At 44.8% G+C, this 60,948-nt stretch overlaps 5 protein-coding genes across 5 annotated transcripts in view; 1 reads left to right on the top strand and 4 right to left on the bottom strand.

Moving 5' to 3' along the window:
• Positions 1-3,761: 3,761 nt before the first annotated feature.
• LOC308162753 (F-box only protein 47-like) lies at positions 3,762-7,391 on the bottom strand (the record flags this gene model as incomplete). The annotated part of the gene is made up of 10 exons (XM_080536895.1): positions 3,762-3,868; positions 4,047-4,206; positions 4,360-4,502; positions 5,444-5,584; positions 5,782-5,955; positions 6,092-6,200; positions 6,286-6,363; positions 6,529-6,605; positions 6,861-7,013; positions 7,217-7,391. 10 exons carry the CDS (start codon positions 7,389-7,391, stop codon positions 3,762-3,764), a joined length of 1,317 nt encoding a protein of 438 aa, XP_080393021.1.
• A 3,772-nt stretch (positions 7,392-11,163) lies between these two features.
• LOC308162010 (guanylate-binding protein 2-like) lies at positions 11,164-20,016 on the bottom strand (the record flags this gene model as incomplete). Its single annotated transcript, XM_080536095.1, has 10 exons — positions 11,164-11,634; positions 13,316-13,509; positions 14,217-14,319; positions 14,728-14,936; positions 15,332-15,616; positions 17,046-17,288; positions 17,477-17,667; positions 17,862-17,971; positions 18,188-18,315; positions 19,818-20,016. 10 exons carry the CDS (start codon positions 20,014-20,016, stop codon positions 11,449-11,451), a joined length of 1,848 nt encoding a protein of 615 aa, XP_080392221.1. The 3' UTR covers positions 11,164-11,448.
• A 1,685-nt stretch (positions 20,017-21,701) lies between these two features.
• LOC308162008 (guanylate-binding protein 1-like) lies at positions 21,702-33,884 on the top strand (the record flags this gene model as incomplete). Its single annotated transcript, XM_080536093.1, has 9 exons — positions 21,702-21,873; positions 22,059-22,186; positions 22,331-22,440; positions 25,835-26,046; positions 30,736-30,981; positions 31,470-31,750; positions 31,902-32,114; positions 32,558-32,660; positions 33,224-33,884. 9 exons carry the CDS (start codon positions 21,702-21,704, stop codon positions 33,622-33,624), a joined length of 1,866 nt encoding a protein of 621 aa, XP_080392219.1. The 3' UTR covers positions 33,625-33,884.
• Positions 33,885-47,888: 14,004 nt separating this feature from the next.
• On the bottom strand, positions 47,889-51,331 carry LOC308161503 (ATPase SWSAP1-like). Its single transcript, XM_080535526.1, has 3 exons — positions 51,055-51,331; positions 49,372-49,740; positions 47,889-48,130 (listed from the first exon to the last, which is right to left on the bottom strand). Exons 1-3 carry the CDS (start codon positions 51,325-51,327, stop codon positions 47,918-47,920), a joined length of 855 nt encoding a protein of 284 aa, XP_080391652.1. The 5' UTR covers positions 51,328-51,331; the 3' UTR covers positions 47,889-47,917.
• An 8,336-nt stretch (positions 51,332-59,667) lies between these two features.
• me3 (malic enzyme 3, NADP(+)-dependent, mitochondrial) overlaps positions 59,668-60,948 on the bottom strand; it is a gene marked incomplete at its 3' end in the record, with an annotated part of 13,083 nt that continues 11,802 nt past the window's right edge. Inside the window, exon 15 of the mRNA XM_080537212.1 lies at positions 59,668-59,829. Coding sequence (XP_080393338.1) covers positions 59,668-59,829 — 162 coding nt within the window. The remainder of the gene's footprint in view (positions 59,830-60,948) is intronic.

Raw genomic sequence — 60,948 nt, 5'->3', positions numbered from 1 at the left:
AACACACACACACACACACACACACATACATATGTACGAACACACACACACACACACACACACACACACACACACACACGCACACACACAGTTCAAAGTCAGTATTTGTTGTGATTTCCACGTGTGGGGAATTTGCTGATGTTGTTGGAGACTCTGATGTGCATCCGTGCCCCTTCAGGTGATCCCCTCTTCACATGGATCTGCGTCCAATCAATCACCACCAATCAATCACCAACCCAAACAACGTCACAAAGGAGGCCATCAATCAGTCCACTTATCATAACAGCACATGTACCGCAATGCTGATATTTGCTATTATTTTGTTTTGGTCAAATCTTTGAGTGGGGCAGTCCCACTCATATTTTTCATTTCATTGGACAGATAGTGAAGACAGACAGGAAAGTAAGGAGAGAGGGCGTGTCAGCAGGGCATGGGCCGGATTCTCTAACCCATGCCGACATGAGCATATGTGTGCACTGTAGACCACTGGACCACCCCAGGCCACAATAGTCAATTATTTTTTAACTGTACTACCAGAAGCTGTAAATCCATTTGGATGCAGAACATCATTGAATGTATTCAGCTATGATTATTGGATTACTACCCATTTGGGGACCAGTGAGAGTGATTGGCTGATTGAGAATGTGGCAATCAAATTACAGGTCTCCATCCCTCATGAACGCACTTCCTCGAATGTCCCCACGGTTACCGAACAAGAGGAGCCGAGGTTAGAAAGTCTCTTGAGGGTGAATAGAGGGGTGTGGTACCTTGACTAGGATGTAGGAGTGAAGTCATTTTACTTTCTTTTAAAAGTAGACGATGCAGATTTAGATACAGTTCAGTAGACTACGATGAGCTGGAATTACACTACACAGTATCTTATAAATCATCAAGACATTGGACCTTTCCCAGATGCATTCCTATCAGTAATGCCTGTTGACATGTACTGAACATCGTCGTCTTGACAGATGTTGTAAAAAATAGTTTAGATCAAAGACATTGTATGCAAACAGACATAAAATAACCGTATATTTTGGGTTTGACAAGGTAAGACAGTAGAACTAAAGTCATTATACAATTGTTTTATTAGGCAAATATAAATATCAGGAATTTAAATGATTATTGAACAGCGTTATCCGAGGTCCCAGATTGTGCCTTGAAGATTGGAAGTAGACGTCATCTCTGTTCTTCGTCAACGGATCTTTCTTTTCAAACGCTCTGCAATAAATAACAAACAAGGGACGAATTTAACTAAATCTATTCAGGGGTACTTCTAGTTATCATTTCTATATGGTGAAAATATAAAGCATTGAATCAAAGCTGAGAACCACTACTTCAGTAATTGCAAATCCAAACTTTGAGTTTAGTCCAAAACAACAAATCTGTCCTCTTTCAATAAACTCACGGAGGGCACTGTATCTGGCCAGACTAGACTACCGAATACTTCCACTTCACACAGAGTAAGGAATGCTGTCTTGTCGGGGATGACCACACTGACGAAGCGACCCTCCATGCCGCTACACTTGAAGGTGTACAATAAGGCAAGGCAAGGCAAGTTTATTTGTATAGCACATTTCATACAACAGAGGCAATTCAAAGTGCTTTACATGCATTATTTAAAAATACAGCAAGAGGAGCATAAGAAAATAAAAATTACAATGAATAAAAGCAAATATAAGAAGTAAATAGATAAAACATTTTAAAAGACAATAGTTAATGGAAAAAAGACATTGATAGAAGTGTTTGTGTTTAATCATATCCCTCTACATCCCTCCACATCCTTCTACATCCCTCTACATCCCTCCACATCCCTCCACATCCCTCTACATCCCTCTACATCCCGCCACATCCCTCCACATCCCTCCACATCCCTCTACATCCCTCTACATCCCTCCACATCCCTCCACATCCCTCTTACAACCCTCTACATCCCTCTACATCCCTCTACATCCCTCTACATCCCTCCACATCCCTCTACATCTCTCTACATCCCTCCACATCCCTCCACATCCCTCCACATCCCTCTACATCCCTCCACATCCCTCTACATCCCTCTACATCCCTCCACATCCCTCTACATCCCTCTACATCCCTCCACATCCCTCCACATCCCTCTACATCTCTCTACATCCCTCCACATCCCTCCACATCCCTCTACATCATCCCTCTACACCCCTCTACATCCCTCTACATCCCTCCACATCCCTCCACATCCCTCTACATCCCTCCACATCCCTCATCCCTCTACATCCCTCTACATCCCTCAACATCCCTCTACATCCCTCTACACCACTCCATATTCCTCCATATCCCTCCACATCCCTCCACAAGAGGAGCATAAGCAAATAAAAATTACAATGAATAAAAGCAAATATAAGAAGTAAATAGATAAAACATTTAAAAAGACAATAGTTAATGGAAAAAAATACATTGATAGAAGTGTTTGTGTTTAATCATAACTGGTGCAAAACATGAAGGTTTTTAGCTTAGATTTAAATATTTTAAGGGTTTGGGCCTGTTTGATTTCTTCAGGGAGTTTGTTCCAGGAGCATGCAGCAGCGTGACTGAAAGCTGCTGCACCGTGTTTTGTTTTTACTCTTGGAATTATTAACTGATTTGTCTCAGCTGACCTTAGGGACCTTGCGGGAATATAGGGTGGGAGGAGATCTGATATGTATTTTGGTCCAAGACCATTTTGTGATTTGTATGTAATTAGGAGGATTTTGAATTCAATTCTCTGAGAGACTGGTAGCCAGTGCAGGGATCTCAGGATTGGTGTAATGTGTTCACATTTCTTTGTTTTTGTTAGGACCCTAGCAGCGGCGTTTTGGATGAGCTGCAATTTACGAACAGCTCCTTTAGATAGGCCTGTTAGTAGACCATTACAATAATCAAGTCTACTCGAAACAAATGCATGGATGAGTTTTTCAAGGTCTTGCTTGGACATGAAACCTCTCATTCTTGTTATGTTTTTCAGGTGATAGTAGGCTGATTTAGTTATTGAGTTTATGTGGCTGTTGAAATATAAAAACACATTTGCAGTATAAAGAGTTTATTCTGAATTGTCAATTATGTTAATAGACAGACCAATATACCATTTATTAGACGTTTAAAGCAAGTCTCTGAGGCTGGTGGTCAGTCCTTTTGGTGATACAATAGAAACAATGCAATAGAAACAATGCAAATTGACTTGAGTAAATGCCATTTTAACACATTTGCCAATACAGAAGCTGACTGATTTAATATGAATAAATATCACAGCATATTTCATGGCATAAAAAACAAGCAGTGACAAATACAATTGAGAAAATGTTTGAGAAGGTAGAACTGTTTTCAACAGAATACATACAGTATATACAGGCCATGCCCACATTTGAAAGCACACTTAAGTGATTTTACCAATGAATTCAATGCTGTGACCATGTTCACAATGGTCCATGTTCACAGTAAGTTGCTCAGCAGAACTTGACATCACACCTGGGGAATTGGCGTAGAAGGGAACAATTTAACTACCATGCACCAGATATGTACTGTAAATACAACACCAATGAACACTTCCCCTCTCAAAAAACACAGAATGAACACGAGTGGTACCCTATGTACTACCTTATTGACTCATCACAGTCTACAGTAACTCATCACAGCCTACAGTAAAGGGCTCTCCAAACTCATCACAGCTGGCTGAAGTGCGTGCTGCAGATGACTTATCAATCTCCCCATCGCAACTGCCTAAACTGCACTCCACAGTCGCCAGGGCGATCTCACTCTTTTGTGAGGAACATGTAGAGAAACACAGTGTGGAGGTGAGCACTGGCGTTGAGGAGGCTGCAGAAGCTCTCGGTGATCTCCAAGTCTTCTTGATCGTTATCTGTGACAAGATCGTTGACAGTTAGAAATCCGCATATGTCTACTTATTTTAACTGTTTTTCTATTAATGTGTTCCCAATTAATATGCCCTTAACTTTAAGATTATTTTAGTGCTACAAAGCTTGAAGGAATCTGGACCCTGATCTGATACGATAGTCTAAGTGCCTATAACAACTCACCAGCCACCATAATCTCGTACATCTCCAAGGCAACGTCTGAGAACATGTTTTCCACGGCCTGGATGAAGGACCACTTGTCAGCAGAGGAGGAGAACACCTCACACACCTGCTGCACCATCTTGACGGACCAGTTCATGCAGTACCCGTCCATCTCACACACCTGAGAGGGGTAACCAGAAATGTCAGTAGCTCAGGCCGGTTCAGGCAGTACCTTCCGTTAAGTGGGCACAAAATGGGGGAAATGTGTCTCTTAGGTTAAAAGATACCGGAACCCTAGAGCAGATAATAAAGTTATTTAGCAGCAGTGACTGACCAGTGTGAGGTACACAATGAGTCGTGAGCTCTCAAACAGGCGTCCATTGAGGGCCTTGCTGGCCAGCACGCTGTAGCACACGCTGTTCCCACACAGGAACAACAGACGAGCCACATTCTCCATGTGCCATGCCTGGGGAAGGACTGGAGGCCAACAGAACCAGCACAAAACAAAACAACTGTCATTCATACACACAGCATTCACACTTTACATTAACATTTTTGACATTTAGCAGACGCCTTTATCCAAAGCGACTTACAAGCGCAGTACATTTATCGCAGCCCGGTACACACATAAAGATAATCTGGCCGATTTTGGCCCAATTTCCCCCCTTCCGACCAAGGACAGCAAACGGCCGATTATCGGATGGCTCTAAAGATTATCCTACAAGATTATCCTGTGGTGTGAGGTGTGTTAAGAGTCAATTTCTCCCGACAATCTGCTCGGAAAATGGTCGGGGCCGACGATCGTAAATATTAGACGTGTTCAATATTTACGATCAAAAGTCTTCTTGTCTGTGGTCAAAACTGAAAAACTCCCAAGTCCGATTGTGACGTGGAATGGAATGTAGCCAATCAAGAAGCCAGCTGACTGACGCGTCTTCTTCTTTTCGTTCTTCTGCACTTTATTTTTCCTGTAGCACATGGCTGCCTCTACAGGTCAGTCAGGGTACTACTACCCTGTTCACGCGAGACTCCAGACTGTCGGAGGACAGATCTTTATGCATGTGGTTGTATATTGGAGCACACCACACACAATACGAACAAGACCGTTCAATCCATGATTTTTTATCTTCATGTGTGGGGTCTCTCTCAGATAATCAGAAAATCCTTATATGTGTACCAGGCTTAAGGTAAGTGAATCATCTATACATCAGTCATCATCACACATGATGGTGCACTCACCATTTGCTTAGTGAAATCTATAATCCTATGGTAATGGTACATACTGTACGTGTGGACTGACCAGACATACAGTATATACAGTATACAGACAAAAGAGTGTAAAAGGTTTGTCTACCATTCCTGGGTGTGTAAAATATAATCATTCAAAGTTGCCAAGTCCTCTGGGCTACTGCAGTTACCTATGAGCTCCTCCAGGATGGCCATTATTGTGTCGCTGGTCCAATCTTTGGCTTCCAGGTCGCTGTGTAGCAGGATGAGAGCCTTGGCCAGGTCGGACTGGGCCACCCCAGCACGCCGCTGCTCCTGCCAGCCTAGCGAACCTGGAAAGAACATTCCCTTACACTACACATACACTTTGCCTTGCAACTCTGGCCAACCAAAAAACAAGCATTTCATTTGTTATTATTAACATTAGAATTTCACCATGTAATTACTAACAAGTGATTTATATACTGTACAAAAGTGCAACCAGTTTTTTTAAGGTAGAAACCGAGAAGGCCCATGTTGTCCCTCTCACCGTCTGGTAGCAGTGGTCCGTAGAGGATGAACAGCAGCCGGGCTTGGCTGACAATGGGCCAGGGTTTCAGGATGCGGGTCAGCCAGAACAGAGTGTCCTTGCTGTTCTTCCAGGGGTCCAACAGAACCTGTCTGCAGAACAGACGGATCTGTTGCTCCAACAGCTGACATGAACCTGAGGGAGAAAAAAGACATACGGATCACTCACGTCTCTCACACTCTTTCAATTAGCCTTTTTGTTTGTTTCTCTCTCTCTCTCTCTCTCTCTCTCTCTCTCTCTCTCTCTCTCTCTTATAGGGACAGACACTCACCTGGCTTTCCTGTGACCACTGACATGATTTTCTGGGGTAGATTTGTGAAGTCGCACAGGAAGTTGAAAACTCTGTGACACTCCAGCTCTTCCCAGCCGGCTATCAATGTCTGTAAGTCAAACATTAACCATCTCAATACAGGATTCAGCCTTTGATATTAAATTGTCTGATGTTCTTTGTAACTAGGCTCTCACCTGTAGAAACGCTCCATAGCTGGAGAAGCCTTGGCATTGCACTGATTTAATGCACTCTTCCATCATGAAGCAAGGAACCTGAGTGGGAGGTAACAACTGTGTTAGTCTAAGTAAGGTTAACTAGAAAATAACAATCTATTCAATGTTGTCAACTGTTTGGTTTGTTTAGAAATGTGAGAATGTTTGTAGAGCACACACAGCTAAACATTGCCTCATCTGTCCTCCCTCACCTCTCTGTCTTACCTGTGAAAACTTGCTATATATGAACGTTAGCCTATCCTTTGTTGGCAGCAAGAGGGTACATCTCTTGAACAATAAACCTGAAACGATGAGCAAAAACCACAAGAATGTAACATAGTGACTATATTTGCCAACCAGGACCACTTGCTTTCCTCATCGGACCCCCTATGAAAGGAGATAGAAATAATACTTTGGTCTATCTACCTGATAAAGAATTACAGCAGAAATAATGTGGCTCTGAATATTAGTTTATTATAAACATGTGTGTTCTTGGCCAACCAACTAAGTAAAATAAAGGTAAATTAATCAAATAAAGCTGTTGAGGAGCCTCTCACCCAGCGATGTGTAGTGTTCTAGTGAGGACACCTCGGTGGAGTGATGAGACCCCTGTACGATGATCCTCTTCCTCCAGGTCTGAGTGGAGACATAGCCCATGATGTGGCGACCAATGGCCTTGGACACCATGCTCAACACACTGATCTGCAACACTTTACCACAACAAACAATGAGGCAGGGAGAAACATCTCATTAATTCAGATGCACGTCATTGGAGCTATACATATTTAAGACCATTTAGTACCCAGCCCCTGGTAACGGCTTCAATCAGAATAGTTCAGCCTCATAGATATGTCTCATCTAAATAATCATAATTCACCCATCCTGAAAAATGTCCAAAGCAAACAGAACCCACCAGAGAGTCTGTCCAGGATCATGTCAAAGACCTCGGGGGCCAGCTGCTCAAAGAAACAGTCGCTGGCCCGAACCTGACGAACCTGACTGCGGGTGGTCATGGTCCTGACGGGATACGGCCGGCGTCTGCGGTGATACTTGTGGGTCACCGTGAATTTCCTTGTCACTTTCGCCATAATAACTGGAATACTGTCAAGCCTTTATTGTCCCACAAATGATCTAGAAGCGAAAGGAAATAGCTAGTTAGTTAAACTTGGTGGTTAGCCACAAACTGAAAAGTTGCTGGCTAGGATAGCGGCATGAACTTACCCAGCTGAGGAGAATGGCACTTGTCAATAAACCTTTGAAATTGTTGCCTTACTGAGCTTTAAATGCTCCTTCACATGCTGTTATGTGTTCAGGTAAATATTGACACCACTGACATGAGACAATATAATATATATACTATAATATATCTAAACTAAAGTCACAAACAGTTTTACCTCAGCCGGCGAGCCGCTATTGAGCTTGTGTGCTGCACAGTTCCTGCTCCCTCGCGAGGACACTCGCTGAACAACAAGGGGTGCGTTCGTAAATACGCTCTGGAAATCTGATCAGCACTCATGGAATGCCTGTTGTCCAATCAAATTACTTGGTCCGTTTATGACGTTGAACCCAGTGTGCGTTCCGGCGCTCTCAGAGCAAATGTACGAACGCACCCAAGGAGCGCTACCGCGAAATACGATCAGCTCGCGCCGTCATCTTGATTGAGAATGTTTATTTTGGTCCCCTATGCAATTCACAATACAGATATATTTTTAAAATGTACACAGTCACAATTTATAACACTAGGACCAAAAAGGTGTAGGCTGAAGCCGTGACTTATTCCCAGCTAGCAGGGAATGTTCCCACAACATTGGCTAACATTCCCTACAAGTTCTGCTAATGTTTTAAAGAAAACGTTTTCATCTAATGTTCAAAGAGCATTTTAAGGATGTTTACCATTTCAAATAATGTTCTTATAACGTTAAATGTTAACAAAGTAAGAACGTTTTGGGTGCAACTGTAACCGATGTGTTTACTTAATTTATATTTCTCCAAGAATCCTTTTTACTAATGTTTTATTGTTGGTGTTCATGTATGTATCGTTTCTGTGTATTATTTATTTTGGGAGCTTTTAATTGATTAAGTTGTGACCTTTGACACCTTTACTTTCATTTCCGGTTCCGTTATGCTTCGCGGTAATTCTCTTCAGACGGCAATGAGCCATGATGAGGAGAGGTGTGTCGTGAGAGCCAGTGTATGCTGTGAATGCTCATTCTATTTCTGTGCGCAACAGGTGTGTGTATGCAACAGAATAAACCCCTCTACTGTCCGGCAAGAAGTTGTCCGTCTCAATTGTTAACACAACGCAGAGATCCAGTGTGTCAGCCTAGACCGGCTACACAACATTCTGAGGATGTTTTGGGGACATTGTTTAGGTAACAGTAACAGATTATAGAATGTTCTTTTATAAAATGTTCCCACAATGTTACACGATAACAAAGGAAGGACATGTCACAGTTTAGAGTGAACACCCCTAAACCTTCCCGGCACAGAATATGTAATTCTCCAACACACACCCTCACACAGAAGACCAAGACGAGCATATGAAAACAATCATCTTTATTACAAATTTCATATTACACATTGCTAAAAATCCATATAAATTAACTACTTAACTAAACTAATTAACTAAAATCCACCCTTCCAACCCACCCCCAGCACACTCACTACCCTTCCCTGACTTACAATGTGGGGATGAGGAGCCCTTACAAGTGGGTATACTATCGGATAATAAATAACTGTGAACAAGGGGAAAACACACTGTACCCTGGTAATGTAGGGAGGACACTGCAAATATCAAAAGAGCACACTGCACTCGATAAGACAATCTCTGGCACGGCAATCATCAAACAGGAACACTGCACTCGATATAATGGTAATAATAAGGCACTGCAATCAGGAACCAATAGGGTACTACACTGCACACGTGATGATACTCCCATAAGTACCCACCCGTGGTGCTATCCGTCATCTCCCACCCATCTACAGGGACAGTGCTGGACTAGGTGGAGAGGGTTTGGGGGAAGGCGCACATGACAGACAACAGAGTTCAGGTGCGTGGGGTAGGCTCTCCTCCTCAGCGCTACCCCACAAAAATCAAACCAAAGAAATAAACAAAGAGTCTCTATTTGCCTGAGGTTGAAACGAGGCCTGTCGTCGTGACGTCGGCGGGGCTCCGCCTCCGAGAATCCCCAAGCTCACTGGTATCCAGAGCGACTCGGCAGTAGAGTGATTTTCCCCAGCGATTTCCCAGTAGAGTCCCCCCGCCAGCAACCACCGTCGGCTCGGCTCGGCTAGTCCCCCGTCAGCAACCACCGTCGGCTCGGCTCCACCGATTAGTCCGCCGTCGGCAGCCACCACTCGACCAGGCAGTCAATCCGCCACACAGGCACTCCACTAACTGCAATAACGGTTTGTCATACGAAACAGCATGTGTCCACTCACGACAATACGACCCCCATGTCTCCCCCGCTTCTCTTCTAAACTCCAGGGTTTTTAAAGGGCGCAGCAGCCAATCCGCTCGTTAGTGCAGTCAATCAGCAAAACCCAGGGCAGCTGTGCCCATAAACATTTCCCGCGAACCTCCCCTGATTAGTCCCATTTTCATCTCGTGACAGACATTTTCAAAGCAACATTTGGATAATGTTTTCAGGATGTTATTGATGCCTCAGATCACAAAACGTTTTTTCTAGAATGTTCCTGTAATGTGATATGTAAACAAAGGAAGAACGTTTTACCTGCAACATTCCAAGGATGTTTTGGGGACATTGTTTAGGTAACAGATTATAGAATGTTCTTTTATAAAATGTTCCCACAATGTTACATGATAACAAAGGAAGGACATTTTCAAAGCAACATTTGGGTAGTGGTGGTCTAGTGGATAGTGAGTTGGACTTTGATCGGAAGGTTGTGAGTTCAAATCCCGCCTGAAGCCACACCACTACTAGTGTGCCCTTGGGTAAGGCACTTAGCCCTCAGTTACTCCAGGGGGAATGTCCCTGTAATTCGTAATTGTAAGTCGCTTTGGATAAAAGCGTCTGCTAAATGGCAAAATTAAATTATAATGTTTTCATTGCTGTTTATTATTTTGAATTTATATTCTCAATTGACTTTCACATGCATCTAATTATAATCAACCCAGCTAGCAATTTTTGGTTCTAAAAATGTTCAAAGAATGTTACCTAGAACGTTCTCGTAATGTTTTCAGCGGGAAGTTTTCTTTAAGTTCCCAGAACTTCTAGGCTTAAGCCTAGTCCTGGACTAAATCACACATTCAATGTAAAATCTCCATTGAAGATGTTTTTTAGTCTAGGATTAGGCTTAAGCCTTGTCTGTGAAACCGGCCCATAGCTGCATCCCCAATGGTATCCAGGAATGAGGATGGTGAATGGTGATGATGTTTTTATGGAACAAAGACCAAATGCTCAGTGTGAGGGTTAATTTGACTTCATTATGATTTTTGCAACTTAGTTATTTCACTATCTAGCTCAGTATCTAATGTGGTATATTTTTTACATACACACATAGACCTGTGTAGATATCTGTACACATTCATAGACCTTCTGTATAGGGGTGGGATGATCAGAACATTTCATGTCACGATTATCGTGGGCAAAATAATCGTGAGAATTAAAAAATTTTTTTTTTTTTTTTTGTATTTTTATTCAATCATGTTAATAACATTAACATCATTTTAAAAACATCTTGACAACGTTTTTAAAATCTTTAATACAATCTTAAATAAGGTAATGATAAATTATAAGGTATCCCTGCATAAATAAAGGAAAAAATACTGTCAAACAAAACTTGAACACTGACACTTTTCTGTCATCAAACTGAGTGCTAGCCTTCTAACACAGTGCATAATGTTGCTAACGAGCATTCAGATGAATTTCACAGTCACTTGCTATGTTAACTAACTAGTAAAGCAAGGCTCATCGCGATTAACAATAAAAACGATAATAGTCCCATCCCTACTTCTGTAAGGATTTTGCTAACAAGGTGGATTTTATGAATTAGCATTCCTTTGTCTTAGAAGCCACATGTCCATTTCATTGTCCTAAGCACATGTTCAAGATGGCCTCCCTTTCTGTGATTACAATGAGCCTGTCCTCTGATGTCTACCTCCATCAGCCTCCACTTGATCCATCAGAACCAGCTTCCGATCCACTTAAAGGAGTCCCCTATGGAGTCCCCTATGGAGTGGCAAGCTTTCCTCATGAGGGAAGTCGACTTCTCCTCATCCCTCTCCTTCTCATGCTTGATGGCGTCGATCTGTCTCTGCATCTGCCTCGCTTCTTTATCAAAACCCCGCTGTTGGAGCTCACGCTGCTCCTGAAACCACAAACACGTTTACACTTTACAACAGGGAAGGCAATGGAGGTAGAAATCGGAGGACGAGTCCATAATGTGTGGAACGGAATGAGGAATGATATCAAAGACGTGGTATCAAACACCAACCTGGTGTTTCCAGACCTAGGCCTACGCAGTGTTTAACGTACACAGGTTTTTTAGGGTGCCCAACAACTCTTACGGGGGCAATGTAGACAATTTGGAGTTCTTAGGGTGGGGGGCACATTCATTTTTCAGTTATTATGGGGTGGGGGCTTTGATTTGTTATGGGTAGAGACTTGAGGAATTCTTGACTCACCACCAAGAGGACAACATAGCACCATGGTTGATACACACAGTGAGTTGCAGACCTATAATACTTTAACAAGAAAGTACATACACTTCTTGATTAACAATGTTCATAGGAGGATCATATGAGCACATTTAACCCATTTTCCCCAGTCTCAAAACATTTATTTTTCATAAATAACAAATAAACATGATCTATGTTTATACATACACATATATATGTATATATAGTAATATATATATATTTTCCTTTTATTGGCCAGTCTCAGATATGGCTTTTTCTTTGCCACTCTGCAGAAGGCCAGCAACCCGGAGTCGCCTCTTCACTGTAGACGTTGACACTGGCGTTTTGCGGGTACCATTTAATGAAGCTGCCAGCTCAGGACCTGTGAGGCGTCTATTTCTCAAACAAGTACTAATGTACTTGTCTTCTTGCTCAGTTGTGCACCGGGGCCTCCCACTTCTCTTTCTACTCTGGTTAGAGCCTGTTTGTGCTGTTCTTTGAAGGGAGTAGTACACACCGTTGTAGGAAATGTTCAGTTTCTTGGCAATTTCTCACATGGAATAGCCTTCATTTCTAAGAACAAGAATAGACTGTCGAGTTTCATATGAAAGTTCTCTTTTTCTGGCCATTTTGAGAGTATAATCGAACCCACAAATGTGATGCTCCAGATACTCAACTAGCTCAAAGGAAGGCCATTTGTATAGCTTCTCTAACCAGCAAAACCATTTTCAGCTGTGCTAACGTAATTGCACAAGGGTTTTCAAGGGTTTTCTAATTATCCATTTGCTTTTTAACGCGATTAGCAAAAACAATGTACCATTAGAACACTGGAGTGACGGTTGCTGGAAATGGGCCTCTACACACCTATGTAGATATTCCATTAAAAACCAGATGTTTGCAGTTAGAATAGTCATTTTCCACATTAACAATGTATAGAGTGTATTTCTGATTAATTTAATGTTATCTTCATTGAAAAAAACAGTGCTTTTCTTTAAAAAATAAGGACATTTCTAAGTGACCCCAAACTTTTGAACGGTAGTGTATGTATGGACAAAGTTTTGGGGAAAAAAAACATTTGAAAATGTTTCCAACTCTGGACTTGGTGCCTACTATTCTCTAATTATACATCTTATGCTACATACCTCAAGATCTATTGCCCTTGTTCTGACATATCATACTGTACATATTATAACTATATTCATCTCATGTATATTCACTCATACATTAATTTATTTATACTCACTGAAATACGTACCTATACTGTAATACCGTCTACATTATCTGGTTAGATGCCAAACTACATTTCTAAGTACTTGTACTCAATGACAATAAAGTTGAATCTAAATCTAAATCTCTTCTTTTGGTTCCTACCTGGATTTTGGCGTGCAACACTTTACTGTGCTCTGTGATGGCGTTTCTCAAGTCTCTCTCCATCTTCTCTGTCAGTTGGTTTACGTTCTCCTCATGCGTCCTTTGCTGGTCAGCCATCAGTCTTTTCTGGACCGAGACCTTCACCCCCAGAGCACGGGCCTCTCTCTCAGCCGCCTCCCGTCTAGTGTTCTCCTCTGCAGACAGAGAATTGATTATTTATTTTAGCAGGTGTTTGAGAACATGTTTTCTCTTGCAGCAACAACCTGGGGAAGAGTTACAGGGGTAAGGAGAAATGAGCCAATTGAAAGTCGGGGATGATGAGGTGGCCATAATAGTATTATGAGGGCCGGATTGGGAGGTTAGTCAGGACGACAGCATTAACACACCTCCTCTTAGTCAGGACGACAGCATTAACACACCTACTCTTAGTCAGGACAACAGCATTAACACACCTACTCTTAGTCAGGACGACAGCATTAACACACCTACTCTTAGGGTAAGTGCCATGGGTCTTTAACAATTCAGGAGTTAGGAACCCGGTTTAACATCTCCTCTAAAGGATGGCATCCTCTGCTAGGCAGAGCCCCATTCACTGCCCTGGGGCGTTGAGGTCTCTTAGAGCAGACGAAGGAGCGCCACCTACTGGTCCTCCAACATCACTTCCAGCAGCCAATTTTGCCCCCCCCCCATCCAAGGACTGACCAAGTCATAGACTGCTTAGCTTCCCAGACAAGCAACAAAGGGATGCAGGGTGGTTGAAGGATGGACTGGTAGCCTTGCCTTTGTCAACTCATAGGTCGCCGTCAGACCGTGAGACTGTCCTCTTGGTCTAATGGTACGTTTGGGTTTTGGCATTTGGGACACCTGGGTTCAATACCCCACTTGTTCTGTCTGTCTGTACCTTCAGCCTTCTGCTCAGCTTCAGTGAGGGATTCATCTGCTACCAGTATGGCCTGTCCAAAGTTTGCCTTCCCCTCCAGATACACCTTCAGTACCTCCTCAGCCTGTAACACATAGACACACACACACACACACATACACGGACACACACAGACACACACACACACACACCCCTCATTTACTAAGCTTGAACCTGGAACGACCTAGCTTCACTGTTTCAATATACAGATTATAACTGCATTGAACTCACAATTGCAGTCACTCATCGGAACATTATTACATAGTATATACCTCACTGAAACAAGTGAAACACCATGACTCCCTTCTATTGCTGTAATACTTGTATATACAATATAATGTATATGTTACATTGTTTTGATCATTGTGATAATCTTCTAATCACCCTCTATTTGTGTGCATTTTTCCTGTAAAGCACATTGTATTGCATTTGTGTATTCAATATTTTGTATTGATTGATTGATTGATTGATTAACTGATTGATCCTACAGCACCTTGACCCCCATGCCTCCCTCAGATCTGTATTCACTGGTCATCAGCCTCAGGTCCCTGCAGTACTCGCGGTATCCACCAGGGGTCATGTAAGAGCCGGATCTCAGTTGTTCCTCCAGGTCGGCAAAGATACGTCTGATCTTGTCCTCACACACCTTCTGGGACTCCTGGTAGTTCTTCTCACAGATCTTCTTGTATTCCTCCTGGAGCACTGTCTAATGAAGCACCGTAGAGGGAGGGTTAAAAACAAGAGGTTAGACAACTCTTCTGTCCTCAGTCTTCTCTCGTCCTCGGCTCTGATCTGCAGCATGTCAAGAAGGTAACCAGTGAAGGTAAGTGGCGCCATAAAGGGATAGTTCACTCAAATCACAACACATGTAGATAGCGAGACCTATAGAGTAGCTTATAGCATGTACAGTGGCTTATAGCATGGACAGTAGCTTATAGCATGGACAGTAGCTGTGTACACACAGGGTTTCTGGTCTGTTTACTTAGCTCCAGTTGAACAATGCATGGGAATTTGATATGGCTTACACCTGTCTAATCCTCACTGTAGGGGTAAGGGGTTCATTTGAGACAGGGCCGGGTGACGGTACATCCGAATACTAACCGTAAGCCTGGCTTGGTACTCCTGATCATCGTCCTTGAAGGCACTCTGCATGAACACAGCCAGAGCCTCTTTCTCCACTGAGCCGTGGATCTCAGACAGGTCCTCCTGGGTGTCAGTGGGGTAGGCCACAAACCCCGCCATCTGCTTCTCGTAGTGGACCCTGGCACGCTCCACAGCAGCAGAGTTCTCAATGTGGGACAGAGCCACCACGGCGTTGTCCAGACAGGGGATCTGCCCGCTGCGGATCGCTGCCACGTACGTCTCTGCCAGGTTCCCCAGCACTGCAGGACAGAGAGAGGGAGGGAGGGGGGAGAGGGAGGGAGGGAGAGGGATAAGGAGAGAGATGGAGGGAGGGGGGAGAGGGAGGGAGAAATGAGATGGAGGGAGGGAGGGGGGAGAGGGAGGGAGAGGGATAAGGAGAGAGATGGAGGGAGGGGGGAGAGGGAGGGAGAAATGAGATGGAGGGAGGGAGAGGGAGGGGGGAGAGGGAGATGGAAGGAGGGAGGGGGGAGAGGGACAGAGAGAGAGAGATGGAGAGGGATAAGTAGAGAGAGGGTGGGAGAGAGAGGGAGGGAGAGATGGAGGGAGGGAGAGATGGGAAGAGACGGAGTGAAAGACGGGGTAAGAGAGGGAGGGAGGGAGAGAAAGAGAGTGGTGGTGGGAGAGAGGGAGGGCAAGAGAGAGAGATTCTCATCATAACAGTATACAGAAGAGGAGAGAGAGAGATATATAAAGGAGATGAAGAAGTTGTTTCACTAGTAAAGATCAGACCCAGGAAACTGTTGTAGTGGTTTTTATATTATGTTATACTGAGAAATGTAAGTCTCTACAGTAGTGGAGCACTCAAGGAAGGCCCATTTCCTTCCTGAGGGGTTATGAGCCAAGATATGTGTCGCAGTGAACAATTCAGAGTATGGACAGGGCCCATAACTTATGTAATCACAGATTTGTATAATATGATTGGTTCCCAAGATTGGTGACCTCATGACCAAGGATAGTTATAAATATGAGTGTGTTTTGTCCCTCCAACCTGGAGGGGAAGGGGCTGTTGGAACAATAGGAGTAACATCCTGTTCTTTGGGCTGCAGAGGAAAGTGGTCTGAAGGAGCAAGGTTTTGTTCCTTCAGGGGGGGAGGAGTAGTGCTCCTATTATATAGGAGAAATCATAATTTCTGCTGTAAGACTAATACATTCTGCTGTATAATTTAATTAGGATCCAGAATCCAGGGTCAAGATCCAGGATGAGTATGTACAGGAGCAAGCAGGAAGCAAAAGCCGCCCCCAACAATGGTGGGGACTCATATTTATAACTATCCTTGGTCATGAGGTCACCAATCTTGGGAACCAATCATATTATACAAATCTTCACTTACATAAGTTATGGGCCCTGTCCATACTCCGAATTGTTCACTGCGACACATATCTTGGCTCATAACCCCTCAGGAAGGAAATGGGCCTTCCTTGAGTGCTCCACTACTGTAGAGACTTACATTTCTCAGTATAACATAATATAAAAACCACTACACTGTCCTGAGGAGCTGATATATCAGTGTTCTCCTACTCATGTCTGATATATCAGTGTTCTACTACTCATGTCTGATATATCAGTGTTCTACTACTCATGTCTGATATATCAGTGTTCTACTACTCATGTCTGATATATCAGTGTTCTAATACTCATGTCTGATATATCAGTGTTCTACTACTCACGTCTGCCTGTGACTCTCATGCCCCCTATCAGGGCCTTGGTCTCGGCCTTGGTGAAGATGTGATCACAGAAGTGTCTAGCCTGCTGAACGAAGCAGGGCTCCAGGTCTGCATCAGTCAGATCTTCCATACGCCTCATCTTCTCTGCGTTGGCAGGCCGCTCGAACACGAAGCACCACCGAGAAGTGAAGTAGTTCCTCAGACAGCTACGAGGAAGGTTGAACGCCTGGATTTTCTCACTGTAACCTTGGAAAAAAGCACACATGGTTGCTGACCCGTACCGGAACCCAGCACCCCTAGCCCCAACCCCCTACCCCCTAGCCCCAACCCCTTACGTCCTAGCCCCAACCTCTTACCCCCTAGCCCCAACCTCTTACCTCCTAGCCCCAACCTCTTACCTCCTAGCCCCATTTATTCGTTGGTGTTTCGCTCACCCGGTTTCAGTTGCAGGGCGTTCTCCAGGTACTGGTCAGAGGTGACTGGTTGCCCGTCAATCTCCAGTTGCAGGGTGAAATCTCTGACTGCCCACACGAAGGAGGGGAAGAAACGCATGTATTCTGACGAGTTGTCCTCATCTCTCTGGTTGGACTTCACCTTGATGTGCTCTGTCAGTTCTGTCACATAGCTGTAGGGGGCGGTGTTGAGGGGGAAATGAACCAACAGTAGACTTGCCTTTCCTCCAATCAACTTACATAATTACAGGGCATGGATGGTTATTAATAATACCCAGGCTGTTCCCCCCCTCTTATCTCCTCCGTCTTCCCTCCCCCCCACCCACATGCACACAAACACACACACACACACACTGTAGAAGGATACTGGAGTTTCTCCAGAGCGTCGTTATTGATGACGCCCAAGCTGTTGTACACCAACGTGCTGCTCAGCAGAACTGCCAGGGCAAAGATCCAGTTGTCGTTTCTCTCATCACCCTAACGCAGTAATACATGAGAGGCCATGTGTTGTGACATTTTAATCATATGACTTGAGTGTAGTATTGCTTTTATACAACAGGTTGCCCGCATTAAAAAGCAAGATTAAGTCCAAAACCATACATTTTTCAACAAAACGTGATGCTACGTTCACTACCACTGGTTGTCAAGTGCAATTTAACACACACACACACACACACACACACACACACACACCTTCTCCACGTCCCCCAGCCCCTCTGTGTCCAGCAGCACCAGAGTGTGGTCAGGTTTGTTGGGGTGAGGCACACACCACATCCAGATGCCCTTAGTCTTAGCCTGGACGGCGGCTCCCAGGGCAAAACCTGGAGGTTGAAAGAAGAGGAAACAAACCATTCCTCCAATGTTCACACAGAGACTCTTTATAGAGTTGGCTGAATGGGAGATGTTGACACCGGGATGCAGCGGCATCCTATGATAGATAGTGTAAACCATGGAGCATAAACAGCACAGGGAGCTCAGTCTCTAACATGCTGAGAGCTGAGATATGGTCCAGATAGAAACCAGCTTTTAGACCCAACAGCCTTATTATGGTTTGGATGGACCTCAGGTCTTCCTCCTGATGGAAATACTTCTGTTCTTTATTTTCAAAAGAGAAATGCTAAACTGCATTTTGTTGTCTGGTACTTTGCAATGACAATAAAGTTGAATCTAATCTAATCTAACTGTTGGACTTTGTCAATCATTTCAAACATGTCATACTAAACGTTTGGCTGAAAATTGGGTTTAGACTTGAACCCCAAAGTAATAATGTGCTGTGTTGTTGTGGGGTGTAAGAGGAGCTGAGAGACTGAAAGAGAAAGCAGAGAAACGTCAGAGTGATAACAGGATGTGTAACAAACGGTGTCAGGCCCCAGGCCGAGCCCTCTATCTCACACACTATCTAGAAGAGCAGAGTACGATGTGATCAAGATGGGGGGAGGGGGAGCAATACTGTTTTTAGATCACTATTTGCACTTCTGGTTAGATGCTAAACTGCATTTCGTTGTCTGGTACTTTGCAATGACAATAAAGTTGAATCTAATCTAATCTAATGCTGTGGTGTAGCCTGCTGCTGGTGGAGGTAGGAATCAGCATGGAACGGAATGAGGAATGGTATCATCAAACACGTGAGTTTGATAGCATTCCTCATTTAACTGCATGGAGCCTGTCCATACAACGAGCCTGATTCCTACCTCCTCCAGCCTCCACTATGTGAGCCTGATTCCTACCTCCTCCAGCCTCCACTATGTGAGCCTGATTCCTACCTCCTCCAGCCTCCACTATGTGAGCCTGATTCCTACCTCCTCCAGCCTCCACTATGTGAGCCTGATTCCTACCTCCTCCAGCCTCCACTATGTGAGCCTGATTCCTACCTCCTCCAGCCTCCACTATGTGAGCCTGATTCCTACCTCCTCCAGCCTCCACTATGTGAGCCTGATTCCTACCTCCTCCAGCCTCCACTATGTGAGCCTGAGTAGTCCGGGGGCCACACTTTACAATCAGTTGTCCCTATATTCATTTTGTAATAAGAGAAAGTACAAATGTGGTCAGAGCATTTGAAGACTGTCTGTGTCCCAGGTCATATTCATGGCTGAATAGCATTGTCTGAAATGTTTTGCACAATTCTATTAGCTAAGGGGGCATTATATGAAAACATAGACGAACGTTTGTCTAGTTCTTCACTGGTTTCACATTTCTTATATCTCTAATTTGTTGTGTTATCTTTATGAATGAATCACAACCATGGAGTGTTTGGCTATGAATGAAGAGGCTATTGTTTGGTCCATGACTTAGCCTAAAAGCTATTAAATACAGATTCACTCACCTTTAGTCTTCCCAGCCAGCTTGTTCATGAGGTAGGACTTGCCGGTGCGGTACAGCCCAACCACAGACACCACCACCACATGCTGGTCGATCCGGTCCAGGATCTCCTGAGAGCTTGGGACCACGCGCAGCCTCCCGTCTCCATCGTTCTCGATCAGACACACCGGCTCCGGCATGGACACTGTTCTGCTGCCTGCCATGATGGTTCTACACACACACACACACGCACGCACGCACGCACGCACGCACACGCACACACACACACACACACACACACACACACACACACACACACACACAGTAAACAACAAGAGTGAAAGGGCAAATAAATGACATTCAATGATCATGTTGTCTGGGGTCTGTGTGGTCCATCAGCTACTTGGCACAAGACCAACATTTATGGTTTTCTCCATGAGCCAAGTGTGATTTTATTGCATTGTTTCCGATTCCGACAATGACATAAGATACCCAAAAATATACAGACTGTTGTTTGACTTATTACTTGACAGTATTATTATTATGAATTGTATCATTATTCTATTTGTACTTGATTCCTATCATTATAAACTCCTCAAAAAAAGTTTGGAAACGTTATTTCGGTCGATTATTCCTCCCCTTTAGTAATACCAATTGGTATTGTTTGTTATATCGTTGGAAAGCCTGATTAGTCACCTTTACAACGAGGTACAACTTGTAAGGATCATGCATTCGTGGAAGGAGCAACACAGCTAAATGGGTGGGTAGAGGCCCAAAATCCCCTGACTAATCAGGCTTTCCAACGATATAAAATACAATACCAATTGGAGGAATAATCGACCGAAATAACGTTTCCGAACTTTTTTTGAGGAGTTTATTTACCGTTGAGAGGTAGCTCGTACTAAGTATTTAGTTGGACCTTTACAGCTGTAGTCTGTGCATCACAATAAACGTTGATTAGTTCCACATGTGTGACACCTGTAGCCTGTAAGGTGAACGACACACACACACACACACACACACACACACACACATATGTATATATATATATATTTGACTTACCACGACGAGAGGAGTGACAGAGATGGGAGACTTTTCAGATTTAACGATCGGCTGTAGACGGTGGGCTATAAAGTCTCAAACCGAAAATGAAAGTATTGTGCAGAATCGCCGACGTAGCCTGCCCTGCTGCAAGGCGTTTCCCTTTAGACTTCCGAGAAATCAGGCAGTTAAAGTAAGTGCTGCCCTGTTCAGCAATACAAATAAATAATTCGTGGATTGTATACTTTCACTTTCAGTGTTGAAGCCTATAAATACTGCGCGTCTGAGCATCTGGACAGATCCCCTCGATTCAGCTTCTTTACGTGAGTAAATCATTATATAAGAACATGACAGTGATAGTGAACAATAGGGTGTACTGTGCACATTAATCACATTGACCATTGTGTAAACTACTCAAAGATTAAATTGGATTGACCACAGTGGCCAGGGGGAGGGAGTTGTTCAACAGAGAGTGTGTTGATGGTTTGATTGATTGATTGATTGATTGAAAACTTTATTAGAAGATTTGCAGAAGTAGGTACATGAAAGTACATATTACATACAAGGTCAACTAACAGGATAAAAACCCAAGAAAGCCACTGGCTTATTTCAATTGGGGTCCTTGATTCTCAATTCATCGTTACATGTAAGACAGACAAAAAAAACTAGTACTATCTACAAGATAATACAGACAAATAACTAGTACTATCTACAAGATAAACATACATCCATCATGGGTTAGTGGGCTGTGTTTTTTTTACCGATAAACACTGAAATATTCTAACCGTTGAATCAGACTCGATCAACTCACATTCTTTTTATTTTCGTATCATCTGCTAGATTTACTGTTGTTGAGAGTTTCCAGACCATGGATTCACCGATGTGCCTCGTCGAAAACGCGGAGGGCGAGCTCCGTGTCGTCCCGGAGGCCAGCGGGTACCTGGAGAGACTGACCCAGCCGGTCGTAGTGGTGTCGGTGGTCGGTCTGTACCGCACCGGCAAGTCATATCTCATGAACAAGCTGGCCGGGAAGAGAGATGGTGAGATGAGATACAGTACATATCGCATTTAAGTTTGGTTTGGACCTCAGTGCCCAACAATAGGCCTATATAATGATGTATTACCAGTATTTCCACCAGTAGATATTTATTTAATTTGGATGAATTACAATGAATGGTACAAATTGATAAATAAATGACAATTCATGAATAAAATGTTGATTTAGGTTTTGCCCTGGGAGCCACCATCCAGTCCAAGACTAAGGGCATCTGGATGTGGTGTGTGCCTCACCCCAACGAACCTAACGTCACTCTGGTGCTGCTGGACACAGAGGGGCTGGGGGACGTGGAGAAGGTGTGCGTGTGCGTGTGTGTGTGAAAAACAAAAGTACCTGAGGTTTGGTGCGCGTGCGTGTGCGTGTGTGTGTATGCGTTTTTGATTACTTTTATGAGATACATTGTATTTTATTTGAGATCACATGATCATTGTGAGTTCCAGGGAGACTCCAGGAACGATGGCTGGATCTTCTGCCTGGCCATCCTGCTGAGCAGCACCCTGGTCTACAACAGTCGAGGGACCATCGACAACCAGGCTGTGGAGAACCTGCAGTATCCTTTGGTCTCATCATCAGTCGCAGTGACCTCTGGGATCCTTGGGACAGCCCAACCCAGTGAAAGTTGAGAATGAGATACAATTTGGTTAAAGTGTGAGTTAGATTAGAGTTAAAGGGACAGTTCAGCCACATCCAAAATAAATGTTCTTTGTTTAAAAATGCTTATAGTTAGTGGTTAGTGACATTGGCCAGATAAACATAACCACAGTGTAGATGTAAATGTGTCCATGCTCTACCATCTGAGCCACAGAGGACCAGTTAACAATGCACATTTTCAGTGTGGCCAGCAACATGTAAAACGACATCTACATCTTTATGGTCAAATCCTGAGTGAATGTGGCCCTTCCTGGATGAAGTTTTGAAACTTCAATTGCCTCCCTTTACCAACTCTGCTGCCCCTCCTATTGAGACATAATTCTCAAATAATAATCTGTTTATGGCTTTCTGCCCTATGGACCTGTAATGGTCACATGGTAAGGAGGGGGGGGGGGATAAGGTGAGGTCATGTTCTCACATGAAGGTCTAAATCATGACCTGGAGCAAGTGGATGAGATTGCAACATTGTTGCATAAATTATTTCTCTGATTTGCGTTCTCACAGCCCTTTATGTAAACGAAGTAACATACGCAATCGAAGCAACAGACGTGGTAGTTGATTAGTCAGAACAATTCCTCCAAGATCTCCAGAGACCCATCGCACCCTGGGTACGAACACTTTGCTCGGCTGCCCTCGAACAGGCAGTACAGGACCATGTTCGCAAGGACAAACAGACTGAAGCTCAGCTTCTACCCCAGGGCCATCCAGGCCCTGAACACAGCAAAGACCTAGGTTCTGGGCCCTGGACAGTCTGGACGGATTGATGGCAGCTGCTGGATTGAAAATCAGGTGTAGTGCTGAGGCACAAATGTGTACATTTCAAGCCTGCAAACTGCGACACTTTAAATGAATGTGCAATAACACTATGTGCAATATGACAACCCTAGGGTACATAAGGTTGCAGAGAATAGGAAATGTTAGAATAGGTATAGCATAGCATAGAGTACAGCACAGTGTTTTATTTGTACAGTATAGTATAGTGGATAGTGTACATAGCCTTTATTTATGTAAACCTGGGCCCCATTCCACTAAAGGTGGATCAGTATAGCGGCGATATAAATAAATGCGGCGCTCAGGCAACTCGAGATTGGAATTCAAGCCTCAGGTGATTCCTCGAACGAGGATCAGCCTTGTGTCATCAGTGTTCACAGAAGACAGGCTTACAAATCTTCGATATGGGCGCGTGCACGCAGACATACGCAGCCCCGAAGAGTCGATCTGTCGAAATGAAGATACTCCACTCTGCAGGGGTACTACATTTGCGCAGCATTCCGAATTATTGATTTTTATGAAGACGGAAAAATAAGATGTAAAATAGTGCAATACTGCCGCAATTAACAAGGCGAGGGAAATGGTTTGGCAAGAAATTGCTGACAGATTAAATGCGTAGGTCATACTAGCCCCAGTTATTGTTATATGTTCATATTTTAATAAATGAATATTACTACTGTGGTGATATCAGCAGCAGGCTACAAACCGTCATAACGCCACAATGGCCTAGTGGTACCGACCGCTGCCATAGGATTTATTCGTCATTTTTAGATGTGGTTCAAATCCCTCTTCGGACGCACTTTTTACTGCATTTCGTTGTCTGAATCTAATCTAAAATCTCATCTAAAATATAGTAATAGTAAGTATATAGGCTATAAAATGATGGTGCAGGCTAATTTACAAGAACTGACACGATTACAATGGTGTTTAAAGCCTTTCTGCGTAAATTATGTTCTTAAACTAGACCCTGGATTTGGCATAGATTATTTTTTCTTACGATTACTGAAGGATAGATGATTCACTTAGACAGATATATATATATATATATGTTGTAAATCGATTTGCATGAAGGCTTCGGTTAAATGTAAAAAAAAAGAAAAAAGAATGACTTAGTCAAGTCTCGAACACACAACCTTTGGAACCGACACTGGCTGCCTTAACCACTGCACCAGCCAGACGCTGAGATGGCAGCAATGCAAGTTGACATAATTACTTTTTTTTTACACTCTTTTATTTATTGATCTATCGATCTATCTATCACACTTTCAAAATATCAAATTATTTGAAGTGGGAACTAATATTTCCTAAAAGACACATGAGGAACTCTCGTTCGGGGTTTAGTTTCCGCCTGTGAGCCTTTTTTGACGCGCGTCTTACCATAGCCTGTGTTTTAGCCTGGTCGCGACCAGGCAAATTATATCTGACTCAGAAGGAGCTCAACCAAGCAGCGAATTATTTGAGCCACATTGATGGCACCGAACGCAAGCTAACATTTTCGAGGCTTAGAACTTTATCGAGGCGTAGAACTTTATCGAGCTTCGTGGAATACCCCCCAGCTCCTTTCCCTTCTTGTTTTTTTTCTTTCCTAGCACCAGGGGAGCCCCCCCTCCCAAATGTCGTTGTTTGGTACCTGTACTATATCAATGACAATAAAGACCATTCATTCATTCATTCAATTGAAAATTGCCCGTTCGTCCCGCTCTTATCCAGATCAACACGCATGTGCTGTTGTTTTCCTATGGACAGCCTCGATGCGTAGTTTCTAATCGGAGCGAAACCACCCTTTTCAAGCGGAGCATGCGTTGGTTGTTTGCTCTGGGAGCGACTTCAAATGCGTGTTCTCACAGCTCCAAACGACGCAGAGCAAAGCTATGGTTACAACACTACGGGCCGGTTTCACAGACAAGGCTTAAGCCTAATCCTAGACTAAAAAACATCTTCAATGGAGATTTTACATTGAAAGTGTGATTTAGTCCAGGACTAGGCTTAAGCCTTGTCTCTGAAACCGGCCCTACATGTTACAACACAGTGCTTAGTTGTGCAGGGAGGAGGGTGGAGTCTGTCCAGTCAAACTGAAAGTGAAACAATTGTTGCTTTATATAATGTGTTATTTGCAGACTGTTACACACTATCTGGAAACCTGACAAATGATCCTCCTTCTGGGCAATGGGACAGTTCCACAACAACAACATTCTAATATTAATGTAACCTTTGGTGCCAAAATGGCACTCTTGAAAACCTCAAATCTCAAACTGTGTTTTCCTCAAACTGTGTTTCCGATATCATGGTTCTGAGACGTGCTTCACACTACAATGGAGGTGCATACGTCTCTGTAGGACATCTTGGCACCAGGACAGTCCCATAACAACAACATTCTAAAATCAATATAATTTTTGGTGCCACAATGGTGGTTTTGAAAACTTTCAAACAGGTTAACCAAACTGTGTAGCCAGACAGGGGTCTGTAGCCTTGTAGGCTGTAGAACTTGAATCTCCTGTCCAAAGATCCTCAACGTAGCCCAGGTATGTGACAGAGCTGACGGAGAAGATCAAGGTGAAGGCCTCCAGCGGAGCTTCATCCTCTGAGGATGAGGAGGAGGGAGCGGTTGGCCAGTTTGTTCAGTTCTTCCCTGACTTTGTGTGGGCCGTGAGAGACTTCACCCTGCAGCTCCACATCGATGGCAGAGACGTCAATGAAGATGGTTATTTGGAGTACGCACTGCAACTCAAGAAAGGTGACTTTTTTTCATACCCAGTAACACACAACAGCATCCAGTGGCTTTCTCTAGAATATTGCAAAATGAGCTACACTATAGTTTGTCCATATCATATACACAAAATATGTGATGATAAAGTTATACTTACATATGCAAAGAGGTTGAACAATGATAATCTTGCCTCTGACTGTTACTGAATAACATGCAATAAAACCCTGGAATGATAACATTTATTTTAATTAATTAATTGTACAATTAACTACCAACACGGATATGCTGCGATTTTGGCAGAAAGGGTGGTGTTTATTCAGCAAGATCAGATGTTTAGTCTTTACAGAGGAGGGATCCCAAATTAACAAAGTAGATCCCAAATTGTCTGTTGCCTGTCACCCTGCACACACATACGTGTGTGGCAGCTTGCCTCCTGCACATATATGAAAGAATATGGCCTTCAGACAACAACTTACAGAGTTCTCCCTCCCCCAGTAGCTGTGAATCAAACCTTATGTCACTCGACCTATCTCAACCATATGGTTGCCATAGCTTTATCAACATCACATTCCAAAACATTACCCACAGCTGAAAACTCAGACATGCCACATTATATTGATCAGATCTCACAACTTTTTTTCCAATAATATTTTTATTGAAGGACAAGATAGAAAACATACAATGGACAATATAAATATAAATACAACTTTTTTTTAAAACAAAAAACACTCCCCATCCCATCCCCCTTCCAATCCCACCCGCCCCCAACTTAGAGCAATATAGTACATTGAAAAAGGAAAATAAAGGGCGTAAGGGAGGGCGTCCCAGAGGGACGGGGCTGTGGCTGAAAAGGCCCTATCACCCCAGGTCTGGAGCTTGGTCTGGTGGTCTTGAGGGTGGTTTGGTCTTCAGACCTGAGGCAACGGGAGGGGGTGTGGAGGGGGACGGGGTCGGCAAGGTAGGAGGGGGCCAGATTGTTGATGGCTTTGTAAGTGGTGAGTAGGATTTTGAATTGGATCCTGAATTTGACCGGGAGCCAGTGTCTGTTTTGGAGGACAGGGGTGATGTGGTCACGGCGGTGAGTGGAGGGGAGCAGACGGGCAGCAGATTTCAGACACAGATGCAACACAATGCACTTTTACTAGAATATGTAGTTAATCATGGGAGTTTTATAGTTCAGTCATGGGAATTTAAAACAGTAACAACAGAGAATAAGTGAGTACTAGCGACTATGGTTCAGACATTTATTTCATGAAAATAGTGATGCGTTTAAGCTTGGCTTAATTGGATGGCTCTGCTCTGTCGAGCTCCCTGCCTCCCTGTAGAGCTCCCTCCCTGCCTCTGTAGTTAAACTACCACAACATAGAAGTATACAATATGGCAGGGAGCCCATGATTTATCAAAACCCCTGTAGGAAGGCTACTGTACATGCAGAGCGACTGAGCGGGTGGAGGCTGATGGCGGTGGGTGGGATGACCACACAAAACGTCACAGACGTGTCGACAATTTCAAAAATGTCAAACATTGAAAATGTCAAACATCTGTAATGTCCTTGTTTTTTTTAGATATCTTCAAATGCTTCGACATAGAGGGCACTACAATGTGTTACTATCAGCCTGTCGACTGCCATAAATATTGACGTAGCAGGGCAAATTCTCAGAGCATTTAAAAAATAAATTGTTTTCTTTTCATATAATTTTCTCTGATATCTTTAAATGGATCTCTTATCCTTTAACACCCTGTAGAGAGACGTGCACCACGCATGTTCATATACAATTTCGGACCCAATCTGAATACATTGTGGTGGCATTGTGGGTTCTTGAGGCAAATATGTTCCCCATGAGGAAAGACAGATATGTACCAAGTTTCATACATTTTCGGGGTAGAAATGCCAGCATTGTGAAGTGACTTGATTTTCTATTTGTTATTATAGCACCCCCTATGGTCTGATCATGGTAATTATTTCTGGCATTGTTACTGATGCTCTCTAGTTGTGGCATGCACATTTATAGCATTTTTGGTCAGGGACTTTACCTAGCAGAGCAAAATCCATGAGAATTTGAAAATTTGAATTTGAAAATTCGGACCCAATAACTTTTTTTTTTCCATATCATTTTCTCTGCCGTCTTGGAATGGATCTCTTATCCCTGAACACCCTATAGAGCAGGGGTCGGCAATAGGCGGCCCGCGGGCCATTGCTGGCCCATCACCAATAATATTTGGCCCAGCAGAATATTTGGAGAATCCACTTTTTTTTTTTTTTTTTTTTACTACAATATCCGACCGACAGTCCCACATATAGCGCCTATAATGTCCGAATAGAGAATCTACCTCCACCTGAATAATGCTTATTGTACTTTTATCCATGTTGAGAGTGAATGACACAGGGACAGACAATCAGGCAGCGGGGTGCACCGAAGCGCACTGACGCTGAACCCCTCATAGTGAATCATAAGTAGGTGGACAACGTGTAGTGCTGAAATAGCCGTGTGTGGTTTGAAAAAAATAACACCAGCTCAGTAAATAATTCAAACGTAATGTTTACGTATATGTGACTGCAACACACATATGAACAGTAACAAAGCAAATTCAGTTTAATATTCTGAAAAACATTGACAACAAAATCGGTGAAAAAAAGAAAAGAAAGAAAAGTAATCCGCTTATGCGAGGGGTGGTGGTGCATAGGCCTATGCTCCTGAAACGACAGAGCAAACACGCTATTAGGGATAATAATTACAATGAGCCATTCATTCAAAATATACAAAATACAATTAGGTTATTAAATACAATAACGACAGGCTTGGTACTCACTTAATGTGAAAAGTGGTATCTCCCATCGGTCAGTATTTGCTTGATATCTGGTTATATGGACGTCACTTTAATCCGCAGGCAGTTCTCAAGTTTTTTTTTGCATCAATCGATTCCTCTCGTGCGTCTTTATCACATTCATTGAGGAAAAGGACGACTCGCATGTATAGAAAGGGAACATTGTGAGCACGGAAGATGTGAGTCTCACAACGGCTTTGCGTTGATGAAACCAGGTAGGATGAACATTATAGTTCGCTGTCCATTCCTCTTTAAATGCCCTGTTTTCACCGTCAACTTTCCTCTTTACACCTTTGGAGAGTGACATGATGTTTCTCTTGCTAGTTAGCAGGTTAAATGTTTAGCTAACTTCACCCGGCAGGCAAACAACCAATCCAATAATAATGTGACCTTGTCTGGGAGGAGGGGGGAATTATTCAGAATGAAAGTATGTTAAATAATTATTAGAATAAGCTAGGCTGCGCTACATCGTCAGTCCACACATTTATTATTCAAAACTATGGAAAAGGGTGAAACTACGTTTCAACGTTGTTGAGAATCACAACACAAACTTGCTAGTCAAGCCAAAATACTGCAACGTAATGGATTGGACTGCTACCTAGTTAACTACAACACTACTTTACATTGTTACCTAGTTAACTACAACACTACTTTACATTGTTACCTAGTTAACTACAACACTACTTTACATTGTTACCTAGTTAACTACAACACTACTTTACATTGTTACCTAGTTAACTACAACACTACTTTACATTGTTACCTAGTTAACTAGAACACTACTTTACATTGTTACCTAGTTAACTAGAACACTACTTTACATTGTTACCTAGTTAACTACAACACTACTTTACATTGTTACCTAGTTAACTACAACACTACTTTACATTGTTACCTAGTTAACTACAACACTACTTTACATTGTTACCTAGTTAACTAGAACACTACTTTACATTGTTACCTAGTTAACTACAACACTACTTTACATTGTTACCTAGTTAACTACAACACTACTTTACATTGTTAGCAGGCTCACAAAACAAGCTGTGTTAGTTGACTAGCGATGTGTACATTTTTCGAAAGAAAAGTCAAAGCATTAGAATGTGTCACATTTTTTAACAATCAATTACTTATGAATGAATTAATGGAATGAATGAATGGTCTTTATTGTCATTGCTACAGTACAGGTACCAAACAACGAAATTTAGGAGGGGTGGCTCCCCTGGTGTTAGAAAAAAAAAAAAAAAAAAAAAAAAAAAAGTTCGGGCCCGCCATCTAGTGGCTCAAAAAAAAAATGGCCCGAGGCCAAACCTAATTGCCGACCCCTGCTATAGAGAGACGTGCACCACTGCAGAAAAATCCATCATGGCGGACCTTATGGGTTTTTGAGGCAAAAAAGTTTCATACATTTTCATCCAACGGAGTGGAAATGCCAGCATTCTGAAGTTAATTATTTACTTTTGGTTATTATAGCGCCACCTATGGTCTAATCATGGTCATTCATTCTGCCATAGTTACTGATGCTCTCTAGTTGTGGCTAAAAAGGACTGAAAAGGAAACATTTAATTAAATTGAACCAAACTGTTGTTTTGTCTTCTTTTAGCTCTACACTCCAACAGTTTGGTTCAACTACGTAGTAGTAGGAACAGTATTGTTATTGGTGGTATACTTATTATTATTATTTTCCCCGCTTTGGTCAAATAGCTCAAAGTCCCTGACCAATACATTTGCATTTATTTAACATTTCCAATACTTATCCCCAAATATTGTATTATCATGTTTTGTTTTCTATCGCTTGCATTCCCCTGAAATTGTCATGACATCTCTGTTGTTGTTGTTGTTGTTGTTGTTGTTTTGTTTTTCAATACTCAGTCATGCTAAATCCTGCAGGTAAATGTAATCGGAAGATCAATGACTACAACCTCCCCCGAGAGTGCATCAGGACCTTTTTCCCCAAGCGGAAGTGTTTTGTGTTCCCGACCCCCACCACTCCTGAGAACATGCCCCTCCTGGAGACCCTGGACGAGAAGGAGCTGAGTCCAGGCTTCCAGAAGGTGGTGGAAGCCTTCTGTTGCCACATATTCCAGGGGAGCAGGGTGAAAACCGTCAAAGGAGGGCACCGAGTCACTGGGAGGAGTGAGTCAGATACCTGCACAGATGCAACTTTATTACTTTATTCATGTGTTGGTCAATGTGGAGAGCATGCAGCATCTGGCCTGTAGAGGGAGCTACAGCACTGTGGGGGAGTGTGGGTGGTGGGATAATTTGGACTTGAGGAGTGAGTTTTACCATTTCACCTCGGTTACACTCACCCCTCTAAACTAATGACACCACAGCAAGCCTAGCCATAGAGCTGAGCTCAACTGCGTATCTGGTCCCAGTTCAACAGTTGTTTGTCTCTCCCAGCCTTCTACTGAGGATTGAAGCAAACACACACTGTAACCGCCTTTGGTAATGGGATAATTAGCACCTGCCGACAACAAATTATCCCACCACCCACACTCCACCACAGTCCTGTAGCTCTCTCTACAGGTCAGATACTGCATGCTCCCCACAGTCAAGGATCAAAAGCTATACCGTTATTTACCCATTTCTGTGTGGGTCGCCCCTCCTCTGACGTGCAGTGCTGAGCCACCTGGTGAAGACGTATGTGGAGACCATAGCATCCGGTGCCGTGCCCTGTCTGGAGAATGCAGTGCTGGCCATGGCTCAGATAGAGAACCAGGCTGCTGTGGAGGAGGGCCTGAAGGTGTACCAGGGAGGCATGGAGCAGGTGAAGGCTTTGTTCCCTGTGGACATGGACCAGATGTCAGAGCACCACCTCCGCTCAAACCACCGGGCCACCAAAGAGTTCATGACCAGATCCTTCAAAGACGAACACGGAGACTTCTTGAAGACCCTGGCAGTAAGAGAACTGCATCTGGCTAGCATGCACATGTGTGTACACACACACACACACACACCACATACATGCTCTCAAACCAAGCACAACAATGTAAAAACAGCATAGTTCTCAAGTACTTTCTCGTAGCTCTAAAAATGCTCGTCTCTTTCAGGAGGGTATTGTAAAGCTCCACGCTGAACTTGTCATCAGGAATGAGGAGGTCTCAGAGAACAAGTGTAACGATCTGCTGACCAAGCTGTCTGCTCCGGTGGCCAAGAAGATCCAGGAGGGGGTCTACGCCAACCCAGGGGGATACGAGCTTTACTGCGGTGACCATGACAACATCGTGGCACAGTACCGCTCAGAGCCCAACAAAGGAGTCAGGGTAAGAACATGGTGTCTTTGTTGAACTTGAATAGTTACACAGATTTCTCAGTCCTTCAGTAATTCATAGGTTATTAAATGTAATTACTAGGGGTGTGCGGAATACTTGGACAATATGAATACTCGTTAAAGATTTGGGGCATTTTACGAATACAATTATTATAATATTATGAGAGGAATCCTTTATAGCTCCAAATAATTACTTGATTGGCCACTTAGCTGTCTCTCAACAATTGGGACAGGTGTGTGATGTGCCTGCTGCCATGACTGTACTACCTACTCGATGGACCATGTAGGAAATAACTGAAAGGAACAATTTGTGAGGAGGAAACATGACAAGCGCTTGCCTGACTGACTTGCCCACAGCTCTGACAAACCTGCGCAATGGCATTCTACTCTGGTTACGAATATGAAGTCCTAATTAATATGTGTTGTGTTCTGTAGGCTGAGGAGGTCCTGGAGGTGTTCCTGAGAGAGAAAACTGCAGAGTCCAACTCCATCCTACAGGCCGACAAGAAACTAACTGAAATTGAGAAACAGTTACAGGGTAAGCTATTTCCCTTTCATTCATATGGTCATATCAAATTATATAATTACACCAGCTTTGTGTACAGTAGATACTTGACAGACCAGATTCTGACCTGGCGTTTCGTGTGTTGCAAGACTGTATTACCCCACCGAGCTAAAACCCATGCTTTAACTACTCTAACAAGTCTAACTTCTCCTTGGATCACCCATGTTATGTCTACAAATATCCAAACTGAGAATGTAAAAATTGATTATTGAGACTCAGGCTATGGTTAGGCTGTTTCATTCCAAGGTTTTAAGCCCCGAGAAACTCTTGTCAGATCACAAGTGTCATGATGGGATCATATTCAATAAGAATTTGAATTACACCCTAAAACAGCTATCCATCTGCCCGGACCACTGTTTGGTAGTTTTAGTTAATTTGTTCTATTTACTGCCGAACTCAAATTTCCCTCAGGGTAAAATGCCATTTTACTGAACTGAAATGTTATAGAGTAGGTTACCTTTATGGGAGGCGGAACTGAACTGAGTAGCCCAGTGAGTTTCCATATATTCTCCTTCTCTCCCTTTGGGATCAACCAGAGGAGTTGAAGCGAGCGGCCGTGCTGGAACAGGAGAAGAAAGCTGTGGAGGAGAAACAGGCGGAGATGGAGCGCACCATGGAGGAACACCGCCGGAGTCATGAAGAGAGGATGAGGCAGATGGAGGAAAAGATGAAGGCGGAGCTTGACCAGGAGCAGAGGGAATTCTCCAGGGCTATGGACAGCAAGATGCAGGAACAGAAAGACCTATTGGAGAAGGGCCACAAGGAGAAGGCTGAGATGATGAAACAGGAGATCGATGAGCTCGAGAAGACCAACAGCGCTGCGAAGTCAGGTTTCATGGATAAGGTCCTGTCAGTTGTCAGACCTGTATCGGAGATTGCAGGCACCGTCGCAAACTCTTTTTTCCAATACAAGATGATGAAGAGCATGTCCAAGTGACTCTGTACTTCAATGACAGTGGAGGCTAGTTTTCTTTGTTTACATGGTATAATGGCTAAAAGAGGCATTCCACTGTCTCCTCTCCCAATGACTTCATGATAAATGTACATTCTTAGTGAGACTCCTCCTCTGCCTACAGTATGCTTGTTTAGCTCTAAAATATGGAGGCATCACATTTGTTATGGGTGTGTATGTTCTTAATGATCTTCATAATCATATAATATATTTTACCTGGAACACACTTCTCTTTTGTGCAATCTCAGAGTGCCACTTGACAACAGCGCCTACAGAATAGAGGCAGAACCAATCTCAGATTGCTATACATGTATCGATGGATTCATTAATAAAAACATTTTAATGTACTTTGAATCTGCTAATGTTTTGTCCTTTCAAACGTCCACTCACGGTTATTAAGTATGGAATCCTCGGTATGTGACTGAGACGGTTTGAACCTGGGTCTTCCCAGACCCATGTAGAAAACACAAGCGTCTACCATTAGGCCAAGAAAACATCCTCAAGTCCTGGGGCTACTTCACCACAAGATCCTGATTCCAAATCATCCGAGTGAAATGAACATGCGACACTGCTGAAGTCCTAACAGTTGTACAGGTTCCAAGTTTATAACAGTTCTTCTTTTTTTTTTTTTGTGGGGCAGTCCCACTCATATTTTTCATTTTATTGGACAGCTATAGTGAAGACTGACAGGAAAGTAAGGAGATGGGAGAGAGGGCATGGACCAGATTCGAACCCATGCCAACATGGGCATAGTGTGCACTGTAGACCGCGGTGCTAGACCACTGGACCACCCCAGGCCGCGAGTTTATAACAGTTCTACAGGTCCTAAGTTTATAACAGTTCTAATAGTGCTAAGAGATCGAACTGTTCTCAAGTTCCTAGCTAGGTGTAACTGTTTGAACAACATGGCTCCTAAACAACCTAAGGTCACTAAACTGTTTGTTTCAAGGTAAATATTTATCTCACTGAGGAGTTCAGTAATGTGATGTAATCCTTTTTGACCCAGAGGAGAAAGAGAGGGCAGCCGTGGCTGCACAGGAACTGAAGGCAGCAGCAGAGAAACAGCAACAGTTGGAGAGAGAGAAGCAGGAGATGGAGAGGAGTCACAAAGAAAGAGTCCGTCAGCTGAAGGTAATGATACAGAGAACCAACATCATATTTTGATGTCTTACACACACATATTAATATAGAAATAATGTTCAATATTTACAACAATTGTCCTTGTCCCTGAAACTGAAAGGTTAATGACCACAGATTTCAGCAAACACCCTATAATGAATAATTCCATTCCTGATAATGATTTGAAATATAATAATATAACTAGAAACTAGACCCCCCCCCTTCCTGTAAATATATGGGTCCATGTTGTGTTGTACAGTAATCCATATCAGGAGAGGCTGGTGGAGGGAGAAATTGGAGAATGGGCTCATGCGTGTTTCACTCTTCATACGTGTTTCATTCTTCATTCCATTCCATGCATTACAATGAGCCGTCCTCCGATGTGTACCGCCACAAGCCTCTCCCAGTCCATATTGTTTTGTACAGTACCCACACATGTTCTGGTCCTAGGCTAAGATGGAGCAGGAGGCAGAGAAGAACAGGCGTGAGATGGAGAGAGCGATGGAGAGCAAAATGGAGGAGCAGAAGAAGCTGCAAGAGAAAGGCTTCCAAGAGAGAGAGGAAGACATGAGGGAGCAGATAGAATGTCTTAAAGAGATGGTGGAGGAGACCAAGAGACAGGAGGAGGCAGAACAGGTTCGACATTTACACACCACCTTGGAGAACCTCACCGGCACCATGGGTCAATACTACACCTACAAAACAGCTCGCGAGGAACGCAAGGCACTCAAGGCACTCCAGGCCCAGCAACAGAGATCCAATACGCTCAGGCAAGACTTGAGACACTTGAAGCTCCAGCCAGACAGGGATGAGGCGCCGAATCCCCAACCAAGGGCGGCTCGCCCCACCTCTGAAAAGCTCAACCCTCTCCCGGAAGCCAAGACATCCCAAACCAACGCAGGAGGGGTTGACGAAGCCAGGATGAAGAATCGTAGGAACCCTGATCTTGAGGATGTAAAGAAGTTCAAGACTGGGACCGGGGAGACCCAGAAACCCATGCTTGCACTTCCTCCTCCCCGGGAGACCCCAAAAGAGAAAAAAGTAGAAGAATTTGATGATGTAGTAGAAATATTTGACAAAATGAAATGATGTTTCTTTTTTTCAAACATTATTGGTAAAGAACATTGTCTAGTGTAAAAGTCTTATTATAAGTTTAAGTTTGATCATGATAATGATTTGCAACAACAACAGAAACAGAAACAACAGAAATATAAAATGTAACTGTGGTGCAGTATTGCACAGAACTGTTAAACTGCTAAATGAAATCAGTCTTTAAATCAGATTGTATGCGTCAATGATTGTATGCGTCATCCATACACTCCTTCCTAACACTCATCCATCCATGCATGCATTCATTCATCCAGCCAACCCAGTCATCTAACCATCCTAGCCATTAAACCAGTGATTGCATCTTAAAAGCAGAAGCTTTTCAAACTTCTGGTCAGAGAGCCTGTTCCTCTTTGGAGTGAAGACGAGCTTCCCCAGGCTAAACAGTCTCTCTACGGGGGCGCTGGATGGAGTGGCTGCATTGTATTTGAGTGAAATTTTCTTTATCCGTGGAAATCCATTAAGAGTGTCCATCCCTTGTCCTCCTGATTTGAGATAATCCACAACTTCACTTTCAGCAGTAGCAGAGGGGTCATCCTCATCCTCAAAGGAAAAGAACTCCTCTATGGCTGAGTCAGTGAGTGTTGGTGTGCTGGTAGTACCTGTTTGCTGGTCTTCGTCTTGGACACTTTTCCGGCACTCTGCCAGAAGACTTGCCTTGGCCTTATCCTTCCTGTCCTGTGTCCGCAGCCAACGTAGTTTAAACCTGGGCAGAGTCACAGCAGCCAAGACAGCATTGTCGCATTCCAGCACCTCTGCAAATCTTGTTTTGATTGCCTGAAATTATACATAATGCAAAGAGCATATTATACTGACTGTCTTACACACACACAAACAAACAAACACACACACACACACACACACACACACTAATAGCATTACACATTAACCATATTTAAAAACTTTTCATAGTGTATGGATGCATTTAATGTATTTAAAGATAAATACTAGTTCTTACCTTGACAACTGCCTCTGGGAGGTCAACAAGGATTTGCAGGCCACTCTTCAGTTCCAGGGTCTTGAACATCAGTGTCTCGAGCGTGGGTAGGAGTGTGCCATGGAAACAGTGGTCTTCTCCCTGAAGAATGTCTAAGGCCACTGTTAGTGGCTTCATTACACTACAGTACTCCCTGATGAACTGATGCTCTCGTTCTGTGATGGCTTTCAACCCGAACTTGGAGGAGATGGTGTTCAGCTCGACTATAGGGATCTCACAGATTCGAACAAGGGCATCATAGAACGAGTTCCATCTTGTAGTGCAAGGGACTAGCAGCTTCCTTGGGATGACATCATCCACGGTCTCTGCGGCCACCGTTGAACGGCTAGCCTTGTTCCATAAACCTGTGCATTTTGTCGTAGATTGATTGATTGAAAACTTTATTAGAAGATTTGCAGAAGTAGGTACATGAAAGTACATATTACATACAAGGTCAACTAACAGGATAAAAACCCAAGAAAGCCACTGGCTTATTTCAATTGGGGTCCTTGATTCTCAATTCATCGTTACATGTAAGACAGACAAAAAAAAAACTAGTACTATCTACAAGATAATACAGACAAATAACTAGTACTATCTACAAGATAAATATACATCCATCATGGGAAGAACAATACAACAAAACATTAGGTATGTACAGCGGGTAGGACAGGTGGGGACATACACCACAGGTGGGGGCGGGGGACAAAACACAAAGTATGTACAGTGGGTAGTTCGGGTCTTTTAATCTGATTTTTGATTTAGAGGGTCCAGTTACGGATTGCAGCCTCCTGTAAATGTTTTTTGAGAGTGGTTTTGAAGGTGGGCAGTGTTTTGCACTCCTTTAAGATTATAGGTAGGGCGTTCCACATTTTTACTGCATAGTTTGCAAACGAGTTTAACCCCTTGTTTGTGGTGCAACGCGGTTGAACGTGGTTCGTGGAGCTTCCTCTGGTATTGTATGTGTGGACGTTGTTCACTTTTTGGAAGTATGTTGACAGGTACTTGGGTGTCTTTGTGGTGTAGCGTATCTTGAAGACCAGGCCCAGTGCAAGCTGCTGCACTCTGTCAACTACTCGTAGCCAATCAAGGCTCAAAAAATTAGCAGCGGTTAGATGTGTCCTAGGGTTGAGGCCTAGCAGAAGCCTAACCAGTTTATTTTGGGCTGTCTGGAGTCTTGTTTTATGGGCCTTTGTGGTTCTATAGTACCATGATGTTACGGCATAGTCGAAGTGACATTGAATGAGAGCTCCTGATAGGGTCCTCAGTGTGTTTTTACTGACAAGTGAGGATATCCTGTACAATAATCTAGTTCTATGGTTCACTTTTTTGATTACTTTTGCTGCCATTTTATCTCCGGAAAGATTTGCCTCTAAGATGGAGCCCAGGTATGTAATATCCTCTTTTCTTGTGATATTAATGTTACCCACTTTTATTTTAAAATGTTCAGCCTTTCTGAGTTTAGATGGGGATCCGTATAGGATGGTTTCAGTTTTACCTAGGTGTATTGATAGTTTATTGTCAGCTAGCCAGATGCAGATTCTACTCAGTTCAGTGCTTAGCGCTTTTTCCACCTGCAATATGTCCCTGTCAGAGACCAGCAGAGCCGAGTCATCCGCGAACAGGAACAAATTGCAATCACATGCTGATGACATGTCATTCACATATATTAGGAACAGTAAAGGTCCCAATATGCTTCCTTGTGGAACGCCGCAGGTCACTGGGAGGGGGGGGGACAGTGTTCCGTTCACACTAACCACCTGTTCCCTCCCCTCTAAGTAGGATTGCATCCAGCTCACCGATGTTCTATCGAACCCAATTGCTTTCAGTTTATCTAACAATATGTGGTGATCTACTGTGTCGAAGGCCTTCTGGAGGTCCAGCATGACCATGCCGCAGTACTTGCCCGAGTCCACCTCATGGTTGATGTGGTCGTTCAAATAGAGAAGGCATGTGTCAGTGGAATGGGATGTTCTGAATCCTGATTGAAATTCATACATCAGATTTTTTTCGGTAAGGTACCTATCAACCTGTTCATAAACAATTTTTTCCATAAGTTTCGAGATGGAATTAAGAATAGAAACAGGTCGGTAGTTGCCTGGGTCTAATTTGCTTCCTTTTTTATACAGTGGGGTTACCCTTGCTATTTTAAAGTCAAGGGGGACGTGTCCCTGTTTGATGGAGAGGTTTATTATGTGGGTGATGATTGGGGTAATGGAGGCAGCTGAGTCTTTTAGAAATCTGGCTGGAATATTGTCATGGCCCCTGGCCTTTTCTGAGTGTAGAGCGCCCAGCTTTTTAAACACCTCATCGTTTGACACCATGGAGAGTTTAAAATCATCTTTGCGTACTTCTGTATATTGCTTTTGCTTCTGGTCTTGACAGTAGCCACTTGTCAACATCAGCACATGAAACCAGGTTTAATGTGTGCGATGCACATCTCTGATGTGGCGGCAAAGTAATCACAGCATCATCATCACCAACACTGTTTTGCAAGACATCATTAATGTTCATAAAAGTCACCTCATCCTCATCCTCCCCAGAGTCATCCTCCTTGGCTGGCTGGTACATTTTGAAGGCCTTGACCAAATTAGAGCCATTATCCGTGACAGTTGATGTTATTTTGTGGGATATGCCATAGGATGAGTGAATGTAGTCAAGTTCAGTTGCAATACTGTCGTGAGTATGACGGCCCTTGAATCGTCTGCATGCCAGGGCTGCTTTCCTTCGTTCCATGCTATGTGGATGAATCCAATGCGCGGTCACGCCAAGATAGCTTTTATTATGTGCAGTCCAAATGTCTGCAGTTGTAGAGACATATTCTAACTCTTCAAATTTATTTTGGAGCTCGGCATTCATTTTGGCGTACTCGGCGTCTATATATTTAGAAAACGTCTTTCTGCATGGCGGACCGGCCCCTCCTCTCGCCGGTATTTTGGCAATTAGGGCTCTGAAGGAGTCAGAATCAACTGTTGATAACGGAAGCATGTTCTCAACAACATACCTGCCTATCATTCCGTTCAGTTCAGTCTGTGTCACAGGTTTTTGTGGAGCTGACGCAGAAAAATCGGCGTGGCTCCGTGTCCGTGGACGGCGTGGCTCCGTGTCCTTCTTTGTTAGCGGAGCTCACGTTAGCCACACCTGGCCTGCCATCATCATCAACAACGGTGTTTTTAGCCACTAGTTTCGTAGAAGCGTGTGCCGTTGAGAGATGCTTCATTAAGTTAGAGTTGCTTATAACGGACGTGGACAAACATTTAGCTCCGGGACATAAAGTACACATCACATGTACGTTTTTAAATGTTACCTCAATGAGGCTGAAATAGTGCCTGTACTGCCACCGTGAAAACACCACGTTCACCTCGGAACACTCGGGACTCGCCATTGCTGCGTGTATCTCTCTGATAGTTTGAGTGTGTGTGTGGTGCTGTGCGCGTGTGGTTTGTGTGTAGAAACATCCGCACAACACTGAACTATGGTTGGCTTACCATGAAATGTTCTCTACCATAGCCAATCATGATCACTTAACTCTACTGAAGGGTATACCGCCTGTCCACTAGGTGGCAGTATCTCGTTTGCTATGCTGTCCGGCTCAGTCAGGAGTCGGCCATGTTATTATTTGTTTAGTGTCAGACGTTCATGTTACGGTGGCCGTCTATTGAGCTGTCCACCTATTCCTGTAAGTTGGTTATTCGAATGTTTCTGGTTAAGTTATATATATTACATTTACCCTGCTTATACTTTATCTCAATTCATGCTTCTATTGTTTGTATATTTGCAGGGCGTTTTCATCTTTGTCATTAAACACTTCATTGACATTGAGGAGCGTATTTCTTCATGAAAACGCCAGGAAGCCATGGTCGTCGTTGCATGCTCTGTCCCTGGCTGCGCTTTCGGAACTGAAAACGTGTCCGAAGCACTCGCCATTGCCCTGTTGACGAATCATGGATTTGCCCATCAACGCACATCGCCTGTCACAGCCGCGCCGACCCCCCGAGGCCCGAAACTGGATCGGCCTAAAGTCGACGTAGGCGTATCGATTGAGGAATGGAACGTGTTCATCCGTCGTTGGGACGTCTTCTGCACTGGCTCAGGCATAGGAGCCGCCGAGGCCCCTTTCCAGTTGTTTCAGTGCGCGGGGCCTGAACTTGGTGACAGCCTGTTGAAAGTCAACCCCAACGCCGCCTCCGAACCTTTGCCACACCTAATTGCCGCTTTACGTTCACTAGCAGTCATCCCAGTCGCCACATGTGTCCTGCGCACCGAGCTGCTCCAGCTACGCCAGGAGCGTGATGAGACATTCCGCGCCTTCACTGCCAGAGTACGGGGGAAAGCGGAGACATGCGCCTATGTTACAGTATGTGGGTGTGGCGAGGATGTGGACTATACCGACCACATCATCCGCGACGTTCTAGTTAATGGCATCTCTGATTCGGACATTCGCCGAGAGGTACTAGGGACGCCAGACATCCTTAAAATGCCAGTGAATGACGTGGTTGCACTCGTAGAAAATAAAGAGATGGCCCGCAATGCTCTCCCGTCATCCGCCCTTTCGGCCATGTCGTCATTCCAGCGCTTAAAAAAGAGTCCACAGGCAAGCCCCACCCCGACCCCAGGCCCAGCGGACGTGGCTAAACGAGCCCCGTGCCCTGAGTGTAAGAGAACCTTTAATGTCTTCACAGAGGGATCCCGCGGATGGAATACCAAGCCCCACCAGCTTTGTATCGACTGTTATAGGGCCCGCCGACGCAAGGGGCGACCGCAGCCATCTGCCAGCAGTCAACAGGCCGCCGTGGAGTCAGAACCGATCTCCCAGATCTCGTCGGTTCAGTCTGATGCCCGCCCTGGCCAACGTCGTGGGAGTCACCACCAACACCACGCCCCCACGCCCATCAGACTTGAGCACCACATTTTCTCCAAGGGCGAATGGAGAAGGGCCAGGCTGAGAGACCATCCCCGAGCGCTGATCACTATCTCGGTTGACATGCCTGTCGGACCGAGTGCAGGCACCGGCGACCGTGGCTCGGTCAACGGGGCGAGGGTATCCGCCATCGCGGACACTGGTGCACAGTCGGACCTTTGGTCCCTAGAGGAGTTCATTGCCTGCGGATTCTCACGTGACGACCTGCGTCCCGTCCATCTCAGCATGTCGGCCGCCAACCGCTCCCCCATTGCTGTCGAAGGCGCATTCTTCGCTAGACTCTCGACAGCCTCCAGCAGTGGTGGAGTGGCGTCCTGCCGCTCCATGGTGTACGTGAGCAGCTCAGTCCGGGCCATGTACCTATCCTACGAGTCGCTGCTCAACCTCGGCCTCTTGTCTATGGACTTCCCATCAGGTGACATCGTAGGGGGGCCCAACGACGAGCGTGGGTCTTACACGCCAAACCAGCCCCTGTCCGTCAATGCTACGAGGTCCACCAACGGCGGCTGCGGCGACCCGAGTAACCCCCACAGCGCCCAGTGCTCATGTCCCCAGCGTACGGTCCCTCCGGAACGCCCTACGGCGCTACCCTTCCCTGTCACACCAGAGAACAACAGCCGGATGAAGGATTGGCTATTCGGGAGATACGCCTCATCCACATTCAACACTTGCCCTCATCGGGCGCTGCCGTGCATGGAAGGGCCACCCATTGAAATGCATGTGGACCCCGCAGCCACGCCGAGAGCATGCCACACCGCGGCCGTTGTGCCTCTACACTGGCAGCAGAGAGTCCACGATGACCTTCTCCGGGATGAGGCCCTCGGTGTCATTGAACGTGTGCCATACGGCGAACCAGTGACATGGTGCCATCGTATGGTGGTCACTCGGAAGCACAATGGCTCCCCCCGCAGGACCGTGGACCTCTCAACAAGTTCTGCCTACGTGAGACTTTCGCCACCGAGTCCCCATTCCACCTCGCACGTCGTATCCCAAAGGACACCTGGAAGACTGTCACGGACGCCTGGAATGGCTACCACAGTGTGCCCCTGCGTGAATCGGATCGTCACCTGACCACATTCATCACGCCCTTTGGCCGCTGGCGTTACACCAGGGCGCCACAAGGTTTCCTATCGTCGGGGGATGGCTACAACCGCCGTTTCGATGCGGTCCTCTCGGACTATGAGCGTAAGGAACGTTGTGTGGATGACACCATCCACTATGATACCGACCTGGAGCAGCACTGGTGGAGGACCATCGACTTCCTTACTCGTGTCGGCCGGGCAGGCATCGTGTTGAACCCGGACAAGTTCCAGTTTGCGGAGAGGGACGTCGAGTTCGCTGGCTTCAGGGTGTCGGACACTACTATCGAGCCACTTCCCAAGTACTTGGACGCTATCCGAGACTTCCCCACCCCGGACTCCACGACGGATGTCAGGAGCTGGTTCGGCCTTGTCAACCAGGTGTCGAACTATGCCCAGCTGCGCGACACGATGGCTCCATTTAAGCCATTCCTCAGCCCACGCTGTAGATTCTCATGGTCACCCGAACTGGAGGAAGCCTTCCAAACGTCCAAAAGTGCTATTGTCGGGGCTATCCGTGAGGGCGTGGAGATCTACGACATGCAGAAGCGCACCTGCCTCCGCCCTGACTGGTCCAAGCGCGGTATTGGTTACTTCCTGCTCCAACAACATTGTAGCTGCGCCTCGGGCATACCAGACTGCTGCCCGGGAGGATGAAGGATCACCCTCGCTGGTTCACGCTTCCTGTCCCCGGCCGAACAGCGCTATGCGGCCATCGAAGGAGAGGCCCTAGCCGTGGCCTGGGGTCTGGAGCAAGCACGGTACTTCACGCAGGGGAGCGACAACCTCGTCGTAGTTACAGACCATAAGCCCCTGGTGAAGATCTTTGGCGACCGTACGCTAGATGAGATAACGAACTCACGCCTGTTTAGACTCAAGCAGCGTACCCTCCCATGGCGCTTCGACATTGTGCACCTGCCTGGAAAGAGCAACTATGCCGCTGACGCAACCTCAAGACATCCGTCTCCATCAGGCTCAGCGAACGGCCTCTCACTGGGATTGCCGGGCGTGCCTGACGCCGTGGAGTCAGCACTTATGGCTTCCATCCGCGCCGATGCACAAGAGCTCGGAGCCGTCTCTTGGACCGTCCTTGCACGAGAAACAGCAAGTGATGCATGCCTCAGCCACCTTCTGCACCTGATCGAACATGGGGACAGGGTTGATATGAACGACCCAGCCCTGGCGAGTCTATCACCAGTCTGTGAGTCCATTTACGCACAGGACGGCGTCCTGCTATATCATGACCGCGTCGTGGTCCCTCCATCCCTCCGCGACAGCGTCCTTCGACACCTCCATGCCGCCCACCAAGGGATCTCGGCGATGGGGCAACAGGCCCGTGCCATAGTCTACTGGCCAGGGATGTCAGAGGACATCCGAGCTGCCAGGTACGGATGTGCGGACTGTAACCGGAACGCTCCGTCACAAGCAGCCACGCCCCCCCTGCCATCCTCGCCACCGTCCACCCCATTCGAGGCGGTGTTTGCTGACTTCTTTGACTATGGAGGTCGTCACTTCCTGGTTATCGGAGATCGACTATCGGGCTGGGTGGAGGTCCTATGCTCCACAGCAGGCACTGATATGGGAGGCTCAGCTGGGCTGGTTCGCCACCTCCGTGCGTACTTTGGCTCCTTTGGCGTGCCGGAGGAACTTTCGAGCGACGGTGGTCCGGAGTTCACAGCAGGCCAGACACAGGACTTCCTCCGTTTGTGGGGCGTCAAACACCGTGTGTCCTCTGTTGCTTTCCCACTGTCAAACGGAAGAGCGGAAGTTGCAGTGAAGTCTGCGAAGCGCCTCCTGATGTCCAACACTGGCCCGACTGGCAGTCTCGATCATGACCGCTTTCTGCGTGCCATGATACAGTTACGCAACACGCCTGACCCCGACTGCAACCTCTCACCGGCGCAGATTATCTTCGGTCACCCCCTTCGAGGTTCGCTTTCCTTCGTCAACAGGCTTGAGAAGTTCTCGAACCCACATATCCGACCGCTCTGGCGCCAAGCATGGGCGGCAAAGGAGGATGCCCTTCGGACCCGGATGTCCCGTACCACTGAGTCCCTGCAGGCTCACTCGAAGCCACTCCGCCCATTGGCACTTGGTGAGAGGGTGTTCCTCCAGAACCAGCAGGGCCCTAGCCCTAACAAGTGGGACAGGTCAGGGGTGGTGGTGGAGTCACGTGATCACGATCAGTATCGGGTTAAGGTTGATGGGTCTGGACGCCTGACTTTACGCAACCGGCGGTTCCTCCGTGGCTACACCCCCTATGCTCCTCACCAGCCAGCTGCTATGTCCCCTCCACCTGCGCCCTTGGTACACCGCTCCCTACCTGTCCAACCGTGCCCGGTGGTGCCCCAGGGGATCGTCCAGCAGCTGGCGGATGGACCCTGTGGCGCGGCCCTGGGTCCCTCCTTGCCGGCGTCTGCTGGTGAGGCGGCCCCTGGCCTCGGGTCCCAGGGCGACCCTGTACCCACTGATGCCACCCCGAACGCTTCGCTTCTAGTGTCGCAGTCGCCACTGTCGCTGCCCCGTCCTACGAGGCCTCGCCGTACAAGGGAGCCACCCAAGCACTACGAGCCCGAAACAGGCCGTTGGACGCGGGACTGAGTCCGGTTACCTATTTTAGTTTATAGCTTTCCGGACTGGGGGGGATGAAGGGTATACCGCCTGTCCACTAGGTGGCAGTATCTCGTTTGCTATGCTGTCCGGCTCAGTCAGGAGTCGGCCATGTTATTATTTGTTTAGTGTCAGACGTTCATGTTACGGTGGCCGACTATTGAGCTGTCCACCTATTCCTGTAAGTTGGTTATTCGAATGTTTCTGGTTAAGTTATATATATTACATTTACCCTGCTTATACTTTATCTCAATTCATGCTTCTATTGTTTGTATATTTGCAGGGCGTTTTCATCTTTGTCATTAAACACTTCATTGACATTGAGGAGCGTATTTCTTCATCTACCATAGCCAATCATGATCACTTAACTCTACCATAGCCAATCATGATCACTTAAGCGGTTGTCTCGCCCCTCCCCTCCCCCCTCCCCAACAAACAAACAAAAACACATTTGCAGCTGTGACTGAGGTCGGATGACAATGAGAAGCTTCAGTAGTAACTAGTAACGCGCCGCATTGAATTACCGGTAACGGTAACAGCGTTGTAACGATGGAAATAGTAAGTAATTAGATAACCCGTTACTGAAAAAGTAACGCCGTTAGTATCGTCGTTTATTCTAACGCCGTTATTCACATCACTGCAAACAAATAAATCGGATCTGAATCGGATCTGAGCATCAATTGAGCATCAAGACCTGCCGTGTGAACGAAGCCAGAGAGACACGGCCTGCAATCCCTGCAGATATTACAAGGCTACCTTAGTGGCGCCATCTATTGGTACAGTATGACAGACCATGTTCACAGTCCATGAACTAGTGGCTCAATATTTATATCAATATCAGTAGATGTTTAGAGAGAAATGAGGTGGTGTTGTTATCGTTATTGTGCCTAGAAGATATGGAACACAGTCCCCTCAGTTTGAAAACACCAGGTTTAGAACATTGTAACCATAATCGGTCTTGCATAACAAAGACAGCCTAATAATCAGTTTAAAATGCTTTACTGTCCATTTGCTGAATTAGTTTGGTTAAAAGCATCAATCATGTACATTTCTTATAACATTTATTTAGAGGTTCATGTACATTTATTTAGATATATTCTATTTGTCTCTATTGAACCCATTTGCTTTTGAAGTTATTTCAACATTATGTCGTAAATACTTTCTCAGGGCTTTCTTTACGTTACCACTGTGGTGATAATCTCTATACTGACCCTCAGTGAGTGTATAGGCCAATTCCTGTTTCGTTAAAGGTAAAAAAGTGTCAATATCATGCATATTATGTCGATATATTAATTAGTGTATTTTGTATGGATGTTTTTTAAAAAAAACGTTTATTTCATTAAACTGTGTACTAAACACTCATTGTTGGGGTCCTTTCAGGTGAGAACAAAAAGATGTCAGATGCCAAATGAACCGCAATTCTGTTACTGCCGCTCTCATTGTTTCAAATGGAAGCCCCTGCACACAGCAAGCGGGTGGACAGGAGGTGACATGGCTTTGTCATGTGAGTTGAGTATGAGAATGTGAGGTCACAGCATGTAGGACAGATAAGACAACAGGGCACGGGCTGGAGATGAGACTTATCCAATGCCATGATGCCAGGCGAGGCACATGAGTTCACACATAGATCATTAGAGTGACGTTCCACAGTGGCCACACCTCTCTACTGGGGTACAGAAGTGCAGTTTCCAATGGGGTTTTTCCAATGTGTTTTCCAGTGGGGTACAATCATCATAACTATAATGCAGGTGATGATTGATGGTGATGACTGCTAACTATTTTGATAATGACACCCATAGGCCATTAAAAAGTTTATTGAAACAACAACAGCGATTGAATCACTTGTGAAATTGTGTCACAGACAGAACACATAATCGTTTTTTGAGGACGGCAATTATTATCAAAGCTTGTTGATTTGTAGGCTGTGCGCTTCAGTGATGTGATGGTCTGAGCAACAAAAATGGAAGTGAGGTTTAAATATGATTGGAAAAAATGTGAATTGACTTTGTTTTTTTAGCTATTATGGTGTAATGCGAATGTGAGACAAGGTGAGACACTACACAACATCACCACCATGTGAGGTTGTTATATCATCTAGTTCATAAATAGCACTGCATGAATATTGCAACGATGCTCGTCAACGTGTTATTTCTGTGGGTAACATGACAGCACAGCGGGAGGCTAAAGTGAGTTCATGACAGGATCACACAAGCGATGCATAACTAAAATCAAGACGAAAATAGATGCTGTCAAAGATTTATTCACAAAAACAAAAATGTATATACATATGCAGATAGCACACAAGACGACACATAACTTTTCGTGACCTCAGAACAGTTTACAGTGCATAAATTGTCATAATACAACAGGTCTCCGTTGGACAAAGGTAACACAAACATAACAGAGACACAGAACATTTCCAGTTGTTGAAGGAGTCACGTGTGTACCATATGATGGTATTTTCCATCAAACCATTGTAAACTCCATCGAGCCACTGGGGTGAATGACCAGACGCCATTCCCGTGCCAGTCTTGGGTCCTTCTCCTCCTCCTCCTTCTGACCCTCAGCAGCACAGGTGGCCTCTGTGATGCTCGCCCCAGACAGGTAAACATGCCACACGTCCTGTAGTCCCGCTCCAGTGGTGCCAGAACCGTTATCCTGGTCCAAGGTGCACCGGACCTGAAAGTAGGGGTGGGACGATTAGAAAATGTCATGTCACGATTATCGTGGGCAAAATAATCGCGATCCACGATATTATCGCGAGAATTTAAAAAATAAGTTTTTTTATTTATATATTTTTAATGCCAATAAAACACACTGTAATCACTTTAACTTAGATTTTGTTGTATTTTTAGGACATTTTAAGTCAGTAATTCAAATTCAGATTCTAGTGGCACATATCTCTGGCCATAATCCGGGTCCTTAAGAAAGAGCAATTCCTTTTCGGCCAATCAGCACCTTTCATTAACGTACCCAAGGAAGTTTAAAGAACGCACTCCCAGTGTTGCCAACTTCCAGAGCCCCTTGGCGACTTAATTAGTCAAAAGCGACCAGCGACAAATCTAACTTCCTATTCTGGTCATTTGGGGAATTACTGTAAAGCATCTAACATATCCCGTATTCCACGGTTCACGTTACAACCGAGCTCAGGAGAGACGAGTAGGGATACAGTCTATGGCGAGCGAGGGTTGCCGTCTCCTCTCTCCCTCAACACTCACTCCCGCGGCCAGTCTGATAGCAGCCGCGGGGAGCGTACCGTTGTTCCCCGGGTCCTCGCAGGGGGTTCGGGCAAAGTTCGGGAAATAACGGACGGTTGTCATGTGTTTATACAGCATGGATGTTACGTGCCTAATGCCTTTGATGCGCACACTTGCTACTTGCCGCTTTAATAATTGTATTTAGCCTATAGCACAAGTCATGCATTGCATGTAACCTCAAGTGCTGAACAGTATTAAGTAAACCACAATATATTTGCTAAAGCTTAGGGGTGACCGTGCCTTTTGCAGCCATAGACTGTCACTGCCTGGTAATAGGCAGGCCAATGACAGTATCCCGTCTAAAGTTTTTCACCAGCCATGGTGAGTAGGCTAGCATACGTTACCTAGTGACTGACTGACAAGGCTGACTTGACAGTAACGTTACCCATGCAGTCTGAACAATAGCGCGAGACAAGTTCTGTGAGGATATTCGCGCGCGGCTCATGTGAGGAATTGCAATTATATTACAGTAACAGTCGCTAACTTGACTGCAAAAGTAATGTAGACTAGGCTGAAAAATAGCGCCAGACATTTGTTAAACACAGTTTATTCATAACATACGATTATGGCGATTATTCAAATAATTAAAATTCTCCACGATTAAGTTATCGCGGGTGTTTTTATCGCGATTAACGATAAAAACGATAATCGTCCCATCCCTACCTGAAAGTACCGGTCCAGCACTGAGAGGATAGGGTCTGGTGCTGAGGGTTCCCCTCCTGGGAGTCCTTCCCACTCGGACTGAAAGGAGGCGATGACCCGACAGGGGGCCAGGCCTTCTGTGGCCTTCTGCTCCAGACTCTGGGTGAGGAATGCAGCCGTGTCATAGAGCAGGCCAGAGAGAGACGCAGCAGAGAACTGCTCCCACTGCTGGAAGCGACTGGTCAGCCCAGGGCCGCTGCGAAGGTAGCCCTCGAGTCCATCCACTATGAGCAGGGATGGAGGCACAGCGGACACCGCGGAGGACTCATGCTGACGGGCCACCTCCTGAAGCAACTCCTCCATGGTCCTGGGGTACACAAACTGGATTTTCTGAAAAGAAAACAATAGAAGGTTTAAAACAAGCTGCTTTCAAATATAATTGTAGGGCGGCTGTGGCTCAGGAGGTAGAGCCAGTGTCTAATGATCGCAAGGTCGGCGGTTTGGCAGTTCGATCCACGGCTGGCCACGTGTTGTGAATGACCAGACGCCAGTCTTGGGTATCCTTGAGCAAGACACTGACCCCAAATTGCTGCAGACGTCTTGCATGGCAGCTTGCCGCCATTGGTGTTGGAATGGGTGAATGAAAGGCCATTGTAAAGCGCTTTGGAATAAGGCGCTATATAAGTGCAGTGAGTCCATTTAATATTTACCATAATTCAAAACGCAAAAGGTGAGTCAGAAGTGTCTCAGTGACTGGGTTTACAGTTTCTCAACCATTATGCCCTGACTGTCATAGCGTTTGTTTATTGGATCTGATCAGTGATTTTTGTTGGGTGAGGCAAAGAAAGACTCTTTATTTTGTTGTTTTAAGTTATTGTTTAAAGTTTAATTATGTAATTTAAGTTACTGTTAAAATAAAGTGAGTTTTGGCAAAACCAGTTTTCATTTTTATGTTGCGGGGGGGGGGGGGGGGGGGTCGGGTGCCTAGGCAGCTGCCAATAGTAACTAAAAAAGTAACTAGTAATCTAACTTAGTTACTTTTAAAATCAAGTAATCAGTAAAGTAACTAGATTACTTTTTAAAGGAGTAATCAGTAATCAGGATACTTTTTCAAAGTAACTGTGGCAACACTGGATCTGATTGACGACTTTGCTTGAGGATGGGCCGGGTGAACTAGGCTACTAGGGTCTAGGAAGTGTAGCATATTTGACCTTCCATGCTGTTCAGTGCTGTCACCTAGGCTATAGAGTTAATAACTCAACCATTTGCTTTTGAGGCCTGAGAAATAGGCTACTATACATTTTCTCCCTCTGATTTCAGGACAGGAGAGAGTTCAGTTTGGCTGCGGGCCCATCATGTTCTGCTCTGATAAGCAAACCATCTCTGTGACTGAGACAGGGGAGTTCCACCTGGAGACACTGGACAGTGAGACGAGATAGGCCAAAGTCCCCATCTCATCTCTACAGAACAGACCATTTTCACTTGTAGCCTACTGTACATAACAGAAGGAATGTTGAGTCAGTTGCTGTAGTGTAACAGTTGTCATGACACCACCCAATTTAAATTATTCAGGGTAAAGCACACTCATCCTCATCTCCATTAGAAATTACCATCTTGGCATCAATTACTTTGACAGTCTGAGACAAAGAAGTGTTGACAGTTTATCTGGCTGTTGTCAGTCAGTGTTGCTGTTGATAGAATTACCTTTAAATGTTCTGGGCTGAAGTTGTACATGTAGTGGTGAAGAGCGCTTGGAAGGCTTAGAATTGGAGTCTGGGTGAAAAAGAACACTTTGAGGCCCAACTCAGAGGCAGCCGTCACCGCGGCGAGGAGCAGTAGGGAGCGGTTGACGCTTCTCTCCCCGACCACCAACGTACTGCATGAAGATGATGATGGCGACATTTTGAAAGCCTTCAACATCCCCGTCCCCGTCTGTGGAACGAATGTACTAAACACGTTGGTCAAAATATCGGCCATTACTATCTCAATGACGTAATTTCCCGCGTAGTCCAGTTGAATGGCAGTGCAGGATGCAGGGTCGTGTCCAGGTCACGTGCTACCCCAGGCCACCCCTAAAATCTGATTGGCCACCCCAGGTGCCACCCCCCTGATTGATTGGCACACAGCTGTATATAGTTTGATGTAAAGAACTCTCGCAAAAAACACATACGAAATATTGTTTTAAGTACAATAAAGCTTTATTTCTTTTAAGAACGTGTGGTGCCAGGCTGGCTGCAGCTTGCACACGGATTCCGTTTCAAACCCTTTTTTCTACCCTTTTTCTAAGAGGCTAAGTTTACGCACTGCCTTAGTTTTATAGTAATAACAATTTAAGATTGAACAGTGTGGACAAGACAAGCACCGCGTTATATGAATACAATCTGAACATGTGAAAGTACAGCGCAACTAGGATGCACGTGAAAAAAAAAAACAAGGTTCGATTTCCTGTTAAGGTCAAACAAGCTTCCGCAATCCTTGAGAATCACAACAACAGACCTATAACAGCTGTTTGCCAAGATGGCGGATGCTTATGCAGGAGAAGAAGAGGGTCCTCCCCTGGACACTAAAGAAGCCGAGGACCAAATAAAAGCGATTCTGCGGCGTTGTCGAGGCCGCCCGAGGCTCACAGACACGGATCGCGCACAGAGACGCCTCGAGTCCCGCAAGAAGTACGACGTGAGGCGAGTCTATCTCGGGGAATCTCACAAGGTCTGGAGCGAGCTGCGCCGGCGGACGAGTCTGAGTGACGCTGGGCTGGCGGAGTGCCTCATCTTGCTCGACTCAACATACGGGGAGAGATATCAGCAGAAATACGGCATAGGGTATGTCTGTTTCATGTCATGTCTGTGTCTCATTTGAAGTGGTAGGCTAGACTCTACCGAGCAATTATCCAGGACCTAGATGATCGTGGACTACTACATTCGTCCTCTGCTGACATTTACAGTCCGAATTAAATGTGAAGAAGACCACTTTACTGCAGGAAACCTCTCCTAATGACCCAGTCCCCTAATGAGTCAAACTGGGCTAGTGCCAGTATCTAGAAGTGGCAGCAGGCAGCAGCCACCCCTTCTAAGCTCAAGGTTGTTTTAGCTCGTGTCATTTTTGCCATAATAATTGTAACCCTCTGTTTTTGGCGGATAGGAAGAAGACTGGTGAAGAACTATGCATAAAACAGAAAAGGGGTAAGCAGTGCCCTTCACCTCCATCCAAGTCTCCACCTGTGCCTCCACACATTGAGGATTTAGTTAGGCCCATTTGGTAGTCGTCCCCCCCCCCTCTCTGATCATTAATTGTACCTACAGGGAAAAGGGAGAGAGTGTCCCGCCTCCACAGCCTGGTGACCTGGTACCAGGACCACTCCCAGACCTGCCCACATGAGCCTCAGCTCCGTGCACTGGAACCCCAGCCAGGGTTCTCCACCTCTGCTATCTGGCAGTGTGATGCTGAGCATTCGTTTGTGCAACATCTGTGCACGCCACCGGGGGGGGCTGGCTGGTGGACCAGCTCCACGCTCTCCACCAGCACCCAGCGCCCCGCTCCCAGTCGTCCCTGCTGGAGTCCCACGACGCCTACGTCTTCCTCAACCCCAACGGGGAGGAACCTCTGGACAACATCCAGGAGGAGACCATGCCCCTGCAGGTCCTCTTCGCCTCGGGGAGTAGATCCTTCTCTGAGTCTCGCTCCGACCTGGGCTCCCTCCAGCAGAGCTCTGGGTCGGGACAGCGGTGGCAGGGTTGCCAGATGGAATTGACAATACAGCCTAACCAGTCTATTACCGCTAAACCCAGTAGCCCATTCGGCGATAACCCGGCCCATCTGGCAACCCTGCGCAGCGGGCCACCATAATAATAACTTTTATTTGTAGCCTATAGGCTAGCGCTTTTAACCTGCAAACGTTGCAGCTCAAAGTGCACCATAGCGAGCGAGAGGTAAACATGGCAAGACAAAGTAAGCTTAACAATTACTTCATGAAACCAAGCTACAATGAGTCTGACTCTAAAGAGGTGGAGGCGTCTCGAGGGTTCCGAGTTAAATGGAAAGAACATTTCCCCTGGCTGCGTTTAGATGGGGAAGGAAAAATGTTCTGCTCACCGTGCAAAAAATCGGGGAGGAATAACGGATTCACGAGAGGAGCATAATATAGCATATAGCGAATATGAGAATGTCTCACTGATCACAGGCGGTGCAGTGAGCACATATCGGCGGTCAGTTTGAGGCAACAGCAAACCGCTATGCAAGGCCACTGTGAGCAGGCTAATGAAACGGCTAACAATAAGCTGCACTCTCAGCTACAAGTTGCATTTCACATGGCAAAAAATGTGCATGTCGCATGTCATCAGTATGTGGGACTGACTGAGCTACTGAAAGCAGTTAAGGCTCCAGATTGTGTCTGGAGTGAGCGACTCCGTTGACATTGTGGCGCGCTGGACATGGCATAGCGCGCATGCGAATCATGAAAGCCTATATTATATTTATTATATAGCTCGCATCTAATCGTATCGGATGAGCAATAGACATTAAACGGCATATACCGGTATAGGCTACACAACAGTAATCACTGCGACAAACAGCTATATTATATTTTAATATGATGACCGGAATATCTCACGTTTGTCCGGTAAATTGAAATCTTCCCGGACACGTTGACCGGCACAATTTTTTTCTAACGGAAACCCTGCCCCAACCACACCTGGCCCCCCAAGGGCCCCGGGTACACCTACATGGCGGTGGCCGACTCTGGCGTCTCCATGGACTACAGCCCAATGAGCTCCAGTCGGCTGGATGACATGGGGAAGGGGGTTATCTTCACCAACGAGTATAAGAACGAGATGCCCTCCGCACACAAACCACCCCAACCCATACTCGCAGGGCAGCTCATCCACGCTAGGTGAGGACCGAAGGAAAAGCAGCTGAACAGACTATATGAACTCAGGCCCGGAGGTCCAATGTACAGTAGCTGGGGGAACAGTGAAAGGACATTGGAAGGCCATTGGGATGTTTGGCCGAAGCTTCTACATTGACTTTCCTTTCTTGTGCCAGTGGATTGTATTTGCTATACAATCCACTGGCACGTGGATGTACTCTCGTAATCATGATATAGGCCTAGTAAAAGACAAACCAACATCAGTAACTCCTTCTCCCCTGTGTAGTACGAAACCCGTTGATACAAATGGCAGCTGTTATTACACTCCAAAGCTGATATTACAAAACAAATGTTTATATTTTAAGATCCATTGTATCCAGGTAAAATCATAAGGGTTATTTTTGCATCTTTTCACTAAAGTATAAAGTTTTATTTGATACGTATTTGTAAATAGAATTGCATCTGATTCTGTTGTATATTGTACAGTATAATAATCATTTCACAAAGATGTAGCTGTGCCTTAATCACACAACACCTGAACTGTGGACAAAAAGGTGATTAGGTAATATGTTGCATCACACACACACACACACACACACACACACACACACACTAGAGGACAAGATGTTGTAAACAATTGACATAACTTAAGTTTGTTTCCATCTGTCTTTTTAGTTTCCACCTTGTTGAATGTAAAAGTATTTTGTTAAATTTTTGAGAGACCATAGTTGTTTGTGAAAACTAACTGTAAACAATGTGAATAGTGTTGCTAGTATCTCTTCTTAGAAATATGGTTCATCTCTTATTTGCCTACATCTGTGATTCAAATTGGGTCCATAATATTCAACTGCATACTAGACTAACACCTGGGGCCTCATTTATAGAAAGTACTTTGGATCAAATTTGATCTTACCCGTGTCGTACATAGAAAACCACGTCAAAGTAGTGATTTATAAAATGTCAACGTGAGTCAATTTGACCGTGGAAACAATCGTAGCTCTACGTCAGGTATTGACGTACGCACATTACCTACTGGTTATGCGGCCGCTGCACTTCTTTTGTCAACATGGAGCCTTTTACAGTCTAAAACTCCAGCAGATCAGTATACCAAACTAAATAATAACTTGGCTTCACATACCTATGTCACTAGACGAGTAACAGAAGGAAGGTTTTCACTCTCTAAAGTTAATACCAATTTTCTTAGACGCACAGTGGGATAGAACCATGAAGTCATGGAACCTAGATGGTGATGCACCGTAGATGGAAATGTGTAGTCCTCTCTAACATGGTTGTAACTTGTTCTATTTTTATGTAACTAGAAATGTAAGTGTTTTATATTATGCCAACTGTAAAATTGTATAATGTATGATATATTTTAATGTTTGATATTTGTAATTTAAAGTATGTTTTATATGTTAAATGTTACTTGTAATGTATGTTTTCAATGTGGACTCCAACTAGATATATGAGTGTTTTATATTATGCCAAATGTAAGATTGTATGATGTATTTTAATGTTTGATATTGGTAATTTAAGTATGTTTTATATGTTAAATGTTATTTGTAATGTATGTTTTAAATGTGGACCCCACTAAAAGTAGCTCATGCCTATGGGTATAGCTAATGGGGATCCTTCCAATAAATAAACAAATAAAAAATAAATAAATAAATGCCATTAGGCTATTGTAGTGTGTAATCATTCTAAATTGAGGCGTGATAAAGGCGAGATTCATTGTGATTCCCCAGGATTCCTCGGTATTTAGCATTATAAGCCCTGTTATAAGGTTATTTACGTCCATATCAACATTCTGACATACACAATGGATCTGGATGGTCATACAGAAAATCCTTCAAAAAACACCATAGCCCGCAGCGCAGAGTGCATAATATATTATGTCTAATTGAGTCAACTGGTGTTATGCTGATCACCAAGTTCTCCCATACTGTGCTTATGGACTAGTATAGTATATATCAACGGTAATCATGTGCTTTAGTTGGCGAGCGTACTTGGTGATGGACATACTCAGCCTGGACATACTCAGTCTGGACATACTCAGTCTGGACATACTCAGCCTGGACATACTCAGTCTGGACACACTCAGCCTGGACATACTCAGCCTGGACACACTCAGTCTGGACATACTCAGTCTGGACATAGTCAGTCTGGACATAGTCAAAATCTTTCGTAGTTTTGGGTCAGTCACAGTGGTCAGGTTATGTATTCTGCCACTGTGTGCTCTCTGTTTATGTCATGGTTCCATCTGAACACTAGAGGGTGGCAGAGACCACCCCAAGGATTTATTAGCACTAGGTGCATCTCATTTCTAATTATGGACCTCTCCCTATTAGGGGTGTGTTGTCCCTGTCTTATATATGTCTTAGCTTGATACTTGTCATGTACTGCAGTCTCTCGAGCGGACCTAAAGTTAATGTCCTTGATTATTCTTTAGTATCCAGTGTTCCTATGTTTTAGAATAGCCTTATGTTATTATTTTCAAAAGTCCTTGCCTGTTCTATTCGGTGGAATACCCAGTAAAATGATCTATTTGCCTTTCATTTTCATTCCATCATCTGGGGGGTATTCCATCAACATCACTAAAGGAAAATCCAGGCTTATTCTGATAAATCTCGTGAAATTATCAAAAATAAGCCTGGACTTTCCGTTGATGGAATACCCCTCTGGTCTCCTCTCAGCTCTCTCTCCTCTCCTGGATCCTACACAACACAATCTTACAGTACAGCATTCCAATTTTTCAGTTTTTTGGTGAATGTTTGATTCCAATGTGCCAAATAATTTTCTTTGAATCTACTCATGATTTGGTTGTGTCTAATTGTGTTGCTGCCCTGGGACAAAGCCCCAGAAGCAGCTGGCTGAGGGGACTCCTCTCTAGGTTCATCTCTTTAGCTTCACCTCTCTAGGTTCATCTCTCTAGGTTCACCTCTCTAGGTTCATCTCTCTAGGTTCACTTCTCTAGGTTCACCTCTCTAGGTTCATCTCTCTAGGTTCATCTCTCTAGGTTCACCTCTCTAGGTTAATCTCTCTAGGTTCATCTCTCTAGGTTCACCTCTCTAGGTTCACCTCTCTCGGTTCATCTCTCTAGGTTCACCTCTCTAGGTCCATCTCTCAGCAGGTTAGGGCTTTGTGATGTAAGGTTTGGGCATTGCTTCCTTTTAGGTGGTTGTAGAGTTGAATGGCTCTTTTTCTGAATTGTAATGGTTCTTGGGTATTGTCCAAATTATGCTCTGCATGCATTATTTGGGGTTTTATTCTCTTCCAGAGGGACGGGGCTGCGGCTGAAAAGGCCCCATCACCCCAGGTCCGGCGCTTGGTCCTGGTGGTCTTGAGGTCTCTCTCTCTAAAGTGTCCCCTTGCTGACATGCGAAGAACCCCACCATCCTTAAGTCACGGGATGTAAGACGCTTGTTCCATTTGACAGCTTTTTCGTCTGTACCTGCAGGAGCTCCTGGAGGAGGCAGACAGCAGACGTAGCCCACCAAGGCAGACAAGAGACACACGCCCACCAAGCACAGCACTTAATACACTGCCTGGGCCAGATGCAAATGGCAGATGAGTGAATGTGTCAGTCAGATGAGTGTGTCAGTCAGTCAATTAGATGTGTGTCAGTCAGTCAGATGAGTGAAGATTGAGTTTGGGGCTGCAGGACACATGGGGTCTGAGCATGGAGGTCAAGAGAGTCAGGAACATGGGGAGAGAGGTGGGAGGACCACTAAGTGTGTTATTCTCCCTCTGAGATGTACTGTCTAGTATGCTGTCTTCTAACTTATTCAGGGCGGAATCAAGATGAAGTGATTGGGGCTAGGGTTGGTTTGAGACATGGCCAATGACTGCACTGATGAAACCCCCCCCATTAAGTAGACATGAGCCAACACACACACACACACACAAAAACACTCTGTAGTTCTGCTTACAATATTTATTTAAAAGTTGATTTGTATATTCCCTTCAAAAGCATTTAATTTCCTTGAAAACCCAAAAAATAGTTCCTTTCCTTTCCTAGTGCATTACTCCTAAGCAGAGGATATTCTCTGGGACTGAAATAGGAGATGATATCCACTAGGTATCAGTCATTACCTTTGGCAATACACTTGCATGGAAACAGCTAAAGCTTAATACAAAATGACACTCAAAGAAGCAAACCCTGCATCATATCAAAAATATATACCTAAAGTCAATGGCATACAGTATTGAATAATTGCGGTGCTAGTGCTTGCCGAAGCTTCCTCTGTACACAAACATTCAGCACCGTCAAAACATTTAGGGCTCATTACAATTCTACTGACACTCGCAGCATCTCAACCAGAAACCAGTCACAAAATCTAGAACAGGAGTGAAAAGTAAAAGAGAACTAATAGTAGTGGGTTAGGATAAGTATATATATATATATATATAGTGTGTGTGTGCGCGTAAGATATGGTGTGACTATATGGGGCAGTAGGAGGCACTGTGGGGGTTTCTTGTGCGTTTGCTAGAGGGCGAGGTGCATCTCAATAGTCTAACGTTGGTTTCCTCAACCATCCTGTTCTGATATGGTGGATGCCTAGTTGCCTACTGGAAACTGACTCACCTGAACAGGTCTCTTGCAAATCAATGACAGTCAGATAAAGTTAAAGGTCCCGCATTATAAGAAACTCACTTTTTCAGTGCTTGTGTACATACATTTGGGTCTCCGATGGGCCTACTAACACACAAACTGAAATAAAACAACCCAGTCAGTTGTTGTTTTTTTTTTACATGTTTTGGAGACCCCATAGACCTATATTAACTTGTTGAAAAAGAGAATAATATGACTCCTTTAAGGATACGTCTAGACTATTGAGATGCACCCTACATTACTGTAGGTGACTGTAAGACCATGCCTTTCATGTCGATTCCTCCTGAGTTTAGCTTTGAGGGATCCTTTCAGTGCTCTGCTATGTAACTGCAGATAGACCACAGATATACCAAACAAGGAAAATGTACAGAACAGACAGGATTCTTAATTCTTACAAGGAATTTCATGGCACTATAGCTTGACAACACCATTGCATCGATACACTTGTGGACTTGGCTGACAACCTAATGAGAAATGGGAGAAATAAATCAATCCAAAGTTTCAATACCCTTCAAACAAGGCTGTTTTGTTGGCTGGCCAGTGTAAATCTTACCTGTGATGCCTATTTCATGCATCCAATATCTAAGGACTGTGTGTGTGTGTGTGTGTGTGTGTGTGTGTATGTGTGTGTGTGTGTGTGGGGGGGGAAAGGATTGGAGTGAATCAGGTAAGGATGAAGGGTTAGGTAAGGAGTGTCTCGTATTGATGACCTCACTGCAGAAGGCCCGAGTGATGATTGGCGAGGAGTTTGGGAGAGGAGGTGGTGCGAGTCTGATATGCATCACCCCATTGAGGCGTACTGAGAGACACAGAGGGGGGAGGAGGACAGTGGGAGGAGCCTTCACACATCCTGGACCTTCATGTTCTCCTCGGGCCAGTCGTAGCTGTCCATGACGAAGGAGTCATAGTCAGGGCTGTAAACGTGAGACAGCACAAACGCCTCCTTGTCTTTGGGCTCAGGATACAGGGACGCGATATTGTGTCTGTACGCATAGTCCACAATCTGAGAGCCAGAGGGGGAGGGAGAGAGGAAGCGTTGCAAAGAAAGAAGAGAGCAAATGAAAGAGATGGAGAGGGTGAGAGGCAGTGAGGGAGATGGAGAGAGAGGGAGAGAGAGGGAGAGGGAAAGTAGGGAGACAGAGAGAGGAAGCAAGTGGGGAAGAAAGATAGGCAGAGAAAGAGCAAAAGAGAAAAGAGTGAGTAAAGGAGAATTATCGATGTATTGACAATGGAGAAACTGTATATGCAGTAGTGACTGTTCACTAGGGGTGCAACGGTTCTCGTCTTTTTTACGGACGGTACGGTTCGCCTTCCACTGTTCAATACACTAGTGAACCGTGGCGGTTTTCGGTTTATCTTTATTCATTCAATGTCGGAGGTGGAGTTGGTCTGGAATGCAGTTGCTTCTTGCTCAAATGTTTGTTCATGGCGAGTGGAGTTGAGAACATGGCAACAGTTTGAGGAAGCCCCGGATTGCTACAAATCTGCGTTGTGGGGTCATTCATTCTGGTTTTGGCATTGAATACAGCGATGAGGGAATGAAAACAGTGAACAGAAACGTGTGTCGCAGAAATGCTTCACGCATGTCGTATAAGCGCATAATATGCGCACAATGCATATATGGGCTACAGCTGGTACAGCTCTCAGAGCTAAAATGCATTTTTACTTTCATTTCTATCTTTCCTATACCGGTCGTCAAGCCTAAGAGGCACATTTGTGACTGCAGTTGGTGAAACCGCATACGTGAAACCGCTATAAATAGCTCTCAAAATAGCTCTCTTAATATGTATACTTTGTGGAATGGATTCATTGTTATTGTTTTCCGGAGGCTATCGGTAATCGGCTATCGGTTTACATGGCTTGTAAATATACTTTAGTTTTAGGACGTGTTCAAAAGCAAGGACTGTGTGATCATCTAATTATGTGTAGTTATGTGTTTTTAGCATGTTGATGTTCTATCAGCATGTTGTGATGTTATTAAAATACAGTTTAGACCTAGCCACTAACTGTTAGCAGCGTTAGCAGCAGTTTCCGGGTTTCATGATACAGCCAGTTTAACCCTATATGTGCCTGAGGTCTAACAACATTCAAATGAGTCTAACTTAGTCATCTTTTTGTATGA

This window comes from Nansenia antarctica, assembly GCF_963989245.1.
Source record: "Nansenia antarctica genome assembly, chromosome: 7".
Classification (NCBI taxonomy): domain Eukaryota; kingdom Metazoa; phylum Chordata; class Actinopteri; order Argentiniformes; family Microstomatidae; genus Nansenia; species Nansenia antarctica.
Note: the sequence above shows the minus strand (reverse complement) of the source record. Positions and strands in the feature narration are given on the sequence as shown.

What these genes read in the sequence shown, in the direction of transcription:
- LOC308161503 (XM_080535526.1), bottom strand. Translation starts at nt 51,327, where the DNA reads ATGGCCGATATTTTGACCAACGTGTTTAGTACATTCGTTCCACAGACG. An exon ending in TCAGCCCAGAACATTTAAAG is followed by an intron (nt 49,741 to 51,054) that starts GTAATTCTATCA and finishes TTTTCTTTTCAG; the next exon opens with AAAATCCAGTTTGTGTACCC. An exon ending in TGCTGGACCGGTACTTTCAG is followed by an intron (nt 48,131 to 49,371) that starts GTAGGGATGGGA and finishes CCCTACTTTCAG; the next exon opens with GTCCGGTGCACCTTGGACCA.